We start from the raw sequence: 63,849 nt of genomic DNA, 5'->3' as shown, positions 1-63,849 counted from the left end.
CCCCCCCCCCCCCCCCCCCCCCCCCCCCCCCCCCCCCCCCCGACCCTGGCTTGTGCCTTCTGGCTGTTCTGACCCGGTACTGCGGTGCGGGCGGAGCGGTATGGGCGGTGCGAGGTGTTCGGGGCAGTATTTGTGAAGTGACTCGCTTTCGGTGGGGTTAGTTTTCACTTACGGTGTTATTTATCCTGACACATGTTAACACAGCTGACACATGTTACATTAATTTTAGGTGTTCCCTACACCTTCTCTTTAAAACAAACCCTTTAGGGCGCCTGGGTGGTTCAGTGGATTAAGCCGCTGCCTTCAGCTCAGGTCATGATCTCAGGGTCCTGGGATCGAGTCCCACAACGGGCTCTCTGCTCAGCAGGAAGCCTGCTTCTCTCTCTCTCTGCCTACTTGTGATCTCTCTATAATAAATAAATCTTTTTAAAAATAAAATAAACCCTTTACCAAAGATTTCCCAAACTCCTGTCACACGTGTTCCAAATACTGTATATATCGGATTCTGTGTCAAGTCCGGTGGGTCTGAGACCCCACCACCCCCTGACCTGATGGAAGTCCACTAACTGGTTTCACCCAAGGGAGGCTGAGCTCTGGGTCTCCTGCCCCATCCCTTCTCTGCACTATGCCCAGATTTTCTAGCACCCGTAGTCACTGCTGAAGTACAAGGACATTCTGGTTCCTGATCCTTTCATATGTTGTTGTTGTTGTTGTTGGTGGTGGTGGTGGTGTGTGTGTTTCCTTCCCATTCTAGAAAATAACAGGATTTTCTCTTTATCCTCGGTATCCTGGTATTTCACAATGATGTTCTTTGGTATGGGATTTTTTTTTTCTTCTGTGGAACTTTTGTGCGTTATTTGAATTGACACAGTTCTGGTACTTGTCAGTGGGATATTCAGTTAGTGCATTATTTTGGTATGCTTTCCTTTCTTTTTTCTATCTTTTGATCACTCCTGTTATTTGTAGATTGGACTGTCATATCTATTCTCTAAGTTGCTTATCTTTTTGATGTATCTCTGCCCTTTAGTTCCACTTTTTGGGCGACTTCCTCAAGTTCTTTCATGTAATCCTTCTCTTATTTCCTGGGTCTTGTTTTCTTGAATATATTTCTTTTCTCATGGCATACTTTTTAAATGGACACTATCTTTCTTACTTTGCTTAGAGGATATTTTAATTTTTATATATATATATATATATATATATATATATATATATATATAGTTCTGCTGGACAGCCAGCAGAACTAGTAAATAAAATTATACATATAACATATATATATGTTATATATATATATAAGACTGCTCAGTCTTCCATGTGAGGGGATTTTCTCAATTGTTTGGCTCTTGACTGAGCAGTTTAAAGAGGAGGCACTAAATGGCCAGTTGGAAGCTGAGTGCCAGAAGGGGCTGGGGAAGGTGTGCTTCCCAGTGGGGTGATTGGGCTGGGGTGTGCTCTTTCCAGGAGGGAAGGCCAAATGTTGGGGGTTGGAGATACTGTCTTTAGCTCTATTAAGTGTTTGCAGAGACAAATCCTTTGGTCTGTTGCTATAGATATTCTGGGAGCCAGCAGAAGATATGGACAGGAATACTTTGGCTGATATGGCCCTTACTGATCCGTAGCACATCCCTTATTTCACACTTTGCTGTGCCAATCCCAACCTGGAGACACCTGGGCTCAGCTTTCCCAGAGAATGTGGTCCCCTGGGGTAGGGCTCCAGTGGGGAAGAGGTTTGAGGAGTGTGTGAAGCAGGGGAGGGAAGTGTGCTCCTGGCTGCACAGTGCCTGGGATGTGAGACAAGGACTGCAGCTGGAGGTGGGGAGCTGGTTGAAGCTTCTTCCACTCTCCTGGGCCATTCGCTGACCCACTGCTCTTTGCAGCCTCCTGAGATTTTCTTGAAACTTCCTCTCTGCTTTGTCTCCTCTCTAGATATTGTTCTTTATGGTCTTCCACCTTTGGATTCCTTTATTTTTATATTAGTGAGGATTCAGGAAGACTAGGAATAGATGCCAAGTCGTTAGCCATGCTAATCCTGTTCACTTCTGAGATTTCTGCTTGCTTATTTTCAGACAGGCCTCCTGTTTTTGAGGTTCCTCCTTTAGGTGAGGAGGGGTCTAGATATAGGGTCTTATCCAGTGGCTTGCTGGAGGATGGTGCTAATCACGGGACAATGGGTCAGTGTCCGATGGGCCTGGGTTGCAGCCCTACTCTGTTGCTTACTAGTTGTGTGATCTTGAGGCAAGTTATTTAACCTCCTGGAGCCTCAGGTATTGTTTGTTTTTAATCACTGGTAATCAGTAGCTTATGTCCAATAGGAGAGTATCAGGGTAGCCAGCTTGGCAGGCTTGCTCAGTCTCTTTCATGCATTCCCAGACCTGCTGGAGCTCAGGCCAAACCCAGTTCATGTGAGGCCTGCTGTCCAAGCAGACAACAGGCAGGCAAGGAGCCTCAGAAGCCAAATTCTGCAGCTGGGGTAGGCCAAACGTAGCATATCCTTCTTGGGCATATCTTTCACTGATGCCATTTAAAATATAACTTTAAACTAAAAAATGGACACATTGTGGGATGGAATAGAAAATTAGCCCTCATTTAAGAAATAAAAGGGTTACCATTCATTGGTGTATTCATTTAGGTCATTACTTTGCACTAGATGTTTAAGGTGCAAAACAAAAATCAGAATCTAGGCTCCTATGAAAGAATAATTACCAGAAATGTACCCTCTGCTTGTAAAAATGACATTAGTCAAGAACAGATGCCTAGTGAATGATTGCCCTGTAAGCTCTGTGCTGAGTGGTGGAGTTTCTGAGAGAAACAAGATGAATCTCTTGACATCTGAGGAACTAAACTCTAATTGGAGGTGGGAAACAATGCCAAGGTTAATTTATTTTGCCGGTAAATTGGGAAAGGTCTGGCTTAGTTCAGAAAGTCTCCTTGCCTTTAAGACCTGCTTTGTTTCTCTTTCTCCTTCCCATTCACAGTGCTGGCCACCATCAACTTGCAGTCACACCATGAGCTGCAGTTATTAACCAACTTTCTCTTAAGTGTGCAGGTAAGTCTGGCCCAGGGGCAGCTGTTTGCTCTGCTTGGCGTGTGTGTAGAAAGTCCTAGAGCTAAGTGGAGCCTCTGTCAGCACTGTACAGTGCTGTGAGGTACCTGCAACTATACCCAGGGCTCTGGGAGAGAAGGACTCTGGGCTCACTCAGACTTTCACCTCTCAGCCAACCTTCTGCACTGTGACGCTCAACCTTTGTGGCCCCTGTGTTGCCATGCCCTCAGGTAGGGAAGCGCTGTAGGAGTGTAAGTGTTCAAGGTGGTGGTGTATAGACTGATGCATGGATGTGGTTTCTTGCCTCTTGAGAAAGGGGCCCTTTTGGGAGGCCTAGGCTTGGTGTGTTCATAGAGGCTCTGGACTAGAATTCTATGGACTCCATTAGCCCAAGATATGCTCATTTGGGGATTGAGGAGAGAAGCTTTCCTGACCTATATTGTGTGTGTCTGACCTTAACCCGTAAGACCCCCCTGGGCCTAGAAAGATCATTGTCATCAGCAAGATGGGAGACCTGGGCCTTTCCAGGTCACAGGAGAGAGGAGTTTCTGAGTATAAGGTTCACATCCTTCAGGTTGATGGGAATTTACAGTTAAATCCTATTCTGATTGATTTCTGTTCTCTTGAGTTCACTTGTCTCTCCTTAGGAGGCCAATGGGATCTGGCCATGGTAGTGGCAGCCCGTTCACAGAGCTGGGGCCCCATTTCTCACCGTGTCTTACTGAAGGGTGTGAATGCCCCAAACTGTCACCACCTATTATGTGTAGGCATTGATTCCCCAGGCCTACTGTGGAGTTGTTGGAACATGAGTATCCCCCATAAATGCAGAGATGCTGGGGCATCTCCATTCTACCTGTTCATTTCTTGGAGCAGAAGTAGGCCCAAAGGCACATCCATATGAAATCACCAGGGGAGTGTGAAGCTGTGGAGCATGAGGGCCACCTGTGTGTATGATGTGGCTACTACCTGAGTTAGGAGGATAAGTGGAATGTGCAAGGACGGTGAGCAGGAAGAGAAGAGACAGGTTGGGACCTGATGCCAGGCAGACTTTGTTAGGCCAGTGAAGGGAGAGACAGTTTCTCCCAGAGGGCCCAGGTCTAGCTACTTTGTCCTTTCTTTCCTTCCTCCAGTGTTGACTGAGTGCCAGCTCTGTGTGTGGAATGTGGCTAGGCCCTGTTACTTTGTGGTGACTAAGATGGCAGGTCTTTGCCCTTATGGGGTTTGTGACCTACCTGGGGAGATAAACAAAAAGAAACAATTGCCCAGCAACTAATTAGGATTGTACTTGAGTGCTGTCTAAGGACACTGTGAGCAGTCTCTGCCCACTGGATAGTAATTGTCACCTCTCTGTGCTTCTCTTTCCTCTTCTGTGAAGTGGGGATGATGATAGTACCTACTCATGGGGTTGTTTGAGGATCAAATGAAGTAATATTTGGAAAGCACCCAGGAAAGCAAGGTTTCATGCTGTTTCCTTTATGGTCATCCTTAGATAGGGGCCCCACACCTATGTACCCAGGCCGGGTCATCCTGCTGACAGACAGGCTCCATTAAACGGCCTTTCTGTCCGCAGTTCAGTGCTGTCTGTTTTCGTCAAGGAAGGGGACTTCGATCAGAGTCTGCTTTGGATGATCAAACAGGACAGGCGCAGCTCTGCTAAACTTCAGGATGTCCAACAGCACCCCACTGCGCCCTCCTGTGCATGTCCGGTGATGGAGATAATTAACATGAGTGTTTCTTGAGTACTTTCCAAGTGCTAGGCACCATGTGCTAAAGGGGTTATGTGCATTATTTCATGTAATTCTCCCAGGAACCAGGTCAGCTGGTTGTGTAGTTAAGGAGACAGATTTGATAACAAAAAGAGCACCCAGTAAGTGGCACGTGAGGAGGCAGAGCACAGTCTGACTGAGGCAGAACTTCAGCTCTTAACCACAACATGCAAGGCAGTGACCTGGGCCACTGGTGGGCACCCCAGTACTTGACCCTGGCACCATCAAGTCAGGGAGCCCCCTCCTAGCTGTGGAGACTATTGACATGTGGCACAGAGAATCTATTTCTCCCTTAGGGACTTAAACATTGTACAGTATATCCCCTTCTTGGGAGGTAGACAGCCACCAACCTTGCTAAAAAAATTATTGTGACTACTTTGGCTTTTCCTCTGGCATGGTTGGTATCTCCTACTCAGCAGATAATAAATCTACCCCATGAGTCTGAACCAGATTTTGTTGCTCTGTATGTGTTGCCTTCTAAATGTCAGGCCATCACTAACGGAGGAAGTACTTGATGAATGAGGACAGCTCTCTGGTGCGGAACCTGAAACACCAGCATGTTAGTCCTTATATCTCCCTCCTGATGCTCCGGTGCTCCTGCAAACACAGCACAGTAACAGTACAGTAGAGCATGGTTCTGGAAATTGTTTCTGCATCCTTGGGGCAACCCCGCACCAAAGGCAGTATTCTGAAGTAATATTAAGGACTTAATTGTTATCAAACATCCTAGCCAAGGTACGAAGCCAGATACTGAGGCTGCAGGGCCTGTACTATGACTTACTGTGCTAAATAACTCCCTGATTTTCCTGTCCAGTTTTGTAAAATTATGTTTAAGCTAGATCTCAGAGAGGGGCACACTCTACAGCCCTCTGACTCTTCCAGCTAAAGGGAAACAGCAGCTGAGGGGTCTGTATCTCTGGGGTGCCTGTCAGAAATGGAATTATTCTGTTAGAAGATTCTCTTTCCCCAAGAGAGGATAGGCAAAGTGTGGCTTGCCCAGAAAGCCATGTAGGAAAAGTCTCCCAGAGTACATGCTGCATTCTGATGCAGGCTTACATCCCTGTGTTCTCTTGCCAGCTCCGTATGTAACATTAAAATCACATTAAGGCCTCAGAGTCTCCTGCACCAGCTTGGGTAGTTCATTCCACTTTCTACCTGCAGTGTGGAGGCCACATGTGGAAGATAAGCTGGTTCAGATGCCTTTGGTCCTCACCTGTGCACTGCTTTTGATGGCTCTTACAGCAAGGAGTGTGTGGTCAGGAAAGATTTGGGAGGGTAGCAGGGCTGGGATTTCCCTGAAGGAAGAACTCCCCATTTGCCTCTTTTGGCCAGCTAACTTCTCATTTTGTGGTGCTCAGAGGGTTCAGCCCAAGATGGTGATGGAGTACTGGACAGGGTGGTTTGACTCGTGGGGAGGCCCACACAACATCCTGGATTCTTCTGGTGAGTGCTTTGCGGTACCTAAATCCAGCATGTGTATTGACCTATGAAATAAAAATCAGTTCCAAATAACCTGCTAATTGATGTAAATGAGCTGTAGGGTACAAGGCTCCTGGATTATCTGCATGTCATAATCAGCTGTTGATATTCCAGAGTCATGTGTCCTGACATTTGTCATGAATGGTAGGACCCTTAACACTGCTTTATCATGTTTTTATAATTAGATAAGCAGTGCACGCCTATTGCAAACATCCAGCAAATACAGAAAATATAGGAAGAATAAATAAAAAGCCCAGAGCCCAGACAAAACACATACAGTTGACTTTTGAACAATGTGGCAGGTAGCAGTGCTGACCCCCTGCACACTTGAAGTCTGGGTATAACTTTGACTCCTCCCAAACTTAACAACTAATAGCCTATTATTGATCAGAAACCTACTGATAGCATGTAATTGATTAACACATATTCTGTATGTTATCTGTGTCATATACTTATTATTATGATAAAGCCAGCTAGAGAAAAGACAGGGTTATGAAGAAGATCATAAGAAAGAAAAAATACAGCACTGTACTGTAAGAAATCATGCATAAGTGGAGCCGTGCAGCTCAAACCCATGTCGTTTGAGGGTCAGCTGTATACTGTGCAGGCAGTTCTGTGTGTCTGTCTGCAGCCCTATATGCACACACAGAGATATGGACACTTGCGGTCCTATCTGCTCTTTGTTACTTGCTTGTGTCCTGGTGGACACAAATGAACAGCCTTCTGAGAGATTCCATCACTGTTTTAAAGAACAGAAAGAACCCTATAGTATTGGTGATTAAACCACAATTTATTTAGCCATTTTCTTATTGATGAACATTTAGGTTGTTTCCAGTGGTTTTTGTTAATTAAATGCCATTGCAGCGACCATGCTTGAACATCCAGTTTTGCATATTAGTGCCCTAGGATAACCAATAGAATTCCCTAACCAGTGGAATGCTGCATTAATTCAATTTTGATATATATGTACTAATCTGCTCTTTCAGAAGATTACAGCAATTCTTACTATTATTAAATGAGAATACGTATTTCCCACAGATTTATCGACACTGGTTATTAAACTAATTTTTAATATTTGTCAATCTGATTGCTTGTGTGTGTGTGTGTGTGTGTGTGTGTGTGTATGTTAATACTGTATATTTCTCTTTTGATGTTATCTTTCACATCTTTGGTTAATTCTATAATAGAGGCGGGATTGGGGAGGTGGTCAGAAATTACAGCTGCAATTAGGAGTCCAGTCTTTTGCACCTTACCAAGTGTGAGTAATTGTTGAGAAGTGTGGAGGTAGAGGCTGCCATTGTTCAGACCATAGTCATTGGAGACTTGGCCATGGTGGAACAAACAACTATAAGGCTTCAGCTCGGGGGCTTTGGTGCTTGCTGGCCCTTTTCTCTTCATACCCTTCATCTTTTGTGATTGCAGCTCTAGTGGAAGCTGAAGGGCAGAGCTAGGGAGTTGAATTTGATGGGGTTGGGGGAGATCAGGAAAGCTGAGACATCAACAGGACTTGTGGCTCGTCCTAAACTTTGACTCACTCTGCACATGCCCTTTCTCCCCTCCTCCTGCAGACGTTCTAAAAACAGTGTCTGCCATCCTCGATGCTGGCTCCTCCATCAACCTCTACATGTTCCATGGAGGTACCAACTTTGGCTTCATAAATGGAGCCATGCACTTTCATGAATATAAATCTGATGTCACCAGCTACGGCAAGTATTCCCCAACACTGGCCCTTCGTGGAACACCCCACTTTTGCATGTTTGGAGCTTTTTATGCAGAGTCCTTTAGGGGCAGTGTCTGGCACCTTTAATGCATTTGGTTCTACAGTGCCTGAGGAAGGGATGGTTTTGCTGAGATTATCAGTTTTAAACTTCTAGAGCAGTAGGAGGTACTGAAGCCCACTGACATGCCTATGAGCCTTTGGAAGTCACTGGAGGAAGTGAGAGGTACAGCCAGGGTGAGGGAAGGTCCTTTGATGAAGGCAGCCTCTTCTCCCTACTCAGGCCCTTGAAATGTGTGACCTCTGAACCCTTTAGGTTGACAGTCCCCTGAAGTCAGGCAAGGTGCAGGAAATTGTGGGTCATGCCATGGCTATGGCACTGTTGGTGATATTTCATAGTGTTTAGTACTTATTGTATTTGGACTGATGGCTCACACCAAAAGTGTTGCTGCCAGATTTCTGGGGTGAGGACCCTGTTGCCGTACCCAGCTTCTCCTTTCTCTTTTTGCTGCTGTGGACACTGCTCTGTGACACAGATGACCAGTGACAGCATTCTGGTGTCTTGCAGACTATGATGCAGTGCTGACAGAGGCTGGGGATTACACAGCCAAGTACTTCAAGCTCCGAGGTTTCTTTGGCTCTCTCTCAGGTACCTGAAGACAGAAGACTCAAGCACCAACTTGGGCCCTTTTTGCTCTGCGACTCCCTAAAGAGTTACTTCTTCACTACCCTACCTCAACTCCAGTTGACTTGTATGTAAGAATGTCCATAGACAGGCAAATTTAAGAGACTGTCTTCTTTATCATGGTCTGTGTGTCACCACCTTCACCTTCCAATGGGTGTTAAGACTCCTGAGAATATGAGGAAGTCAAGTTCCCGGCACCCCCCTGCCCCATGTTGCTTTCCTAAGTCTAAGGCCAAGCAGTCTAAGAGTGTTTCCCTCTTGGCTCTAGGATAAAGGAGCACATTGGACTGCAGAAAGGAGCCAGGGCCTGGGGAGGTTGGAGGTGGCAGTGATTTTGGGTCCTCTTGGGATGAACCTGTTGTCTGTATTGCAGGTGTCCCTCTTCCTCCCCAACCTGACCTTCTTCCCAAGACTGCATATGAGCCCTTGAGACCATATTTATACCTGTCACTGTGGGACGCCCTGAAGTACATGGAGGAGGTGAGTGCCGTGGGGCAGGGAAGCTGGGACTGTCGCTAGGTGGGCTAATGGGACTGTGGAGAGAGAAAACAAGTACTTGATAGCTTTAAGGTCCACTTTGACTTTAGAGCTCAGAGGAAAGAGAATAAACTTGTGTTAGAGTATGGAGTGGAAAGGAACAAAAATAACTTGAAGAAAAACTGGGTAATACAGTAGGTAGTAGTCTCTCTCCAGCCTTGGTGGACAGGGAGGAGGGTAAAGAGGCATGTGAATGGGCTGTATCCCCTCTGAGAAGAGGGTGCACCCCTGGAGCTAACCCAATGGAGTGTAGTGATGCAGAAATGAAGGCAGGTTGAAAGGCTACAGGTCTGGTACATTTCCAGGCTTCATTCTATTGTTATCACACATCTGCCATCCCTTTGACCCTGGACAGCCCTAGGGCTAATGAGATGAGAAGTCAAAAATCAGAATTTTGGAGCTTGGAGAGCCTATCAACTGGATTGGCTCTCCATGTTTGTATAGTGAGAGGTCAAACTAGAAGAAAAGGTTAGAGGTCCTCTTCCCCCAAACCCCTAGTCCCAGATGGGGATCTGTCTGCTACCCTGCACTCCCCCAGAAGTCTCAAGGTGAGGTTGCTGCCTCTTTTCTCCTCTGCCTAGCCTTATCTCCCCATACTCTCCTCTATGCAGCCAGTCAATTCTGAAAAACCAGTCAATATGGAAAACCTGCCAGTAAATAATGGAAATGGACAGTCCTTTGGGTACACTCTGTATGAGACCACCATTGCTTCATCGGGCATCCTTAGTGGTCTTGTGCGTGACCGCGGACAGGTAGGGGTGATTTCTCTTTTTTTTTTTTTAAATTTGAAATTCAAATTAATTAATATACACTGCATTATTAGTTTCAGAGGTAAAATTTAGTGATTCATCAGTTGCATGTAACACCCAGTGCTCATATATTCAAGTGCCCTCCTTAATGTCCACCACGCAGTTACCCTATCCTTCCGCCCACCTTCCCTCCATCAACCCTCTGTTTGTTTCCTATAGTTCAGAGTGTCTTATGGCTTGTCTCCCTCTCTGTTTGCATTTTACTTTATTTTTCTTTCCTTTCCCTTATGTTCATCTGTTTTGTTTCTTAATTCCACATGAAGGAAATCATATGGTATTTGTCTTTCTCTGACTGACTTATGTTGCTTAGCATAGTATACTCTAGCTCCATCCACATCGATGCAAATGGCAAGATTTCATTCTTTTTGATGGTTGAGTCATATATATATATATATATATATATATATATATATATATATATATATATACCATATCTTCTTTATCCACTCATCTGTCAATGGACAACTGGGCTCTTTCCATAGTTTGGCTATTTTGGACATTGCTGCTATAAACATTGGAGTGCATGTGCCCCTTCAAATCATTGTGTTTATATCGTTTGGATAAATACTTAATAGTACAATTGCTGGGTCATAGGGTAGCTCTATTTTTAACTTTTTGAGGATCCTCCATACTGTTTTCCAGAGAGGCTGCAGTTTACATCCCCCCGTTCTCTGCATCCTCACCAACATCTGCTGTTTCCTGACTTGTTAATTTTAGCCATTCTGGCCACTGTAAGATGGTGTCTCATTGTGGTTATATGTATTTCTCTGATGTTGAACATTTTTTCATGTGTCTGTTGGCCATTTGTGTGTCTTCTTTGGAGAAATGTCTGTTCATGTCTTCTGCCCATTTCTTGACCAGAGTTTTTTGTTTATTTGGGTGTTGAATTTTTTTTTAATTTTTATTTATTTTTTAAATTGCTTTTCAGTGATCCATAATTTATTGCTTATGCACCACACCCAGTGCTCCATGCAATACGTGCCCTCCATAATACTGACTACCAGGCTCACCCAACCTCCCATTCCCTGCCCCTCCACAACCCTCAGAGTTTTGTGCAGAGTCCACAGTCTCTCATGGTTCATCTCCAATTTCTCCCAACTCCCTTCTCCTCTCCATCTCTTGGGTGTTGAATTTGATAACTTCTTTATAGATTTTGGATACTAGCCCTTTATCTGATAAGACATTTGCAAATATCTTCTCCCATTCCATAGTTACCTTTTAGTTTGTTGACTGCTGTGCAAAAGCTTTTTATCTTGATGAAGTCTCAATAGTTCATTTTTGCTTTTGTTTCTCTTGCTTTTGGAGATGTGTCTAGCAAGAAGTTGCTGTGGCCAAGATCAAGAGATTGTTGCCTGTGTTTTTCTCTAGGATTTTGATGGATTCTTGTCTTATATTAGGTCTTTCATCCATTTTGAATTTATTTTTGTGTATGCTGTAAGAAAGTGGTCAGTTTCATTCTGCATCTGGCTGTTGCATTTTCCCAACCCCGCTTACTGAAGAGACTGTCTTTTTCCTGTTGGATATTCTTTCCTGCTTTGTCAAAGATTAGTTGACCATAGAGTTGAGGGTCCAATTCTGGGTTCTCTATTCTGTTCCATTGATCTATGTGTCTTTTTTTGTGCCAGTACCATACTGTCTTGATGATTATAGCTTTGTAATAAAGCTTGAAGTCTGGAATTGTGATGCCCCAGTTTTGATTTTCTTTTTCAACATTACTTTGGCTATTTGGGATTGTTTCTGATTCCATAAAAGTTTTAGGATTGTTTGTTATAGCTCTGTGAAAAATGTTGATGGTGTTTTGATAGGGATTATATTGCTTTAAGTAGCATGTATATTTTAAGAATATTTATTCTTCCAAGCCATGAGCATTGAATGTTTTTCCATTTCTTTGTGTCTTCCTCCATTTCTTTCATAAGTGTTCTATAGTTTTCAGAATATAGATCTTTTATCTTTTTGGTTAGGTTTATTCCTAGATATCTTCTTGTTTTTGGTGCTATTGTAAATGGGATCAATTCCTTAATTTCTCTTTCTTCTGCCTCACTGTTAGTGTACAGAAATGCAACTGAACTCTGTGTATTTATTTTATATTTTGCCACTTTGCTGAATTCCTTTATCAGTTCCAGCAATTTTGGGGTAGAGTCTTTTGGGTTCTCTACATAGAGTATCATGTCATCTGTGAAGAGTGAAAATTTGACTTCTTTGCTGATTTGGATGCCATTTATTTCTTTTTGTTCTTTGATTGCTGAGGCTAGAACTTCTAGTACTATGTTGAGCAACAGTAGTGAGAGTGGACATGCCTGTCATGTTCCTAACCTTAGGGGAAGAGCTCTCAGTTTTTCCCCATTGAGAATGATATTCACTATGGGTTTTTCATATATAGCTTTTATGCATGTATGTTCCCTCTATCCCTACAGTGTGGAGAGTTTTGATTAAGAAAGGATGCTGTATTTTATCAGATGCTTTTTCTGAATCAGTTGAGAAGATCATATGGTTGTTGTCCTTTCTTTCATTAATATGATGTTTCACATTGATTGATTTGTGGATGTTGAACCATCCTTGAAGCCCAGGAATAAATCCCACTTGGTTGTGGTGAATAATCCTTTGAATGTACTGTTGGATCCTATTAGCTAGTATCTTGGCGAGAATTTTTTTATTCATGTTCATCATTGGTCTGTAATTCTCCTTTTCGGTGGGATCTTTTTTGGTTTTGGATCTTTTTTGGTTTTCAAGGTAAGGCTGACCTCATAGAATGAGTTCAGAAAGTTTCCTTCCATTTCTATTTTTGAAACAGTTTCAGAAGAATTTCAGAAGAATAGGTATTAATTGGTATTAATTCTTCTTTAAATATTTGGTAGAATTCCACTGGGAAGCCATCTGGCCGTGGACTCTTGTTTATTGGAAGATATTTGATTACTGATTCAATTTCTTTGCTGGGTATGGGTCTGTTTAGGTTTTTTACTTCTTCCTGGTTCACTTCCTAGGTCACTAGGAATGCATCCATTTTGTCCAGATTGTCTAATTTGTTGGCATATAGTTGCTCATAATATGTTCTTAAATTTGTTTGTATTTCTTTGGTGTTGGTTGTGATTGCCCCTCTTTCATTCACAATTTTATTTATTTGGGTCCTTTCTCTTTTATTTTTGATAAATCTCACTAGGGGTTTATTGGTCTTACTGATTCTTTCAACAAACCAGCTCCTAGTTTCCTTGGTCTATTCTACTATTTTTTTTAAATTTCCATACCATTAAATTCTCCTCTAATCTTGGGGCATCTTCTCTTATTTCCTGTGACTTTGTAGTCATCAAGCCTTACCAAATGCATCTGACTTGCTCTCCTCAACGCTCACATATCTGCTTGTTACTAGTGTGTAGAAATGGCCAATCACCATCAGCTCTGCCGTCCTTTTCAGCTATAATCATGGGCATTCATTTTTCTTCTGTGCTTGGCTAACCCCGGTTTCCACTGCACACACATAGTGTTACCCCTTTCCTTCCTTATCGGAGATCCCTCAAATGCCTCCCTTCTGTTGACACATGAATGCTTTCTGTCTGTTCATTTGCAGGTATTTGTGAACACAGTGTCTGTAGGATTCTTGGACTATGAAAAGAAGAAGATTGTTATTCCTTTGATCCAGGTTTGTTATCCTGGGGAGCTGGGTGATGGCTAGCACCAGCTGCTTCTTGAGCAGGTTTGGTGGGAGTCAAAGAGGAAGACTTGGAAGACAGGAGGCTCCTTAACCACAGAGCTGCTGATGGAAAGAGGGGCAAAACATTGCTTTCTGATCAGTGGGTAATCTTTCATCCCCAGAGTTCAGGGAAGAGCTGGGGTTCCACAAAGAAACTCTGAGGTACAGCTGTGATCTTATGGTTGGGTAATCAGGTGGTCATTATCGACCACTATGTTCCTGGCAGGGTTACACCAGGCTGAGGATCTTGGTGGAGAATCGCGGGCGAGTCAACTACGGGAATAACATTGATGACCAACGCAAAGGTGGGTCATAGCATGTACTGAGAAAAGAGCTTCTAGTCCTCAGCAATGCCTCAATATCTATTCTTCAAACCAGTGCACCAGCTAATGATGGATGCTGACTGTAGTGAGGTGGAGTCATGGTAGCCCATTGGAGGGAACTGGGTTGTGGAAACCCATTGAAGGGAGGTGGGTCATGGAGACCCACTGGAGGAGATTTGTGGAGGCCCATTGGAGGGAGGCAGATAATGGAAACCCACTGGAGGGGGTGGGTTATGGAGACCCACTGGAGAGAGGTAAGTTGCAGAGGCCCATTGGAGGGAGCTAACTCATTGAAGCCCATCGGATGGAGTTAACTCATGGAAGCCCACTGGAGAGAGGTGGAAATGGGCCTTCTTAAAAGACCCATGTGAGTTCTGACCTCTTCCTTATGCATCTTGTTTACATGTCCATGGTGAACACACAGGGAACACTGAAAAAACCTCTCCAGACCTCCCTGGGTTGTAGTCTGCTTTAACAGAGGACTCTCTGCTGGGGCTGGGCTAGAGGTGGTGAAGCTTAAGCAAGGGGATTCCCAGGAAGCCAAAATTGGCATAGGACCCCTGCCTTCTTGGGTCTCCATACTGAGATTTTTTTCCTTTTTTTTGAGTTTTTATGTATTTATTTTAGAGGGAGAGAGAGAGAAAGAACATTCACACATGTGAGTGAGAGGAGGGGAAGAGAGTGAGGGAAAGGGAGAGAATCTCAAGCAGACTCTGTGCTGAGCATGGAGCCTGACACGGGGCTTTATCTCACAACCCTGAGAATATGACATGAGCTGAAACCAACAGTTGGATGCTTAACTGCCTGAGCCACTCAGGTGCCCCAGAATTTCTTTTCTTGACCCACTGTGGAAACCCACTGATGATCTCATTTGTGGGGGGGAGGAGGTGGTAGTACATAGAGTAAACAAAATGCTCTTGATGGAGTGCTCTCCTAGGAATATTCCAACTCATTTTATTTTTCCTGGCCTTCTAAACCTTCTCTGCTTAAGTTTGCCTCTTCCTTTTCATCTGTCAAAATGTAGGTGGTTTCATGTAAGTTATAACAAAGAATTCAGACAAATAAATACTACTATGGTAAGAGATGCTGGTGGCCTCCCAGCTCTCTCACGGGTGTTTGCCTTTGTAATGAGGAAACTTGTGCATCTCTTCCTTTCCTTCTTGGGAAGCACTGTGGCCCTAGCCACTGGGGTTTTCTTGGGTCCTGGGGTTTGGCTCTCTCCAGATAGGTTTCATGGTAGTTTCTAACACTGTCCAGGCTTACCCTCTTTTTTCCCTAAACAATCCCTGAGTGTTCCTCTCTGGATCTTCGCTTCTTCTCCTAAGGAGCTCTGTCTTCAGGGCTATCTTCACTTCCTTCACTCTTCTGTCTGTGGGAAGGGATTGCCAGCCTCACCCTGCCCTAAGTCTTTGCTTCACCACGTTCCTGGATAAGATATGCTCTGGACTCTCACTGTGGAGTACTTATCCCTTGGAACAGTTCAGTGTTTATAAGTTACACACCCCACATCATCCATACCTGTACCTGCAACTTTAGATTCTTCAGGCTCCATGAGACCCGTTTGCAATCCCCAGCCTATTCAAATTACCTCTCAAAAAACTCAATAGCTCCATGATTGTGAGTACCATGGGAGCAGCTCCAGGACTAATATTGCTGGCCCCTTCCCCAGGCCACTAGCTAATCACTATGCAAGTGTGTGTGTGTATCCTTAGACTCAGATACCCAAGTCATGTTGCTATCTGTTCACAATATAAATATTTAATTTATCTTCAATTCCAGGTCATGTAGAAGATTTTTGGCTGAGTTATTAGGTCTGTTTAATCCAGGACCCTACTGAATCTGACCTTGAAGCTAAGTTAGAACTGTTGTGACCTCTTGATTATCTGCCCTTTGGGCCTCATTTTATTGTGTTGGAATTCTTATCCCCAAAAGGGAGCTTCCCCTTCAGAGAGAGACTAGAGATTGTTCTCACCCAGCGATGGCCTCTGCTCTCACTACCCTCGGAATTTTTCTTCTCTGCAAATCCTTGGGAGGTCCTGGCAAACACTGCTTTTTACTCATTCTTTTCTCCTTTGGGATTCCTAGAGAAAGTTTTATGCCATAAGAAGAGCTCTGTAGGGAGTATATACTTCTGGAGGAATCCTAACTGGAACTTTTCAGAAATTCTCCATGTATGTGCAGGGCCTTAGCTGGGTCAGTTGTGCCCCTGCCTTTGACCTCATTCATGTTTCCTTGCCTCCTTCCCACAGGTTTAATTGGAAATATCTATCTGAATGATTCTCCCCTGAAAAAATTCAGAATCTACAGCCTGGATATGAAAAAGAGCTTCTTTCAGAGGTGAGTCCCCACCCCATGAAGTGTGTGAAGCCATGGATAATGTGCAGTAAGAGCCAGGAAGGCCTGGAGAACTGCTCTGCCCTAGACCCTCCCACTCAAGTATAAACAGACCCAGAGCAACTTGCCAAAGGTAGGGGCAGTACCAGCGCTAGAGACTAGGAAATTTCTGTGATACCTTAATTAATTAATAGGTTGGGGGTGGGGTTTGGAATGCCTTTATAATTAGATTTGGGACAGAGTCCAAATTTGAGAAAGTGTCCTCTTTTCTTTCTTGTCTTCCATTCTATTCATAGGTTCAGCGTTGACAAGTGGAGCCCTATCCCTGAAGTACCTACATTCCCTGCTTTCTTTTTGGGTGCCTTGTCAATTTCCCTTTCCCCTTTTGACACCTTTATGAAGCTGGAGGTTTGTATCTCCTTCCTGCCTGGGTTCTCCAGTCTTCCCTCAGAGAGCTCTGAACCCAAGCCCTCTACCTGTTCTTGCTGGAGCCCTCTATACCACCTGCACCCAGAAATTCTATGTCTTGGCCTCTCTGAAGGGCCTCTAGGGCCTTCCTTGGGTGGGGGAGTAGACTCAGAGCAGAAGAACCACCGGGTGGTACTTTTCAGGGTCCAGGTGTGCATTTGGGTACCTTGCTGAGGAGGCTCAGAGCTAGTGGATTCGGGAGATAGAATACCCATGTGTTAACCTCATGGATGTTGAAATATTCATTCACACTGATATCTTAGAAGCTGAGAGAAGCACATGGCATGTGTCCGTCTCTGTCTTCTCATGTGACTTTATATTTGGTGGCTTTTGTGGTCAACTAATCCTTTCCCCATTCTGCTTAAAGGGCTGGGAGAAGGGGGTTGTATTCATCAATGGCCAAAACCTTGGACGCTACTGGAACATTGGACCCCAGGAGACCCTCTACCTCCCAGGTGCCTGGTTGGACCAAGGCAGCAACCAGGTTGGAGCACTTGCAACTTCTTCCCTCGTCTCAGCCCTCCCCAGTACCACAGTGTTTTCCCAGGGAGGCCCAGATCACAGTCTATTTAGGCTTGTTAGGGTGGGAGAGGGGACAGAAGGTTTAGCCAGCCCCTTCTGCATCCCTCCTTGGTGCCAATGAGTTGTGGGTCCCTGTTCCTTCCAGCGTGGTTCTCAGTCCTTTCCCCTAAGGCACTGTCATCTGGCTCTAAGACAAACCTCTGCTGCTGTCATATATCAGCACTTCTCTCCCCTCCAGGTTATTGTTTTTGAGGAGAAGATGGCAGGCCCTGTGATACAGTTCACTGAAACACCCCACCTAGGCAGGAGCCAGTACCTTGAATGAGCAGCACTGCCCCGCGCCCCCTGGTGGTGGGAAGCAGGAGAGCACCACCATCCTCTCAGCTGACCAGAGCCTGGTGCTCTGTGGCCTCACAACCCACCCATGCAGGAGAGTTTCCTGAAGTAGTGTCCTCAGGCAGCCACATGTTCAGCAGGGTCCACTAGCTCAGTTCAAGACCTTAAACTTGGAAGAACTGAAGAAGAAAAGTGGGATAGGAAGGAGGGACTTACTTCTTACCTAAGTGGCTTCTTGACTGGGCTTTGTTGATGGGATGTTCCCTACTTCCCTTCTCTTCTGAGAGAGGACAGAGGGATGCCTTTCTAGGGAGGACTGTCTAATCAGATGTCCACTGATGACACCTGGGGCCCTCTGTTGGGCATGACTTCTAGACACAGATTTGCTCCTATGATGTTCTCACCTGTGCTTAGCCACACCCCTCCTGGCCCTTTTCATCTGAAAGAGAAGATTTGTCACCATTTGCAGAGGATAGGGAAGCAGGTGGATGTCTTGCCTGAATCAGCTTTGTTCTTCTCAACCCTCCAAGTCTTCTCTGGGATTCTGGAAGAAACTTCGTTTGAGAGACACACACATTTTCTCCTTCTCATTTCTACTCTAATTGCATCTGACAGGATGACAAGCCAAACTTAGGAGAAACAGAAATACTCAGCTACTTACCTTCCTGAATTAGAAGGTCTTTCCAGTTTTACTCAGTGAGAAGCATCACCTGAGGAGGGAATGCAGAGCCTAGTAGGAACCACACCCTGATCTAAAGGCCCAGATCCAGGGGCATGGGCAGGTAGTCTCCCTGGAATGTTGCTGTAGCCACGGGGCCTGCAGGCCTAACCCAGATCTTGCCTCCAGCTCAGTCTCGCTCCCTCTACTTCCTGTAACTTAAGCAGTAGGGAGGAGAGGCAGCCTTCCTTTGCAATTGTCTGTCCAAATTTGAGGCACTTGTTCTAGGGATTGAATCCATTGGGTTAGCTCAGGTTCACTGTTCTGAATTGCAATAAAGCAGAATTCAATCAAACCCCTTTTGGTGATACTTTTTTGATCCTGTCTGTGCCCCTGTTCATCACTGGCAAAGGCCTTGTAGGGTCAGGCACCTATTTATCTCAACTGGCACTCAGAGTCTTGACACTGACTTACCCGGTTAGTGGATGATCCAGTCCCTGGTTCCTTACCACCTCCCTTCTGACCTTCATTCTGCCTGAAGTGTCACTGTGGATTGGAAGTGCCATTGGGGAGGGGAAGTCATTGGCCAGAAGCCATTCTGGTGCTGGTGGGCAGGTGGTAAGAATCTGCTGGACAGCCAAGAGCTCTCCATTAGTGGGTGAGTTTTCCTCACACATCACATCTGTATTGCACTGCCACTGGATTATCTTCAATAGTAATCAAAGTTAGAAAGCCAACACCTCCTTGGGATGGTGCCTGTGCCTGGAGCCCATAAAGACCTTTGGAGACTAGGAGGCCATGAGGTTCCCAGCAGCCCCATGGCTCGCATCTTGGGCTTGGCTAAGGAAGGGGGCATTTGTGGTGCATAGCCACTGGTAAAGTCCCCAGTCTTGTGCCACAAATTCATCTGCTATTCCTGAATTGCCTTGGAATGGAAAGCACAAAGCTAACACGTGGATAAGACCAGGGCTTGGGCACGGCCAACACTGGGGAGCAGTGTCATTGTGCCTTACCTTACACCTGAGCAGGATTTTACAAAGGTGTATGTAAAAGTTGGCTTCTCTTGGAAAATGTTATAGGGAACTGGTATTTAAATGAACCTTACTGTGATCCTTTTGTAAAGTGAAGAATCCTCTTGAATTGCTTTTATCCAAATCTGTGCAGGGCTGCATTGCTCCTTTTGCACCAACTTACTGTTCTTGATCTTCTTATCTGTCAGCTAGCCCTGCAACTTCTATCAGAGCCCCTTGGCAAAGCTCATCTTCCAGCATTTATTCATGGTCTGTCCAGGCCTTCCCTACTGGATGGCCTCATCATAGGGTCTTTAGAAGACTCTTCACAACCCCTACCTCTAAATGCTGAAGGTCTCCAGGTCTGCTCCTTGGGCCTTTACTTCCTTCTGTCCACACTCACTGTGGGTGGCCTCACTGACTGGTGGTTTGTAAACAGCCTCAACATTCATGCTCTCTGATATTTACCTCCAGGCTCACTCAGTGTCCACTCACCTTCTTTCCTGCATGTGACACCAAACTCCCATGACTCTTCTGGGATTCCTCCTGCATTCCGCCGGTAGCAGGAAATGGGCAGTTCTATACTCTGTCTCAGATTAGTTTTGGCTCCTCTCTTTCATATGGCACAGCCACACCATCAGCTGCCTCTCCTGGCTGTACCTCAAACAGGTCCAGAACCTGACCACTTCTCAGTGCCGCAAGGTTTGCTCTTCTGACTCACCATCACCTCCTGCCTGGGTCACAGCATTGGCTGCCTCCCCTAGCCTGCCCTGCCCGCTGTGATTTCTTTACAGGTCAGTTAGATCATGTTGGCCCTTTGCTCCAAACCTTCCAATGGCTCCAGTTACCTTTTCACTCGGGAGAGAAGCCAAAAGCTTTGCCCTGGTTCCCAGAGCCAACATCTTCTGCACCCTCCATCAACTGCGTCCATCCCACCTCCCATCTACCCCTTCCCACCTTGCCAGTCAGTTGCAGGCATACTGGCCTTTTTGCTGATCTTCAAACATGCTAAGTACTCTCCCCATGGGAGCAAGTTCTATTTTCCAGAAAGCTCTGACCCAGGTAAGTGCCTGTCTGCGCACTGCAGCTCTGCTCTGTCCCCTTATCAGGGAGGCTCTTCTGATGGCCCTGGAGAGGAGATCAGCTCCTCCTCAGCTACACTCTGACACCCCCATCTGGCCTCATACTTCTCCTTAGACCAGATCACATCTGAAATACTGTCAGTTTGCCTAGTGTCCATCTGTCTTGTTTCCCAAGGAGGGAAGCACCATGAAGACAAGTGCTCTGGTTTTTCACTGCTCTGTACTAGATCCTAGAATAATGCCCGCCAAATAAATACTTGTTGGATAGTTAAGACAGTTTCTGAGAATAAAGTAAGGCAGGGCTGCAGAAGATTAGGGCTGTTAAAAACCATGTTTGACTTTTAATTTTGGAAACAAATTAAATACAGTTAAATTAAAACAGACCAGATGGTGCAGCTGCATGGGCTCTGCCCTCCCCCACAGGCTCTGTTCTCGGGGCTCTGAGCCCCCAGCCTCACTCCTTTGTGGTGGGGAGCAGGAACAGACTGGGTCTGGGAAACAAATTGTTGTAATGGACCCAGCTCTGATTTGGAAAAAACTCATTCCCAACAAAGATGAAAGCTGCAGTCCACCAGGATTATAATTATAAATAAATACACATGCAGCTAAGAGAGAGGCTATTAGGTGGAAAGAACAGAAATAGCATCTGCCAAAAAAACAAAAACAAAAACCGAGAGAGGATATCCCATTTTGTTGTTCATTATCAATTTCTTGAAAAATGAGTCCTGGGTTTTTGGCTAAGAAGGTGGCCTAAGACCAGCCAGGCTGACCTGAGCATTCAGGGCTGGTTTTGGTGAGTGAGGCAGTGCCGTGCCTGGGCATAAATTCACCCGTTTGGTGGGTGCCCTGTGCACATCTCCTCCCTTCCCTCCTGCACCACCCCACTTGGCTCCGAGGGGTTGATTCCAGAGCCACCATCGAAAGTGTAAGAGTCTGGGGAACGTCTCACAAGGTGTCTCAGGGTTCTCACAGACAGGATCCCACTGGATGGTTTCACAAATGCTGTGGGAAGTTAAATCCATTTCAAAATCGGCAGCCAAGGCTATTTTTTGAATGTTAGGTTGCTGGACTGACTCCTACCCACCCACCCAGGAGTGGGTTCTCAGCAGTCCTCAGACGGGTCCTGTGAGTTTAAACGGGGGGTGGGGGGGGCTGTTAGCATTAAAAAATAAACACCTCTTCAGTAGGCTCAGGCCTTTCCCTTTCCTCCACTTGGGAGGAAAATTGTGCTTCCAACTTTCAGGAGCATGAGTGAGAGAATCAGAAGAGGCCTGTCCCTGTCAGGGGCCTCTCCTGGTACAGGGGGCAACACATGCACACTGTTCTTGCTCTTGGGGGTGGGTAACTGGGGAGAGAGGAGGACAAGCAGCAGGCTTATTCCTCATGCTCTCAACTTAGGGACAAGGGAGGTTTTCGTTCCCATTATGTGTTTAAAATAGAATGATTTTCCAAAGTAGTGTGTGCTCAGGTTTCCTTTCCCGTCAGAGTCCAGATGATCTCTGCCCCTTTCCCACAAATCCTTCTGTTAACCCAAGGCCCTTACCCCTCCCTCCCACCCCTCCCAACCAGAGGAGCTGCCCCTACCTGCCCCTACCTCCCTCTTCTTTCCACCTTGTCCACCCCTGGCTCACGTTAGCCCCTGAGGTCTGTGGTTCTCAAGAGCTCCAGAAAGAGGGCTCCTAACCTCCCCAGTCCCAGCCCAGGCGAGGGGCCCTGGAGCCCAGTGGACAGTGGGGAGGCAGTGTCTAGACAGGAACCTGCATGGTCTTAGTCCAGGTCAGTCCATGACCTGTGCTGGCTCAAGGGCCCACCTCCTTCACTGTACTGGAAGGAGCAGGCTTGGGGATGTGGGGCCAGAGTAAGGGGCTCCACTCCTACCACAGCCTGAGGTATGGGGGAGCCTGATGGCAGGCTCAGGTTCCCCTCATGCAGGGTGGTCATCAGTTGGGATCAAAGACAGACTTATGCTCTGGACATGAGAACCAGAGGAAAGCCAGAGAGGTATGTCTACTTGAGAGCAGCTCTCTGAGGAGGGGAGGGGGTGTTCCTGATGCCTGGGCAGGGGGCTGCTCTCCAGTCTTCAGAATTCCCTGGCCGGATGGCCTGTGCGGTCATGCTGGGCCCCAGGAGCAGGGAGCCAGGGAAGGCCACACTGCACTTGACAGCCGGGGTCTTTTCACCTCTCTCCCAGCCTGGCCTCACTCCAGGGCTTCAGTGCCCATTGCGTCTGCTCCCGCAGGCCCTGTCAGTGCAGGAAGCTCTGGGGAGGCATGCTGGGGCACTGGTTCGCTGGCTGGCATGGCTTGACTAGCAGCTGGGCCCCTGGTCATGCTAGATGGAAGAGAACAACAGGTCTGGGATTTCTGTGCTTTAGGTTCTCCGTCCTTTGTCCTGGCATCAAGCTGGGCTCTCTCTGAAGCTCCCAGAATAGAAAGTAGAATGATGGTGATTCCTTAGGAGTTTGCCTCGGAGGGACCATCAGCCATGGGGAGAAGATGGAAGGCCAGGCACAGGATCTGAGAAGGAGGCTCCTGTGAAGGGGAGAGGAGGAATATGGGTGAGGCTCGATGTGGGGAGGCAGGTGAGGGGCAGCCGTTCTGGCCAAACTTCCTAATCCTGAGCCCCCATCAGAGTTCACCCAGGAGCTCTGCAAAGCCCAACCCTCAGAGTCCTTTGTGGATCCCTTATTGAGAGGCAGGTGGGTTCTTCTGGTGACCAGGTGAGGAGGCAGGGAACAGGGCTCTGGACTGATGGATTTTCAGCCACACTGGTCAAGCTGATTTTTTGGTTCAGAATACAAAGCAGGCAGACTGACACCCTGTGATCTCCTGTGGGCAAGGCAGTTGTGAACATGATAGGAAAGCTGAAGCTTAACTCTGGGACCAGTGGACAGAGGTGTATCCCGCTGTCTGAGCTCTCACCTCTGTAATGACATAGAAAAGCCCACAGAAACTTCCTGACTTGGACAATCAGCTGGCACAATTCACTTCATATAGCTTTTCTGAACACTGTTTCTTAACCTCTAAAATATAGATAGATCCTGTGATCTACTTCCATAGAAAGTTTTAAAGAATCAAATAAAAATAGCAATACCTATATGACTTCTTGGGTACCAAAGATTGTTTCTGGTGCCCCCCAAAACCCATTTTACAGATCAAAAAACAGACTGAGAGAAAGTAAGTTAAGTCAAAGGGTGAAAAGTGGTAGGCCTAGAGGCTGAACTAGGCTCTAGGGTCCCTGCTTTCAGCTCAGCACGACACGGTTACTACTAGGAAACACATGGATGTGCTTGATGAGGTGGAGGCAGGGAGCGAGGGGTCCCTGTCACAGAAGCATGGCTGAAGACCACAGGGGAAGACAGAGCCTCGGAGAAAGAGTCTACATAGCACCACCCTGCAACGGGACTGGAGCTGTGGCCAAGATAATAGCAGTAATGACAGAAGGCTGTCATGAGGCCATGTCTAGAAGGTGAGGCCTTCCAAGGAGCTGGTGGCAGAAGGACCCAGCTGTGTGACGGAAGTTGGTTCTTGTGAACTTCCAGGTGGCACAACGGGACGAGGACTTTAGCCATGCCCCTTCCGCGGTCTTCTGTGGGCAGGCAGTTGTGAACATGATAGGAAAGCTGAGGCTAGGCCCCTTCCGCTCTTGCCCCCTTCTGCCCTGTCCTCCCACAATTAAAAACGAGAGGAAAAGCCTCTGCAGATTTATTCTGCATCCAAACTTGATGTGCATCGAGTGTGTGGTTTACCCTCGTCCCTGCCATACCTGAATCCTGGGGTTCAGATCTCCACAGCAGGGTCAGTGAAGCCTTTTTTCCCCTCATTCACCAGCACTGGCTTCTCTGTCCGTGTGTGCCAGACCAGGATCTGTGTGTCCAGAGACATGAAACAGCATGCGGCAGGCCCCCCTGACCTCAGCCCACCACCTCCCTGCTCTCTCCTACGCTTTGCGAGTACTTTTCCTGCCCCTCCTGTTCTGACCCCGTTCCATCAAGATTTTCTCTATTATTATTCCCACCTACCTCCCCCACCCCCACATTCTTGCTGTTTGTACATATGAGGCATTCAAAATATCTGTTGGAAACAAAAGGTGTATAGCTACAGAAAATAGATCAGTTCCAAAACCTCTTGCTTTTTGTCTTCCCCTGTATTTCTTCATAGGTCTCTCCAGAGAGGGAAGAATTTCTTCAGGAGGATTCGGATCAAACTAGTGATAGTTTAGGCCCTAGCTGGAGAATTCCAAACCAGAAGTGGTGTGTGCCTGTCCACGTGCATGCATGCGTGTGTGCACCCATGCATGTGTGTGCATGTACCCAGGCAGGCACGTGTTCGTACATATGTGCACACACTTCTGGCAGGGCGGTTGCAGAGCTTTGCTGTGTGGAGGTTTTGGGGGAAAGGTAACCCTTGGCCCTGCTCACTGACCCTCTCTATTTCCCTGCTTCACTTTAGTGTGACAGCCTTGGGTGGGATAAACTACCTTCCTAGGAGGGTGTTCTAGGAAGGCATGGCTCTAGGCTGGTCCTTTGCGGGGCTGTTTTGAGGTCTTTATTTCCTTCCCTCTGATCTAAAGGAGGGTTTGGATGGGCTGGAAAAAGCTTGCATTATAGGTGTCAGTTCTGGGAGGGTTTACCTTGGTGCAGTTGGCTGCCTTGGGCTCCAGGTCATTGAGGGTAACAAGTTCTCGGAGGAGGCTGCTTTCTTGGTAGCCTCCTTTCACACCACGCAGCTTGAAGTAGGCCTGGCTACGCTGTAGAATGAGCCTCAGGTTGATGGCAAATCCAGCCATGTCTATTGCAAATGGTCGGTGTGGGTCGAACACTGTCTTCCAGCCGACCACCTTCCCTGCCCCGTTGACCCGTGGGGCCTCGTACCGAAGGCCACCAACGAAGGCAACGGGCCACACAGACACCCTCCTGGTGCTGCGCATCTACAAGAGGGGATCCAGAGTCAGGGCAGGTGGCACTGCTGATGGGGAATGGAACCTGTCCCCAGAGAAGGGGAACTCGATTAACTCTATGCAGACAGGCCATCTGAAGCCGTACCAGGGGATCCAGCCCAGCCCTGTCTCCAGATGCATTCTCCACGGGGGGCACCTATAGGGAAACCTGCCTCACTGCAAACAAGGCCTGACCTCTCACCCAGCTGACATGCTTCTTCTCTGCAAGACTTGCAGTCCAGCTTCCTCTCCTGCAAAACCTCCATCTTTCCAATTTAGAGTCTAGAATGACTCCTTCCCCTGCCCCAGACTTATGACTCACAAACACCAAGGACAAGCTGTTCCACATAGAATGACCCCACTCGAGGCCTTTACTGAGACAATGCTTCTAAGGCCAAGACTTTGGTCTAAGAACTTCACCACCACCAACTTTCTTCCCTTTAACTAGTGGTGACAAATGAGACTTGCGAGTTTTCTTCATCTCTTCCCTGGTTACCCGCAGTCTACACGGACCCCAATTGGCACTGGCACCCGCATCCTCCCCCCGCCCCCACCCCCAACCCGGCCAAACCCCAAGTTTTCTCTATGTACCCATTCCAAAGGGCCCCTCAGGAAGAGTCCCGGGGCCCCACACCAGAGGCCCTGAGCCGGCATCCTCCCCACCACTTCCCCGCCTTCTGCCCCGTCCCACACCTCCTCAAAGAGCTCCAGACTGTAGGTGTTGTCGTCGTCGGCGAAGTACACCACGCCCGGCTGGCTGGAGTTGCGCGGGAAAGTCTCACGCAGCCAGCGCAGGGCCAGGTTGCGCTGCATGGTACCCCGCGGGATGCGCGGGTCGCGGGCGTCGCCGCGCAGCTTGTAGTTGCGGGGCGTCTCCACGTGCAGATGCGTGTAGTTGAGGCCGGTGTCGCGCAGCAGGCGTGCGGTTAGCGGGGTCCGGCGCGGCGCGTCCTCCACCACCAGCCAGTGCAGGTTGGGCACGTGCAGCAGCGTGTTGGCCATGCGCGTCAGCTCAGCCTTCTGCACCGGGCGGCTGTAGGTGGGCGTCACCACGTGGATGGTGGGCAGTGTGTCCGACCACGGCGGGGGCCGTGTATACACGTACTCCGTGCGCACTACCTCCACGATGTCACGGTCCGACATGCAGTATTCCCGGGGGTCAGCACCCGGGGGCGCGTCGCGCCGGGGGTCACTGCCGTCATCTGTGGGGTTGGGAGACACACGGTGTGGGGACGGACCGCGCAGGCCTGGCTCTGGCCTCAGGTACTGGGCAGGAGGCCACCCGTCCCGCTAAGACAAACCTCTCCTCCACTCCTGCAGGATTGTCATCCGAAACCTGCCTGGGGCTCTAGCTTTTAAGCTAAGAGAGAAAGCTGCATCCTTGGAATTCTCTCGGGCATTTTCCTAGTTCTGACTCCTGAAAGGGCACAGAAATAACCTCTTCCTCCTTCTCACATTTGACAGCTCTGTAGCTATTTGAGCGTGGCTGGCCAAATTCCAAGACTGCCTTCCCACTTCTGAAATGTTTTGGGTTTTATATGACACAGTGTCGGGATGCTGCCCACTCTAGTGCTTTGCCCTCCCCATCTGGCCAGAGCTGCCTGCGCTTGCCCCCTGCACTGGTGTAGCTGCCACAGAGGCCCAGCCCAGCCTTAGGATTTTTCTAGCCACATCACACTGTGGACTCGATGAGCCTGACTTTGGCTCAGCCCCATTTTTCACAAATTTCTACTTAAGTGGGGCCACCCCCTTCCTGGTCTTATGAAACCTGGTGTAGAATTTCATCCTTAAGTATCACATTTCCTTCCAGGGTTATGCCTATGGTTGTCAGGATAATTGTGAATCCTGAACTCATTGTTTGTACTTTTAGATGTTCTTAAATTTTGGCCTACACCAAAAGACAGAGTGGAAACCTAGGTTTAGCTCTTCTGCTGCTTCCATGTCAATCTCCCTATCTGTACATTCTGGACTCATTCAACCGTCTGGAAGATTAGCTGTACCACTGACCCCAGCTGTGCTAACATCCTTCTAGCGTATAAGCGTTACTCCCCGAGACACCACGAGGGACAGTGTGTGGAACCTTGCAGAGCCCTGGCCTCTGGTGAAACACTCACAGCCACGGGGAACCCATTCCTTCCTGAAGGCAACCTGTTCTGGCTGGGGCAGCTCTAAACCAACATTTTTCTAGATCCTGGACATTTTCCTCATTACTGATGCTAGTAGTTCTATCAAGAGGGGAAATCAGGGCCATTGGTATTCTTGCTTTTAATGAGCCCCTCCTCTACAAGTTAAGTCTTTTTGTTTGAACAACTGTGTGGCCCTCACTGCTCTCACAGCATCTCAGCAGGAGGTGGTAAAAGTCAAAGGACATACTTCGGAATCTGAATGCCTGGGCTCAGACTCTGTTCAGTTCTATCATTAACTACTGCCCTTGGGGAGATTCCTCAGCTTCTGATGCCTCAATGTTAGCAACTGTAGTATGGAGCTAATAATAGCATTGACTTTACTGAGTTACTCTAGGACTAAGTCAATATACGTAAAAGACTCAGAACACTGCTAGGCATGTTCTCTTTCCTCGTGTGTAGAGCGAGAACAGTTGCCAGCCCTGTGTCTGCATGGCTTCACGCAGCCAGAGAAGGGATGAAAGAAGCATTCTCACCATGGGGTAGAGGTATGGTCCTAGAGAGGATGCTGGGAGTCAGCCATTGTCACCTCTCCTCTTCCCATCACTGTCAGCAGATGGGGTGTGTATGGTGCTTGTATGAGGTGTGCCGCTGGGCTCTGGGAGGTGGTACCAGCTCTGGCTCTTAGGGAGTTCACACAGGTCAACAGTACAATAAGACATACAGTGATGGAACCTGCAACTGGGGCAGGAGACACCATGCCCCCAAGGGTGTGAACGCACATGTCAGGAGAATGGCTCAGCCTCTGTTGATCAAAGTCGACATTTTGGAAGGGTTTTGGGGTCAAACTGGGAAAACAACAAAGTTGAGGTAAGAGAGATGGGTGTTGGGGATTCTGATCAAGATATATAAGGGTTTATTTATTCTGCAGTCAGTGAAACTGAGGCATGGGAAGAAAGATTCAAAGCCATCTTACCCACTTTTTCTTCCATTTAAGTCCTCCCAAACAGGTGGGTCTGGGCCCTGGGAAGGTTCTCTATGCCTTCTGACCTGGCCACAGTGTGATCTTAGCCCTTTGTGCTGTCTTCAGGGCTTCTGCAATGTCTGAGTCACAAAGGCCTCCCAGCCACCCTGACATGATTTCAGAGGCTTTCGTTCAGCCCCTCTTGGTATACTCAGGAGACAGAATGCCAGCTCCACAACCCCAGGCAGCAGCATCGGTGCTTAGCAAAACATTCGGACACCTCTGACCCTAGAGCTCTGCCAAGAATGGAATCCACATGATATTATGTCACTTTGCATATGGTAGCTTTCACCCTTCTGGAATGATGTGGTTGTGGGATAACAATTCCAAAATGAAGAGCACCAAAGATAGATGGTGGAGGATAAATGTCAGGAGAGGCTCTAAGTGCTCAGCATTGGGCAGTGAGAATTCCTTGATCTTCAGCCTGGAAAGTCTTCCTCATGGAAGCTTCAGGAACTGCTGGGGCTGAGCAGGACCCACTGCATACCTGTGAAGCAGCCTGGCTTGTGACTAGGATTTTTGACTACTGACGGCATCCAAATCACTTGGGCTTATGAGCTCCATGTTAGATCTGCAGGCCCTACCCTGGATCCAATGGCTCTTTGGGATGGGCCTGGGTGCTTTTTTATTTTATCCTGTAATGTGATGTACGTTTCAATAGGATAACTGCTGCCTTAGAGGATTGAGGCTGTGTGTGCATGGAGTACACTGGAGGGTAGAAGAGTGTGAGATGAGAGACCAAGGAATGAGGGGACAGGCTAGATGAAGGGCACTTCGAAGGGGCCAGGCACAGGGAGCCCAGTATGAGAAGGAAAGGCAGCCTGGTGGGAAGTCTCTGGACTCAGAGCCAGGAGAACCTCGTTCCAGCCTGTTCATTCACGAGTGCTTTGTGGGACTTTTTCTCTAACCAGGCCTATTTTCACTAGGTAGGACTGGGTAGGTCAGAGTTGCCTAAGCAGGAAAAAGAACCAAACATTATGCTCTCCCTGAAGAGTTTTAAAACACAGGCCAGAAATCCTGTCCATTCATCCTTCGCTACCCACAGCTGAGAGCAACCAATTCTTACACGTCCTGAGACTGGATGCAGAGTTGTGTGTGGGGTCTCTGCATGTGTGTCTCTGTACATGTCTCTGTGCATGTGTGTGTGTTTCTGGGCATACATATGTGTGGGGATATTCTTCATATTCCCAAAGGGACCAAGACATCCCTAAAGGTAAGGTCATTGACCTCCCAGCTGCCTAATAAATGAAACCATGAGCTCCATCGTTGTTGGTTGTGGTCATTCTTAAAACAGAAGCCTGGCTGGGACTTGGGGCCAGAGGTTGGGGGGGCTCACCCTTGTGCGTGGTGAGCAGAGGCGCGATGGTGCTCTGGTGCCACACGGTGACAAGTAGTGTCCAGGGCAGTACGATGAGGACAATCGCAAGGATGTCCCGTCTTTTCGGCATCTCCAAGGCTGACTGGGCCCACAGCTCCTCGTTACCTGAGTGGTGGCAAGGTCAGGAGAAGGGTGGCCCCAGGGGCGACGGCAGCAGACAGTGGTGAGCACAGGGGAGAAAAGAATAGGAATGGGCCGGGCAGGCCAGGCACAGGGAGAGCAGAGAAGCCGAATGTTGGCTAGCAGGTCTTACCAGCACTCACAACCCACCCATTGCGGAAGCAGGTTTGCGGAGTCTGGCCAGACCAGAGACTGAGAAGGGGTGGCTGTCCAAGGGCACGATCAGGAACCCTGTGAAGTGGACACCTGCAAGAGAGAGCAGAACAGGATGGCCAGAGACCTGGGGCCTTGCTGTGGGGCTCACAGCATTGGGGTCTTCCCAGTGGAGTGTGGATTGCCATCTCCCTGAGGACTGCCCCAGCTTGCCTGCCTGAATGAAATGAACTTCTGTCCCCCCCAGGCATGGGGACATGGTGGTGCCCAGTTACATGATTCAGCAGGGCACAGAAGTTACGGGCATGACCTTGAGACACACGTGCCTTGTTTTAAATCCCAACTCTGCCACCAATAAGCCATATGCTCTTTACCAAGTTATGGGTGCTCTCTGCGCCTCTCTGTTTTCTCATCTGTGAAACGGGGTATGATCACTACCTATTTCACAAGGTTTTGAGAATTAAATCAGTTCATACCCACAAAGGCCACAGAATGGCGTCTGGTACCTTGAGTGAGTAACTCAAGACCTGTTAGCTACTCTGATGTCCACATGTGTCCAGATGGTTTCTTTCATAGCCTAGATAAAGGGGTCAACTTTGGGGTGAGGGCCAACAAAAGATGTTTTTGGGGAGAGGCCCCAGAAGGAAACGCAGCAAGTGCCTTCCCTTTGTCAACATCACGTTGGGAATTTTTGTGAATTTCACATGGCTTGGATATCAGCAAGGTGAAGAGGGTCCCTGTTGAGGCTGCCATATGCTGAGGAGACAGCACTTACAATGCAAACAACGGGGTTCCAGGAGAGATTCCCTTTCTGTAAGTAGGATGAGCCCGGTAGCCTCAGTTCTGCAGAGTGAGTGTCTGTCAGCAGCATCCTTCTCTGGGCCTTGTCTTGTGTGACAAGGACAGTAGGCACAGAGCCCTCGTGACCACTGTGGAGACTGTCACACCCTATTCTCTGCTTTCCTTTCTCCTTCTGTGCTGAGCCCTGTGCAAGATGCAGGATGCAGGCAGCCCTTGGCTGGTTCTGGCATGCCTACTGCCTCTAGCGCCCAGCCCTGGGCAGTGATATGCCTTGGAAATGGCAGCTGCCTAGTCCAGCCCCAGTAGCACATGTTCTCCCCCTCTGGCAGTGTCAAGAGCCAAGGTCAAGGAGAACCTCTGTCCGACCCCCACCCACCCAGCTTGGGAAACAGTGTGTTTTCCTCTCCTTGTCTGGTCCTCTCTCCAAATAGGTTTGTCACCTTGTGGAAGAAGTATGTCTTCCAGTGAAGAGCACCGCTGTTTCAGCCAGCACGTCCCCGCCAGCCACCTACCTACGAGAGACCTGCTCTCCCTCCACCATTTCCTTGGAGGCAGGTGGTAAACAGGTGGCCCTACCTTCCTCAGGGAAATGGAAAGTCCCCCAGGCTGAAACGTTACAGGCAGGGACAAACGATGTGGACACAGAGCAGGGAGAATAATTCTAAAACTCCTCTTTCATGGCCCCCATCAGGTGACAGAACCCAATGTCCTACCCCAGGAGGCTTATCTGGTTCTTGTGTGCTCAGTAGGACGAAGTGGGGTGACCTCTTGCCACCCCCAGCCTGCGCCCCCAACTCCAAGGCCACGGACAAGGCTACAAAGAGCTGAGTCAAGGCCTCAGTTTGGCTGGGTGATCTCAGGCCACATTTGATGGAGGACAGGGGAGCTCCTAGGAGGCCTGGTTGGGAGAGTTCCTTCGGATTCTTAGTGATTAAAAAAGAAGCTTTTCCAAATGTCCTTCATCTTGGGGAGGGTTAAGTCCAGGGTGGAGAAAGCACCAGAGAGGCAAGCTCTGGGCCAATCTACTGCATGCAAATTCAGCCTGCTCAGTGCCTGCACTTGCCTGCTTTTAAATTTTCCCCCTCTGGGGAGCCCCTTACCCCAAGCCTCCTACCTCTGGCACTTGCTCAACCTCCCCAAGCTTGTCTGCTTGGGCTGTCGTTCGTAATAACAAGCTGTTAGGCAGCACTTGGTGATGTTCAGAAATGACACTCAACACATTACACTCAATCCTCATGGCACCTCTGACCACAGCTACCGTTGTAACCCCATTTCACAAGGAAGTCATTGAGGCCAGAGAAGATCAGTGCTTGTCCAAGGCTGTAATCAGGTCATGGTAAAGCCAGACCTAAGTGCTGATCCTTTGCCCCCACGCTGTCAGTGGGACTATAGGAAGAGAGGTTCCAGGTCCCAGAGCCTCAAAGCCGGCTCAGGTGCAGGGTGAGCACAGGTCTACACAAAGACCCTGGCCTAGAGCTGCTTCAGAGCCAACCTTCTTTGCAAAAGCTGCCTCCACCGTGGGGTCCAAGAATTTCCCTGGAGGTGGGAGCAGGAAGCGGGTTCTGGGGTTAGGATGTAGGCAAGGGTGTAAGGGGGCTCTGGAGATAATTTTGATCCCATCTAGTCTTTTTGGTCAAAACATTTATGAAAGGAAAGGGAGGAGGGAATGAGGGAGAAAAGCTCTAAAAATAAACTTAGCAATAAACCCAGTTGTGCATTAATTACTCTGGAAGCCATTATGGCTTGAAAACCCCATAACTTTAATGGAGGCTATTATAAGCATAGTAGCAAAATCGTGGAGCTCATTACCAGGCAGTTATTAAGCCGCACAGAGCCCTCAGCCTTGGAGAAAGTTGGCTGGCCAGCAGGGGGCAGGTTTGTGGAAAGTGGGACCTGGGGCAGGGGAGGGTCCTGGGAGTTGCACCTACTCCTACCCCAGACCTGGGCTTGGGTGGGAGATGGCAGTGCAGGGATGACCACCTCGCCACAGCCTGCTCTTCTGCTTGTGCCTTGGGGGGAGGGCAGTAGCTTGCCCGTGGGTGCAGGCTCAGACCTCGGAATTCCTCTGGGCCCTCACTGGCTAGGGCACGAGAATCAACACAAAGATGGAACAGGTGCTTGGCCACACCCAGAGGCCAGCAGAGGGGAGGAGGCAAGGTCAGGAAGAGTGGGTTGCCTGAGGAAGCGTTGAGTGGAGGCTGTGAGGGGTGGCTGATGGGAAACTGCAGGGGCCTTGCTGGGGCCGTGACTCTCCATCTGACCCTGGTCACCCCTGTCCGTGACCAGCTTCAACCTGAGGTTGAGACCGTTAGGCCTCTGTGACAAAGAAGAAATGCCTTATGTGGGAAAAGTGGGGCCAGGTGGGCATTCAAGGCAGGAAGCCAAACTAACAACTTTGTATGGAACATAGTCATGATTTAATAGCTACGGAGAGTGTCCATGTCTGGGAAGACCTATTTATAAGAAGTTGTCTCTGGGGTTAAGGGTGTCATGGTCTGTGTATGAGAACCAGGGGCCATCTGGGATCCTGAAGGAAGTGCCCAAGAATGGGACAGAGACAGTCAGGCGGAGCAGGAGATGCTGGGCCTGGGGAGGCAGAGCTGGAGGCCAGGTTGGCTTCAAGGCTGAATGATTCCAAGTGGATAGAAAGGCTTCCTCCTGAGCCTACAGGTGTTCAAACGAAAACCACATCAATGCCCCTAGTCCCTGAAGAGGAGCGTTATTTAATTACATTCAACAAATATTAACTCAGCATCTGTAGTGGGCAGGCACTGCGTCAGGTTCTATCGGCAAAGCAAAGCAGCAGCATGGGGGAGGGAGGTAGGGGCTTCCTTCCAGGATCTCCCAGCCCAGAGAGAGGGAGGTAGGGACTTTACACAGGTGTCTTTGAGGCTCCCTTAACAACACTCAGGGTGACGTGTGATGAGTACTCATGTTGCAGAGTGCATGTGTGCGCACGTGTGTGTGTGTGTGCGCGTGTCTGATGGAGTTTAGTTACAAACAAGCTCAGAAACAATCCAAGTCACTTGTCTCTGGAGGATGTTAAAGCCATGTCACCCAATAAGACTGGGAACAGTAATTGGCTAGTCAAAGGAATACATTAAAGTGAAGAGTCCTTCAAAATACGCACATATGATATATGTTTCAACTTAAGTAACTTTTAAAGTGCCAAGAGCTCAATAGGTGATGTTTTCCCAGGACTGCCCTGTATGTGGTTACTTTCCCCAAATCCAAACCACTCAGCACTGGCTAGCTTGTTTTGACACAGGGCCTTAGCCTTTCCTAGGAGCCAGGAGACAGCTGAGGTGAGTTCCATGTTGCCTTTCTGACATCTTCCTCACCACCACGCACTGCCTGTGCCCTCCAGTGCTGATGTCTTTGAAGTGGTCCAGGCCCTGAAGGATACCTGGTGAGCAATTCAAGTGCTGTACCCTCTAAGATTTTTTTTATGACATTTTTTATGACACACATCTTCACCTAATTTGGAGAACTTTCCCCCTGGAGTCATCTTATGCAGTCTTTTGAGAGCATTCAACTTAGTTTTCATAGAGACAACACATTTATTTCTTTGCAATATGTGGTTCCTATAATATCCTATGATGGTGACAGCAAGCATGACCATTGTAAACAGGCTGGGAGCAATCATTATGGCCTCTCCGTAAGCATGCGGCTCAGCTGGTACAAGCTGCCAGAGGGGAGGTCCAGCACCATGCTTCCACAGGCAGCCATTCCTGTGCTTTACAGATGGGGTGGAGAACATCAGTTACGTGCGCAGTCAGTCGAGGAAAGGCTTGTTAAGAGAGCTTCTGCTGCATGTGTGAGGGGAAAAAGCTGTCCTCTGTCATCTGGGAGCCTGAGACACTGGGGCTGAGAGGCAGATGCTGAGGCCTCCCCACACAGAAGCACAGCCAGCCTGACTGGTCTGGACCCAGAAGGAGGGGGTGGGTGGGCGGAGAGAGCTAGGGCAGCCAGAGTGACTAGGGAAGGCACCAGACCTTTGAGCATGGGAACAGGGATGTGGCTACAGGAGGCAGAGAGATGGGAAATTTTAAAAGAAGATAGTGGGAGGGATGCTGGTCAAGGCTCTATCTAGCATTACCCTTTAGCCCCAGACAGCGCGCCTCTCAAAGAGAGGCACAGACTTTGTCCCTGAGACCCGCAGGAGCCCCTAATGGGATCAAGGGATTAGTATTGATTCTGCTGCCACTGCTCAGGAAAAGCCCAATGCCAGAGCTAATCAGCACCTGGGCCAGTCAATCCATACTTCATTAACCCAGCCCCAGTCTTCTGCCCCACGACCCGGTCCCGGCTACCCCCACTCTCCATCCCCCAACCTGGCCCTGGCTTCCAGCCACCAGCTCCTGCTGGGGAAGGGGCAGCACACAGGCATTGGACACTCATCGGGGGAGTGTCCAAGGAGCTGCAGTGAGCAGGCTTCCTGCTCCTCTTCTTCCTCTCTTGTCCCCATGACCTCAGAAAACGTGAAGTGAGGTCCTGTGGGACACCTGGTTGGGACTGTAAGCCTTCCCTGTAACAGCCTAATGCTGGGCCAACAGGATTCATCTTCCTTTGATCTTCCCAACAGCCCTGTGAGGAAGGCAGGAAAACTGTATCCCTATTTTATCTTCAAGGGAACGGAGGCTTAGATGGGCTATGTGACTGGCCCAGGGCTGAGTCGGCTGCTAGCAGAGCTCCCGCTCAGGCCTTTGGACTCTGAATCAGCGTGCCCCTCCAGGTCCATGCAGCTCGCCTCACTTCAGACCTGGTGCTTGCCTCCTGCCTTCTCCACCCGGCACTTCGGCCCCAGGGACGGCTTCCTGAGCTTGCTGGGGCCCACCACTGGCCTGCTGTCCTGGTGGTCAGGCCCAGGGCCCCAGGAGGAGCTCCCTCATCCTGCCTTCATGGTGCATCACTGAGGAGAGGAAGATCCAGGCCCTGGGGAGGTCTGTGTCCTGCCTTGGGGCCCAGCCACTGCTGGCTTTCGCTCCCGGGTACTTCTGAAAGGAAGGAAGGCATGGATTCCATATCTTCCCCCATCTTGTCCCTTTCTAGCTAGGAAAACCAATCCAAGCGCTTGGGCAGAAAGAAGAGTTCATTCATTTCAGGCTTGGCATAAAGCATACGCTTTGTTTTCTTCCAGCCCAGCAGTGTCAGAAAATGCAACTTATGGTTTGTTTCTTTTAGGTAACTCCTTTGTTTTTCTTTTTGGTTTTTCTGAAATAGCCTTTGAATTCAGTAAGAAATAAAAATTGGGGTTTGGTTTCGCGTGGTACTTTGCAAAGCCAAGTCCATTCTGGTTCATTGCATAATAAGAGATGGTCCCCAGCGGGTTTCACTGAAGTTCCTTGAATTGTGTAGCTTGTGGGCTTCAGGCAGGGAGGCGTTACACATCCCAGAGCCTCCTCCAGGCAGGAGGCCCTTAGAGAAAAAAAAAATGCTTTATTTTGTGGGGACATTGGTTGCTACTTTCAGTTGTGGCCTGCAGAGGCTGGGGCCCAAGCACACAGATGACCAGCTTGTTCCCTCAAGAGTGGGGACAGCAGGGAGTGCACAGTGGCCTGGGAGACAGCCTGTTGAAGGACACAGGCCTGATGGAGGGTTGTGGAGAGTTGGGCAGTGGCCCAAGGCCCATGGGGCACCCCCGTTCAGAGCTAGCCTACGGCAGGATGTGAGGGCTAAAAGCGGAGGGCTGGGTGGGCAAGACGGTCAGCAGGGATGTCCTGGTCACCCGCAGGACAGTGGAGAGTCCCAGTCTGGCAAACAGCAGCACATAGCTGCTCGGCCCTTGCCTGCAGGCTGGGGGAGAGCCGGGGGATCATGCCTAGCTCTGGAGTTTATGGGACAGGGAAGCAGTCCCTGCAAAGTGCCGTGCAGCCCAGTTTCTGGCACGGCATTTGGCTGGGGCCTTGGGGCCAGGAGAGGGCTCTGGGCCTGCAAAGTGCCAACGCCCTCACCTCCTTTGCCTTCCTTGCTTGTTCTCTTTCCATATTCATCCCAGGCCCATGCCGGCAGCCATGCCAACTTTTTGAAAGGAAGGTCACTGCTCCTGAGTGCCTTCATTTTCTTCCGCTATCTAACTAGTTATCATACACTCAGCCGCTTAAAGTGACCCTCATCTACTCTCTTCAGTTTCTGTGACTCAGGAGCCCAGGCACACACAGCCCAGGAGCCGCCAAGCCTGCACTGTGCTGGCTGGGCTGCATTATTCTCTGGAGGGCTCACCTGGGAGGAACCTACTTCCAAGCACAGGCTGTTGGCAGAGTCCTCTACCTTTCAGGCATGGGAACGAGTGTCACTCTTCCTGCTCCTAGAGGCTGCCCTCGGCTCCTAGAGACTGCTCCCAGTTTCTTGCCATACAGGTTTCTCCAAAACAGCCACTTGCTCCATTGAGCCAGCAAGGGGAGGATCTAGAGCCACTGAACTAACAAGACAGAGTCCTACACACTTATGGGAGGGATAGGCCTCCACTGCTGCCACGTTCTCCTGCGAGAGGCTGGTCACAGGTGTCATACACAACAAAAGGGGAGGAGGTTATCCAAAGGCAAGAACAACAGGAGTCAGGAGTCATCAGGGGACACCTCAGAGTCTGTCTATCAAAACAAGGAGGTCAGATCCCCATCTGACCTTCAGCTCCTGTCTGGCCCCCATGGCTGCTGAGGGGACAGCAGGGTCTAACCACAGTCACAGTCTTCTGTTGCCTCCCTTCCATCTTCCTTTGCTCTCCTCTGCCCAGCAAATTGGCACACAGATGGATATTGAAGCAGTGGGAGCCTATGCCCGGAGCCCGAGAGCCCTGGGCACAATTCTAGAGTCCTTCCTCCTCCTGTGTGACTTAGACAAGGTGACCTCTCTGGGTCTTGGTTTTTCCAACTATAAAACAGGAATAAAAACAGTATTTCCCTCACTAGGGTTTTTAGGGTGATGAGGCAAAATCTGTATAAACTATCTGACACAGGTTTGGTGCCAATAAGAGAAGCAGTTACAACTGCCAACCTTGTAGCCCTGGAAAGGGCCCGAGATGGGTCTGCTTGGCCTTGCTTCCCTCCAACTCCCTCCAGCTGAACTTCTGGCAGCTGGAAGGCAGGGTGGAAACCACAGGCCCTGAAAGCCCTGTATCACCCCCAAAGGAGGAGACAGTGAGGACAGGTGGGGGCTAGGCAGAAGGGACATCTCCCTGTCTCAAGGGCTGACCTTGGCCTTCTACAGTATGGGGCCATTAAAAAGTACCTTTGATTTCTCCAGCCTCAGGCTCCTCATCTCCAGTGTGGAACTGTTGTCTGTTTTATTGTCTGGCATAGTCCACTGTGACCTCAAATACATGACTAAAATTCGACTATCATCTTTCCTCCTAGAGTAGCTCCCCATCCCTTCCTTCTGCCATTCATCTTCAGCCAGTCCCAGGAATGCCCTAGATCCCTCCCCCTCTTTGCATCAGCTGGGGCTTAGCACCTTTGGCCTGGCCTGCCCCTAGGCCTTGGGGCACATCCCTCTGATGCAGGTCCAGATCATATCTTTGCTCCCCTAGCCACCTACTGTGATCTTTCTTCAGATTCCAGCTCACTGCCTGGGCCCTCCCCCCTTACTGACTTGCTCACACTCAAAACTTTTTGTCTTTCCTGCTAACTGCAACTTACTTAGCTTGGCATTCAAGGCTCTTTACCGTGTGGCCCAGTCTAACTGAAACAAAAACAGAAACAGAAACTCTTCTGTTTCCTATCTATCTCCTACCCAGGGCAGTCTCTGACTTCTACCATCCAGAGCCTTCTCCTCTCCCTGCAGCAAACTTGGGAAAGCTCTGGAAGCAGGTAAAACTGCTTGGTTCATTTAGATGGTAACTGCTCTTTCCTAGGACCAGCATCTGGGCCAGCCCCAGGGACAGAGATCTTGATTTAGAGTCAAGGTGTCCTGAGAGCAAGCCAGGCCTGGCCCTCACAAACTAGCATCCCCCTATTTCCTTCCGTCTGCAACCATGCTTCTTCACCTTGGCCTCTGACCCCTGCTGTCCCTCTTGCTAGAACCTCTGCCATCATCCCATATGGTAGGAGAGGGTCCTACACAGGTCCTTGCCTTGTGGAAGTCTGAGTACCAGTTCAGTGTTTGGGGCCCTCTTCCTCTTACTCACCACCGTCTCTACGCTACATGACTGGGGAAGGTGACTGAGGCCTCCTGCTCCACATCCTCCTGGCTGTGGAAAATTTGTCATTTCACTAAGGAGAATAGCCAGGCTGAGTCTCCCATTTGAATAAGTCATCAAGGCTGTGCCAGCAAACTCTGAAGCCCCCTTCAGAGTGATTTCACAGGGCAGCAGCTCACTTCACACACAGGTGCACACAGTTCGGCGCTCACAGCCAGCACCCCATCTTAATGAGTGCACGTGTGTTCATGGGCACATGCGAGCACACCCTCGGCTGGGTTTGGTTATTGCTTCTAAGCCCTGTTGGAGAATCCCATGATTGGGTCTCTGCTCAACTGAAGGATTACCTCATGGGCCCTTGGTCTCCAATGGCCTCAGATCTCAGAACACAGATATAGACAGGCCAATTCCCTTTCTCTGTGGGGCTGTGGGTAGGGGCAGCCCCAGTTCCCTAGAAACTACCTGGAACACAACTCAGTACTGATTTGCAACTTCCCAAATGATTTCACATTGGTCATCTCATTTAATCAATAAATCCTTGTAATTCCAAAGCTTTATGGATGCTTTGCAGATGAAGAAATTGAGGCACAGAGGAGTTGAATGTCCGGGCATCCTGGGTCCAGTCTGACAGCAGCCCAGCCTCACTCCTGCCTGAGACCTGCTCCCTGGGATGCAGTAGCCCTCTTCTCTGCTCTTCTCTCTCCTGGTCCAAGCTCCCTGCAGGCTGCCTCTGGGGGACACTCTCCCACCTCTGTGCTGGGCTGGGTGGAAACTAGGGCTCATCCTCCTGGTCTTTGAGCCCATGCTGGGCATCTGTGCTTCAGTCCTGCCCCTTGGCCCTGTCCATCAGAATAGGTGGGGGCCATATATTTTACTACCAAACCAGGACCTTTCAGACTGTGATGATGAGTCAGTGCATCAACAATAGGCACGCTCAGGGACTGGCCTGGGCACACTGGGTAACGGTCCCCTAACTGGAGCCCACTGTCACCCAGTCATGGGAATGAACCTTGTGTACAGAGTCCTTCTCCCCTCTGCCTACTCCCAAAATCGGTCTTTACCCCTGCAAAGGATCAACACACTTGGTTTGTGCTGTGAGCAAATCCAGAACGGCTCTTCCACCCTCTGCATTATAAGCTCTGGGAGCACTGGGGTTCTCACTGTTGCTGGGAACACCTCCCCATATCCTCTGCCAGCCCTGGCCTCGCCTCACCCCCTTGGAGACAGGGGAGCAGAACTGGCAATGTGTGTTACCCTAGCACAGGTCAAGGCCACACGAGGATACAGTAGTCCTGCCTTGAATCCCACGTTTATAGCAAAATCCTCTTCAGCCTTTCAGCTCAGCTGCTGCAACACTTGCTCTGTGAAAGGTATGGGGCAGTTTGGGACACAAGGTGGGGTCTTGCCTCAATGTGGCACACACCCATGGGGTCAAGACACCACAAACACCTGGTTGGCTGAGAGGGAGTGAGGGGAGTAGGAGTGGAGGACTGAGCAGATTCTGATGTAAGATGAACAGCAGGGACCAGTGGGGGAGGACACGCAAATCGACAGTTGCTAGTGGAACAGTGGTATCAAGGGCCATGCAGGCTGCTTTATGACCCTCCTTTTCTTCCAGGCTGCCTGAGCAGTAGGGGGTGGCCTGCTACCTGCTGAGGCTGAGGTTAGGGTACATTCCAGAACCCAGAAAAACTGTAGTATCCTAGCCTCCTGGGGTCTGATTGCTGGGAGGACACAGCCCTCATCTCATCAGCACTTGACTACGGGGGAGGCCCAGGGAGGATGACACAAGCCCAGTGCTGGGATAGGTAGGTGCCAAGTACTGGCTCCATTGAGGGCCCATAGGATGGAGCAGGGAACAGGTCATAAAGACTGAATTGGCACCCATCAGACCCTTGCAGACTGGTGGGCAGGGCACGTGACCAGGGCCTGGGGGACTGGAACGAAGCAGGCCAGGTAACCCGGTGGGTCTGGCCCAGGGACCGAGGGTCCATGACAAGGGTGGGCAGGGATAGCCATACAGAGCCTCCTGGACTGTGGGTGAAGGTGGGATTCAGGCATCTTGTGGAGAAGGTGTGAGCAGCCAATGTTCATCTGTCCCCACAGTACTGTCCTTCCTGCCCTCATACTGTCCAGGCTGCTCTCTGCCTCAGTTTCCTTTGGTGCTGATGTTGTGCAGTTCTGGGTGAGGGTGCTGACTAGGTGAGGCCATTCTGAGCCCTATGCCCTCAGCCTGCCTTTCCTGCTTTGAAGTCTTTCCTGGCCATGCTCTTTCCCAGGCCTGAGCACTCCATGTCCATGAAAGCAAGGTCCAGCTCTGGAACCTTCTGGGCGCTTTTTGGTTTTCATGTTTGTCTCCAGCTCCTGGGCCATGGGTTCGTCTGGGGGCACCAGGCCTTACTTACCTCTGGATCCCTTCATAGGGTCCAGGCCCTGACACAAAGCAAAAATTGCACTGATATCCCTGTGACTCAATTTCCTTATCTGTAATTCTTACTGACCTATTTTTGGGATCAAGTGAGGGAACCACGGAAAACATCCAGCGTGAGGCCTACAAACGATGAGTACTAAAAATGTTAGATAATGTAATGTAAAAGAGTAATTACAACTTGTTTTAAGATTCAGCTAAATCCAAGTGCCTAAAAGAGAAGGGAAGAGAGAGGGGGCATCTCAGTTCCTTCCTGTCCGGTCAGCACAATCGGCCTCTGGGACAGTGTTTCTAGCAGATTCCTCCCTCTAAGGATGAGGCTGTGCTGAGAATGGCCCCCACAGAAAGCAGGCACACGGGCACACAGCAGGATGATAAAGAGAGGCGCCTGCCTGCTGTGGCCTGGAGAAGGCAGACTGGCCCTGGGGAGAGGCCATGCCTAGGAAACCCAGCACTCGGGCCTTGTTCTGACCCCTCTTGCAGGCTCTTCGCAGTTTACCAAGCTCTTTCATATACAGCTGCCCAGCATCGTCTCTCAGTACAGCTCCCTTGGGAAGGCAGTGCTTTCTTTGTTCCTTTTTTACAGATTCAGAAGCCGAGCACAGAACTGAAAGGCTGTGCCAGGAGTAGACAGTCGGGCCTGCCCTGGTGTTGGGACACGTCCCTGTGTTGCCCTCCTCCCCCCATGACGTCAGCCCAGGTCTCTGCCCGACTCTTGGAGACACACGCTCAGGGAAGGACTGGGGATTTCAGGTCAGATGCCCCTTCTTCTCTTCTGTCTCCAGAGATGTCAGGACATGGAGACTCTAGCAGCCTTGGGGCTGAGAGCTGACCGTCAGCAAGGGGCTGGTGCTATTGACCCCTGAGGCCTGTCATCACTGCCCTTTCTCCCCTGGAAGCAGGCCAGATTCCTGGAAAGCTTCATCTCCCCCCTTGGAGGCTGCCCAATTTCCTCTGTTACTTCTGCCATATCCCTTCGATCCCTCCTGGCATTAGCTCACCCTATTGCCTGGGTGGAGACTAGTTAAGGGAAGGCATTGAAGGTGGAGGGGGGGAGTGTGGCGAGACCAGCCTCAGCAGGCCTGTGAGTCTAGAGTGGGCAGTGTGTGCCCTCCCCACCATGGGCAGGCTGGCACGAGTGTGATGAATGGAGGATCCCTAAATCTCAGTCCCCCAGACGGTAGATTATGCTGACACTATCTCTGTGTTTTACAGGCTGTATGTTATACAGCTAGCAGCAGGGGGGCTACAGATCACCAAGAAGGAGCCTGCACAATGCAAAGGCAGGTGGTAAGGCAGGCTTGCCACATACACAGGGGCTCTCTGGGATCACCAAGGGCTCCTGCCCCCAGGGAAGAAATCTGGGGACAGATTTCTTTCTCAGGGTCCTGAGAAGGTGGCAGGTAGGGAGGGGTCTGTGACAGGGTGTTGACCTTACCTCCCTGGAAGGTACCTCTGCCTGGAATGTTTTTCTCCATACTGTTCCTCAAGGAACAGTTCCCCACTTGACCTTCCAGGACTGGGCCAGGTACATTTCTCCTGGGGAATGCCTCACAGGGGCTGGGCACTGAGGAGGCTCCATCAGCACTGGGCAGTGAAGGGAGCAACCAGAGGTCCAAAAAATACACCCTTCTCTTCAAATAAAATGGGTCTCTCTCCTCTCTGTGCTCCTATTATGCTTGTCACGTAGGTTAACTCAGAGCACAGAGGTCTCTGCTGGGCCCTTATACTGAGACACCCACTGAATGGGAAGGTCAAATGGGGAGAACCACCACCACCATCAAGCACTTCTTGCTCCATGGCTTGGCACCAAAGAACTGGTCAATTGTCTGACCAGATAAACAAAATGCAGTGTACATGTGCAATGGAGTAGTACTCTGCCTGAGAAAGGAAGGGATCCTGAGCGACACTGCAATATGGATGAGCCTAGAGGACACTACGCTAAATGAAAGACGCCAATCACAGAAGAACAGATACTGTACGACGCCATTTACCTGAGTTATTGGAAGGAGTCAACTCAGAAACAGAAGGTAGAACAGTGCTTACCAGGGCTGAGGGAAGGAGAAGTGGAGAACTGCTGTTTAACGAATATACTTTCCAATTTGCAAGATGAAAAAGTTATGGAGATAGACGGCTGCATGTCAATATGAATGTACTTAATACTGCTGAACACGGAGAAATGGCTCAGCTGGTAATTTTCACGTGTGTTTTACTGCTCACACCAAAAACAACTGGTTGTCCAGAAGGTCTGGTTAGATCTGCCAACAATGACACATTCCTTAGGGCCTGCATACTAGGCAGGGAGAGGGGATGGTGGGTCAGAGGGCTTTCCTGGCAGCAGGGCTGGAATGGGCCCCTTCGTTTTAGTCCCAAGTGGGGCTGCTGGTGCACCTGCCTGGTGGCTGTCACGGGGGAGTGCTGCCGTGAGGAAACATGCACAGAGAACCCTACAGAGGTTCCAAAGGTGCTGCTACGACCGAGTGAGGTGTGGTGGAGGAGTGTGTGCACACATGAATGCATACACACATGCACACATGCACGCACTCACACATAGAGCAGCCTGCTGTGTTGCCCAGTCATGGGGCCTGGGGAGGGACAGAGAAGCTGGGGCATTTGTTTCCAGAGAGACAGAGAGAGATTTATGAGTGGGAGAAGAAGCTGGTATCGACAAATGATGGAGTTAGGCTAGTAACACTTCAGCTTAAGTTCAGAAGCTTTGATGGAAAAAGAAAATAACTTGCCCAGAGGCTTTACATTCACTTAAGCAGGCTGGGGTGGGAGAAAGCTGCTGCCCTGGAGTAAGGATTCTGCAGCCCCTGGGGGAGTGCTGGCTGGCCATTGCCATTGCACCTAGGGTGGTCCTTCCTGGTCTGTGTTCTGTGCATGAAGCGGGTAGAGGAGAAGAGAGCATGAAGTAGTGAGTGGGAGAAATAAATATGTGCCCAGGATGGCCACAAAGAAGAGGCGTCTCCTTGAAAAGCTTCATGTGGTCTGCTCACCCTGGCCGTATAATCCTATTAACTACACCTTCCAGGGGACAGGGTGCTAACATCTCCAGAAGTCAGCACTTATCTATCTCTAAGGGCATCAGGATGCTGGTGATGGGGAGGTGGGCTGAGAAAGATGCCTGGATATCCTTAGGCTTCAGAACACATCCCATAGGACATCCCCAATCAGCCATTAGGGACCCAGAAGCTTCAGGTCTGGGTTGAGCTGGAGCCAGGTGGCCCCAGAACCTCAGTGTCAAGCCACGGAGGGCCCCTGATGGCTCTCTCAGACTGATGATTTCTAGGCTGAACTTATTCCTTTGGTCAGAGTGTACATGGACATACAGTAGCAGGTTAATGATTCACTGATTTAATTAAAGTTTTCTATGTATTTTTAACACATTGCCGGTGGCCAGAAGGATCTGACCTTCCCTGGGGTCCTGTCAGAGATAGTTTAAGTTCGTCTTCTTGGGCCAGTTGTCAGAGAAGGGGAGAGAAGACTTGTCCCAGACTGGATGAAAGGAGCTGGGTTTCAAGTGTCAGCCTCTTACCCCACGCCCCAGGTGAGGCAATTCCTGATTCCCTGTTGTGCATCTCTGTCCTGCCAAAAGGACAGGCAGCCTAACAGAAAGGGAAAAGTAGGGAGGTGGGAGACTGAGGTCAGAGTCTAGGAAAAGGCACGACAGTGCTGTGTGACCTGAGATAGGCCTGGAACCTCTCTGGGCATTGGTTTTCTTACCTATAAAAAGAAGGAATCAACAAGTGATGGAGTTAGATGCAGATGGAGTTAGTTACAGATGGACTCTGTAACCCAGAGTCACAGAATCTAAATTCTGTGTAAAGCCTTATAGCCCAGATAGTCTTCAGTGTTCATCCAATAGTTTGTGGCTACACATGGCAAATTCTTGCTTCTCAGACACATTTCCTTTACCAAGGTAAATGGTATAATTCAGGGGGGGCAATGTTCACATGGTTCACACTCCTCATATTTTAGATGAGGAAGATGAGGTTCTACAAGATTCTGTCACACAGTGAGCTGCTGACAGAGCTGTGGCGAGTCACTGGGTCGGCCAGCTGATTTTTAAATCCTGTCCAGCCAAGGGCCTTGCTCCCTCCTGGCCTCTTTCCACTGTTGAGCCCAGGGCAGCGGCCTCCTAGCTTTCCTTCCCTCCAGACCAGGGAGGGGGTGAGCCCAGGCAAGAGCCACCCCCCACCCCCACCGCCAGTTGGTTTTTTTTTTTTTTTTTAAGATTTTATTTATTTATTTGACAGACAGAGATCACAAGTAGGCAGAGAGGCAGACAGAGAGAGAGGGGGAAGCAGGCTCTCCACTGAGCAGAGAGCCCTATGCGGGGCTCGATCCCAGGACCCTGAGATCATGATCTGAGCCGAAAGCAGAGGCTTCAACCCACTGAGCCACCCAGGTGCCCCCCGCCAGTTGGTTCTTTCCCCACTCAACAAGATGCATTTGCCCCTTTTATTTCAAACTTATGGAGGCTTAGGCTTAGGAAATGCTTTTTTTTTTTTTTTTTTTTTTTTTTTGGTGAGAGTGGTTCCAATAAAAAGAGAACTTAAGTTGTATCCACTTCCAGAAATGTTACCCCTGCTTATCCAGAAGTATCATGGGCAAAGGAAGACATTACTCATCTCAGTGCATCTCATCGGGGCAGTGGTGAGGGGTTACTATCCCATCACAGGTGAGGAAACTGAGGTTCAGGGAGCAAGATCACAGGCTTATAACTGACAGCCCCAGCACCTGGCATCACGCTGGCATAAAGTGTGTTGTTCATTAAGTGTTTGTTAAGTGAATTGTTAAATAAATGAATAATAGAAATTGCTAGGCAAAGCACTTAGTATTGCATTCTCCGAGTGATTATCATGATTAACCGTAATGACTCATTCTCTCCTCATAAACACCCTGGGATTATCCCCATTTTAGAGATGAGAAATCCGAGGCACCAAGAGGATAAGTAATGTCCCAAGACTAAACGGTTATTAAGTAGCAAAGCCATATTTGAGTTTAGCCAGTCAGGTTCCAGAACCCCATTCTCTTAGCCACCTTGCTAAAACCATCCATGTCGAGTCTAGAATGGCACTTTCAGTAGAACTTTTTGTGATGCTCAGAATGTTCTGTATCTGTGCTGTCCAATATGGTTGCCATTGGCTCTCAAAATATGGCTGGTGTGAATGGAAGACTGCTCACCATGGGAGGGAAAGCAGCTCACCCCACATCTAGCGTTGGGCTATAGAGGTTTTTGAATGATGGTCAGATGAATAGCCCAGGATCTTCAGCCTAAAGAGACTCATGGCCTCAGAGGCCCAATTGCCTAACTGCCTCATAAGGAAAAAAGCAAGATGGAGAGAAGCAGAAGGAGGGAGAAAGGATGAGCTCAGCCAAACCTAGCCAGTCAGGGAGGGCTGGCTGAACCAGGCTCCCAACCTCAGGTCTGGTCCTATATTTCCACTCCAAATAATCCAGACCATGCTGTTTTATCTCTGCTCCTTCCAGCCTTCTTCCCATCATAAAGAGATAAGAACAGCTTACAGTTCACACATACAAGAAGAAGCCCTGCCCATGCCTCTAATATTTTGTGAGATATGTAGCCCCGTGGGCAAGGTTTATCCCTAAATCTAGTCAACTCTTGGTGATCCAGACTGAAACTCTCCACTTTTGGGCTTATTGGTGGCAAAGCCCTAATCCCTGCCAGCCACTTGGCTGGGAGGCTGCCTGCCCTGCTGTCAGCTGGTGTGTGCAGGGAGTGCAGACTCATTTTAATATTGGCTGGAGCTGAACCTCATTAGAAAAGTAAATTTGCTGTAGCTGCAAAAAAAAAAAAAAAAAAAAAAAAAAAAAAAAAAAAAAAAAAAGCAACCCACATAACCCTTCCAAAAGCTAAATAAAAACTCCTGATTTTGGATTATTTGATGCCTTATGTTCCCAGCACTGGCCCAAGGCCTAGAACACAGTAGGTGCTCAGTCAACATCTATGGAAGTGAAAGGAATTTTGAGTGACATCTGTCCACCTTGCCATTTTTCACCATGGATAATAAGAGGTCACAGAGCTAGAGTTCTTCTAAGTTGCATAAATTGTTTTATGAAATCACTAGCTGATGAATTGGAACAATTACACTGACCACTAATTAGACATGAAAACACTGCAGTTGCTGTTGTTCCAAGAAGACATGAGAGTGTCCAAGCAACAGAGGCACATCCCAGGTGGGCCTGGGGAAGGCCTAGAGTCTGGAGGAGTGGCAAAGCAGATGGGGTGGAGTGGCGTGGGAGATGGAGAGACTATAACCATCCCAGTGTAATTGGTTCCATGGTTGGCCCGAGAATTGCTACTCCAAATTCTGTAGCCATCCAAATCCTGGAAGAATGTGGGGGAGGGTATATAAAATAAGTACATAAATTAACATTTATCTGGCACTTCACCTAAAAACAGCCTGGTGGGATGAGGCTTCCTCAGGTTAGGTTTTTAGGAAACCAGGGCTTAGAGGGCTCAGTTTTTCCCAAAGTCCACTAAACTGGTCAAGGAGGGCCCCCCAGAACTGGCTGAGAGCCAGTGCCCTGCACTGCACTACTTCCATACCCCACCCCTCCAGCCCCCAATGCTCTTCTGCAGGGTCTCCAAATGTCTTGTCTGGAGGCCTGGGGCATCATGAAAGAGGCTTTTCTTTTCCTTCTTCCCAGAGCCAGTCTCTCCAGAGTCCACACCCTTCCCCACTCCATGCATCCCAGTATGAGGAGGGGTAGTGGGGCAGGGGCCAGGAGATGGGGGAAGCCCTCAGCACTGGGGGGTGAGCCTGGGCAAGAAAGTCTTCCTGAAGACACTAATCCAACAGCCAGCCCTCTTTTGCCTTTAATCATCCCTCTGAACCTTCCCTCGCAATCATCCGAGGCCTGGAAAGGGCCTTCCTCAGGAGACTGTCCGACAGCTCCTCTAAGGACCCCTCCACTCTGCCCTGGTGGATGACTGCTGGTACTGTGGAGCTTGGGAGGGCCCTGGACTGGCCCCAACAGCACCACTGGGCAAGCCACAGCTCTGCCTCTGGGCCCCCCACCCCATCGTTCTGTGAGCACGCCTCTGTGTCTTTGTCTGTTGTCTCAGGCTGGCTCCACTGCCTGCCTCAGACTCTCGGATTCCTTCTCTTCCTGAGCCCTGCCTAGCTTCTCTTCCAGTGTCAGCAGACAGGAGCTCTCGGGCATCTCTAAGGCCTGCTCATTCCTCTTTTCTAGCCAAATTGAACCAACGATCTCCCCTATCTTTGAGCCCAACTCCCAATCAGCTCATCCTCTTGTACTCCTCACACTTGCAAAGCTCCTGTCCTACCTCCTCACCTTATGCTTCACAACAAGAAGTACAGCTGACTTGTTCCCCTCACCCCTCAAACTACTGTGGGTAAATCCAGGTCTATCCAGATGCCAGAGACAAGGAACTGAGCTACCCCCTTTTCCCCCCATGCTCCTCTGGAGCCCATGGTCTCTGCTGCAGGCTCCAATCCTGTCGTTGGAGCTGTCCAACCTCAGTGATTTACTTGCCCCATGCTTCAGGTGGACCAGTTAGTGCCTGCTCACCCGGAAACCTATATGCATATATTCAATCCAGCAGATATGAACTTCCAACATGCCTGAAAACAGAGTGATTTCCAAGCATCTAGGATCAGGTAGAGAAAAGGGCACAGCAAACCACATGGTTCCTGGGCTGAATGAGGCACAAATTCATTTACCCTCCCTATTCCATGAACCTTGGCAAGCTTTCTTGTTCCCACCAAAAGGGGCAGAGGGAAATGGCATGCAACTCCAGAACCTTTGGGTGTGCTGGACACAGACTTGGCAGAGTGGACAGTTTCTTTGAGGGTCTCATGGGAAGAGTCTTTATTCCATATAGACGGGGAACTTGTTGTTTGGTCCAGTAATAATGGTCACCAGTTAATCAAGTTCTGGGAGGAAATGTCTCAATCTCTGTGGTGGCTATTGGCAGAGGTAGGGTGACATGGGGCACAGAAGACAAATCTTAGAAAACACTAGAGCATCAGTCCTGTGAAGCCACACACCCCCATAAGCCCCAACTTAAGAAGCTGTGTGCTTCCCATTTCCACAGAAACACATAATAACTTCACAGTGCTATTACGCACTAGGACATTCACACCCAATCCTTTTACAGTGCAAGCCACGGAATCCAACCGGGTCCCAATGCTTCCTCTATCCAGATAGAGCTGCCCCACCAGCATAGGGCTAGTAACTGTCAGCAGAGGTCCCCTTCAGAGTCCTGTGAATTGGAAATCCCTGGAATCCTTTAGCTCCAGCTTCTACAAGAATTCATCAGACTAGTTCATGGCTGATGGTAGGCCTGGCTGGGTGGAGGTAGGGGAAGGGGAGGCTAGTCAAGATTGCTTATGTATTCATATGTGTGTGGGGGAAGGGGTGTCTCTTGACCTAAGCTGTCACCTCCTTTTTCTGGCACTGTGAGATCCTATGGCTTTCTCCTTTCTTCTATCCTGCCTCACCTCTCAGCTTCCTTTTCTAAAGTTTAACGCTCTGACTTCAGAGCAATCAGGATGTCAGGTGCACCGGGGTGGGTGGTGAACTTGGTCATGCCTCCTTCCTGGCTACACCGATGGGCCCAAGAGCCCTTTGCCACACTTACCACCTTCTAGCCCCTCAGACTCCCCAGTAGAGTGGCAGAGGCTGGGTTGCCCGAAGATAGTTAACTTGCCAATACCTGCGGCTATAGAGCGACTGGGAATGGCTGCTGGGGAGCAGGGGTGCGGCGGGTGTGCTACCCCTGACTCCTCCGCGAGACAAGGAACCACCTGCTGAGGTGGAAAGGGGCGCAAGAGCTCGGAGCCTGGGCCAGTTGTTGGAAGCTGCCGAGAACCAGCTCTCTTTCCCCTTAAGGCCGGCCGGAGGAGGGCAGGCACCAACGGGGTTTTGTTTCGCAGCCCCTCGGCGGCTGCGCCTCCCGGCCCCGGCCCGGTTCCCGGCCCCTTTCCAGCTGCCCCCGCTGCGCGCGCGCGCGCACACACACACACACACACACACACACAGACACACACACACGCGCGCACGGGAGGACATGGCGTGGGTACTGATGGGGACGCATAATGGGACTCTTTGCGCTGTGGCAGCGCGCGGGGGGCGCGGGGGCACTGACCTGCGGTGGCGAGTCCGGATCGTCCCCGGCGCGGTCCATGGCGGGCGGCGGCCCCTATGCGCCGGCCCCGGCGCCCCTCGGCTGCTGCCCTGGGCCGCGCGCACCTCCCTCCCCGGGGGCTCTCGGGCTCCGGGCCCCTGGGGGCCACTTCATAGCCGCGGGGTCCGCGCGCCCGCCCGCCCGCCGCCCCGGCCCGGCTCCTGGGCTCAGAGAGGCTGCAGCCGGAGCCTGGGAGCGCGCGGGAGGGCGCAGGCTGGGAGACTGGGGGTGGGGGAGTAGGGGCGGGGGAGGCACAGGGGACGGGGTGGGGGAAGCAAGGGGGGCAGGCCCGGGGGGCGGCGAGGGGGGAGGCGCGGGGCGGCCGGAGCCGAGCCGACCCGGCGGGCGCGGAGTCCCCTCGGCGGCAGCGGATGCGCCGGTGCAGCCGCGGCTCTGACAGCGCCTGCCGCCCCGCCCCCACCCCTTGCTCCCCGCCCCCACTCTCCCCGCCCTCGCCCCCGAGCGCGCGCTAGCTGCCGGCGGGACCCGCGCCGCTAATGGGCGGCACCAACCTAGCCAGCCGAGGCGGGGGGCGCGAGAAGGAGGTGGCGCACCCCCCGTGATTGGTATCGCCCCCCCGCCCCCTACACAGAAGCCCTTAGACTGGGCGGCTCGGGTTTGAGGCGCTAGAGCAGGGGCTGCGAGGGCGGGGTTGGGGGGGGGGTGGCGAGCCACACCGGGCCTCGACTCTCTAGAGTTAAAGCTCTCCCGGCCCGTTGCCTGCACCCCCATCCCACCCCGCCTCCATCCTGGCTGTTCCTGGCGCCCAGCTTGGCAGTCTTTCTCAAAGGGTGATTGTTTCCGGGCTGGGCAGTTGGGGGGCGGTTCTCTGGGACCGGGAGGCAGAGCTGGGGAGTGGGGAGGGTGCGGCTCCCTGCTCGGCTTCAGGCACCCAGGAGTAGGAGATAGCTGGTGGGGGTGGGTGTTACCTGCCTGGATACAGGGCTATGTGTGGTAGAAATGGGAGTCCTCAGGTACCAGCCAACAGAATGGCCCCATCTGTCGGCATTGCTGCCTTGTCGAAGGGCATGTCCAGCTGCTGAGGGTTAGCCTCCTCTCCCCGTCCCACAGTGCCCTGGACATTCCAAACAGACAGCAGGGAGGCAATGCGTGGGGTAGAGAGGGAGCTGGGAAGGAAGGGGCAGAGATGGAGAGAAGGGGGCTAGTAGGCTATCCAGTAATTCCCCAGGGCTCCCTGGGCAAAGATGCCCCTGCATGTTTTCCTGCCTGTGTGGAAAGGCAGCCTGGGTGGGCTGGGGGTGTGTGTAACCAGGGAGTCCTTGCATAGGCACATGTGTGTGCATGTATGTATGGGGTACAGATATAGCCATGGCAGGTAGCTAGCTATGGAGATACTTCCAAGTGCTCTTGTGTCAAGTTGCCAGAGACTTAGAAGCTATCCTCATAAATGTTTTAAAGGTTTTGTACACCCAGGCTTGTCGTCTTCCTGGACACCTGTAGTCAGGGCCACCCTGTTTTCTCTTCACAGCCTCAGCAGAGGCCAGTTCCTGTAGCTGGGGTTCTAGTCACAGCAGGGCCAGAGGATGTCAGTGTTTTTTAGGAACTCTAACTCTCCCACAAGGTCTGATGCCTTCTTCCTTCCACCATCCCTAGACCCACTGTCAGGCATTGCTGAGTCAAAGTAGTACCACTGGGCAGTTTTTCTATGTACGCTGGGCTGATTCTGAGAAGCTGTCCCACTCTCTTATTCCCTCCTATTTTTTCTTCCTTAACTGTCTAACAGCTCTCCTTGCTGTCAAGGAAGTTCTTCCACATCTAACCTGAGTACCTTCTGCTATAACACAGGATCATTTCTTCATTCTTTTAATGATGTATGAATTACAGCAACCCCTACTCTATTTTCTCTTTCCCCTATTTTAATAACCCTTGCACCTTAGACTCTGCTAAGAGAAACTTTTCAGAGATCAAGTTTTCCTTGTCCTCACATTCTACTTCCCCACCGCACCAACTGGAGCAGGAAAGGGAAGATCGAGAGAGTGCAGAGGAGGGACGTGGCCATGAGTTTGCATGGAGTACAAACTGCTCATCTCCCTAGTTAAAGCCGCTGGTCCTGGATATACAATCACCAAAGAGTAGGGTAGAAATGCCCTTTTAGAGTTGCTGGTTCTAGCCCCATCATTTTATAAATAAGGAGACTGAAGCCCACAGAGGATATCAGGATCAGCAGTGTGTGGACTGTGTGAGGCTATGACAGGGGTTACATCCATTTTTGCCATCAATTCCCCCAGAACAGGGCACAGCTCAGGCAATGAAGAGCTTCAGGCTGACTGTGAAGACACTACCTGGGTGACTGGGTAGTCAGTCCTTCACAGCCATTCTTTTCAGTAATAAAACCAGGTGTTAGACTAAATGGTCATCAGTCCCGTCTGGTCCTGACGGGCTGTAGCCAGTTGGACACTGTCTGCAGGTGTTCTTAGCTGCTCTCCCTTTCACTAAGGGGAGGCTAACCAGATGGAACAGGATGGGTGTCGAGCTTCACGAACCTCACTATTGTTATAAGAACAATAGTGATAATAAAACCCCTTTCTAGGGACCTGTCTTGCAATTTAGCCCCAGGCTGTTTACAGAATTTTTTTAATATTAATTTTTAGAGCCAACTTAAAACAATAATGTGGGATTAAAATTAGCATGATAAGCCTCAGTGAAGAGAAAACAGCCTGCTATTAGTTTCAGTGGGAAGTTTTGGCAATACCCCAAGTGCGTGAACACATATAAATACACAAACAGCTATATAGATACAAAATGTTCACACAGAGGCAGATACACATGCAGACATGCACAACTCTTCTATTCCTGGAGTGCGTTTATGCATGCATGCAGATGTGCATACCTGAAAAGCCACACAGATAGACATATATGTGCACACACACACACACTCCAGATTCCACAGGCTGGTTGGGGCTGTTATAATTGCCTTCTACTCTCTTCTCTGTTCTCCTGCTTGGCCTCTGCAGATCTGTGGAAACCCTTCCACATCTGGATTTAGTGCAACCCACGATTTAAGCCCTTGTTCCAAACATCTGGAGCAGCCCCTGAATCTCCCTGAACGATTGCTCTTCCTCTTCCCCCTCTTCCTTGCCAGGAGTAAGTGAGCCCCTCTTCTTAGAAGCCCCCAAAGCCTGCCACCAAAATGTTTAGTATGCAGAGTCTGAGTCTGTCCTCTGGGACAAGCTGTTATGTGTTTATTGTGTAGTTAAACAGGATAGGAGCTCTGTCCCTGCTCTGTTCCTGGCCCAGCTCCTGTAATCTGACTCCCAGAAGGATTCCATAAAACCATCATCTGCAATGCAAAACCCCAAAAACATCTGGGAGGGTCTGTAGGCTTTCTCCAAATCACCTGTGCCCTAATTTAATATGAATAGCAATTAGTTTACTCTTATCAGTTAATTGTTCCCCTTGTGGGTTCCCTCTGCCTCTGCAGGCCTCTCTTTCAGCAGGAGTTTTGGCCTTCCCCTGGTTTATAATGGTACTTCCTTTTCTGACCACCCTTCCTCCTCAGCTCACCAACCACCCCAGAGAGGTAACAGAAAGCAGCTGAGCTGCTCTCTGCCTATCTGGGATCCAGGGCTGGGCTTCGTGGTCTAGTTGTTGAGGCCCCCTTTTGATGTGGAAGTCCTGGTCCAGGAAGACTCTCCCCACCTACCACACGCTGCGTGTGCTCACCTGTTATTGCAGCCCCTCCCTCACCAGAGTGGGGGAGTTGAGAGCATAGAGCAGTTGGGGTGAATTCCCCAGGGCCCCGGAACCTCTGACAGGCACACATGACTTGTCCCTGCAATGGCTTTCACTGGATGTGTGTGCGTGTGTTGTTTTGGGTGGTTGAGCTCATGGCCCAGAGAGAGAAAGGAGAGGAAACCTTTAAGCTCTTCTCCTTTATCAGGAGGCCTCTGGTCAGCTTTGGATTTTGAACATTCTCATTTCCCCATAACAAACTGGAAATGGTCCTTTGGTCTCCAGGACTCTCAGCCCTCCCCCTCCCCCTTCTCCCCCCCTTCCTTTCCAGCACAGACATCGTTGTTCTTCTTGAGCTACAGTGAGAAGGCTGACCCTGGCCTTTTCAAAACCCTGCATCTATGGGGAAAGTTCAGTTGTACGGCTTTAGACGCCTAAAGGGATCTGTTTTTTAAATTCCAGTATAGTTAGCATACCGTTTTGTATTAGTTTCAGGTGTACAATACAGTATTCACCAATTCTGTTCATTACTCAGTGCTCATCATGATGAGCATGATAAGTGTACTCTTTTTTCCCCCCAAAGATTTTATCTATTCATTTGAGACAGAGAGAGAGAGAGAGAGAGAGAGAAAGAGAGAGAGGGACACAGAGAGAGAATGAGCAGGGGGGGAGAGGCAGACTCCCTGAAGAGCCAGGAGCCCATCCCAGGATGTGGGGCTCCATTCCAGGACTTGGTGATCATGATCTGAGCCAAAGGCAGACACTTAACCATCTGAGGTACCCAGGAGCCCCTGGATAAGTGTACATTTAGTCCCCTTCTCTTACTTCATCCATACCTGCTCCACCTCCCCTCTGGTAACCATGTTCTGTATAGTTAAGAGTCTGTTTCTTCGTTTATCTCTTTTTTCTTTGTTGGTTTTCTTAAATTCCACATATTAGTGAAATCATATGGTGTTTGTCTCTTTCTGACTTTTTTTTTAAAGAATATTTTATTTATTTAATTGACAGACAGAGATCACAAGTAGGCAGAGAGGCAGGCAGAGAGAGAGGAGGAAGCAGGCTCCCTGCTGAGCAGAGAGCCCGATGCCAGGCTCAATCCCAGGACCCTGGGATTATGACCTGAGCTGAAGGCAGAGGCTTTCACACACTGAGCCACCCAGGGGCCCCTGACTTTTTTTTTTTTTTAACTTGTTATTTTACTCTCTAGATTCATCCATGTTGTTGCAAATGGGAAGATTTCTTTCTTTCTTTTTTCTTTTCTTTTTTTTTTTTTTACAACTGAGTAATATTCCATTGAATATATATACCACATCCTTATCCACTCACCTATCAATGGACACTTGGGCTGCTTCCATAATTTGGCTATTGTAAATAATGCTGCAATAAATTAAGGATGCATATTTCCTTTAGAATTAGTGTTTTTATATTCTTTGGGTAAATATCTAATAGTACAATTACTGGGCGATAGGGTAGTTCTATTTTTAACTTTTGGAGGAAACTTCACACTGTTTTCCACAGTGGCTGCATTAGTTTGCCTTCCCACCAACAGTGCACGAGGGTTCCTTTTTCTCTACATCTTCACCAACATAAAGTGATCTCTCCCACTACTCCCTAACTATTCCCCAGAATCCATTCCTCCCAAGTCCCTCTAGAACTCCTTATGACTGGGCCTGGGTCAGTCACAGTGAGACCTAAGGACTCCCTCAGTTCCTCCAAGAGTCTGCTCTGGTCCTGCTGTCCTCATCCTGCAGCTTCTCCTGCCTGAGCCTCCTAAGGAAGTAAGCTGCCTTTCTCTCAGTGCCATCACATCTTCTCTAGGCTTCTTGGAGGTTCTTATTCATGCATGCATGCTTTCATTTGTTCAGCAGATATTCTGAGTCTATTCTAAGCTCCTCTTATGCCACACTCTGTGCTAGGCACTAGGATAGAGATAATGGATGTTGCAGTAAATAACAGCAATGAGAAAAGTTAACTTTCACTGGGCTCCTTATTTGTATGAGGCAATATTTGAATTCTTCGTGTGCATTAACAAATTTCATGACATTTGTTTATGAGGCACTGTTAACGATAAGGTTCTATTATAAATTGCATTTTATAGGTCAGGAATCCAGGGCATAGTATTTAGGTAATTTAATCAAGGTCACATGTTCAGTGAGTGACAAAGTTGGCATTTGGTACAGGCAGTCTAATTCTAGAACTCATACTGTTCATCATCCCAGTATACCTCAGGGGCTTGTATGATAGGGATATAATAGACAGGCAAATACGCTAAATAAACACAGATGTTGAATAAGATATAAGAAGGAAATCACACGACAAAGAGCTAGGGAGAATCTTGAGAGGGGCTTTTTACATTGGAGGATCAGGGAAAGCCTCTGTCAAAAGGTCAAATTTGAGCTATAACTTGCAGGGTGGTAGGGCCAGTAGCGTGCAAGGCTGGAGACCTGAGGCTCAGTCCTAGAGAACAGCAACAGGCAAAGTCAGGAGGCAGGAAAGACTTAGTATGCTTGAGAAACAAAACCAAGGCAAGTGAAGCTGGAGTGTGGAGAGTAAGCAGAGAGCAATGTAAAGTGAGAAGAACATTCCTTTTCAGAGTTTGAGGATTTGTGTGCATGACTGACCTCCCTTACAAGTGTCTTTTAGAGAGGAGTTGTTCAATAAATATGATGGATGTAGTTGCTTAATTTCCTGCCTAGACTCCCCTCCACAGCCAGGTTGATGGGCTGACATCTTAGACCTTCAGTGTTAGCAGAGCTTTTGCAGAAGTGACTTCCTCCTCCTGAGCTGCTCTCACCTTCTTTTGAAATTTGAAAAACATAAAGGAGGATTTAGAGTCTATTCTTATGGATGTTTTGATTTCATTCATTCATTCAATCATTCATCTCAGTTTCTGGGAGGCTGCTCTGTCCCAGGACCTCTAGTAGGTGCTGAAAAATAGAGAAATAAAAGATTTGGCTCCTGTTTCAGTCTGGCAGTCCTCTCAAACCTGGGGTTTCTGTGTTTTGATTTTTCTGCTTTTTCCCCATGTGCCCTATCACTGGATTCTTCTGAAAGAAAGAAGAAGAATGGGTTGTCCGGAGGGCAGGCTGAGACCTGGGCAAGGCTGCTGACCAGGACAAAATGTAGGAGGGACAGAGAGGAGAAGCACTGGGCAATGACCTCCCAAATTTTTCTTATTGTCCATGATGCTTGGTATCATGACTTCTTTTGGATAAGAGAGGAAGAAAAGGAGTCTAACACTTGTAGGTGAAATTCAGACTTCAAGTAATGATTTTTGATCAGGCATAATCTGAAAGAAAAGTTTGGGATTAAAAGGTTTGAGAAATCCTTTTTTGTGCTCAGGGTATCAGACACACAACTCTCTCCTCCCTCTCCAGACTCCTTAGGCCTGTGAATTTCCTTTCTCTTCCCTTCCCTTCCTTTTCTTTCCCTTTCCTTTCTTTCCTCTCTTTTCTTTTTCCCCCTTTATTTTATTCTTTTTAATTTCTCTAACCTCCTCTCTCTTCTTTTCTTTCCTGGAGCCATGTGAGGAGGGGATACTCAGAATCAGTGGGCACTGATGCTTGTTGCCCAGTGTGGGTGTGTGGCCTGATCTATGTGTTATGGAAGATGGGAAAAGAAGGAACTAACACTAAACACTCTCTGACAGCCTCGTTGATCATGGGAAGCTGAGGGATTGAGGAATACATCCCTTCTGGTTTTGTCAAAGAAGCAAAAATTCTGTCGGGATTTCTGGGCAGCAAAGAGAAGGTATGGACATATGAGTGGAAAGGGTGCTGAATGTTGAGTGTCAAGCTTTTCCTCAGACTTTGGTGAGAAATGGTGGAGGCAAGGCTGCTTGAAAGCCTGAACATTACTCAGCAGCAGGCTGTTCAGTAAGATCCCCAAGATGCCAGTCTTGAACCTCCTGCTCTGATGATTAGCCCTCAGGCCACTGTGGCTGCTCACCAGGTATCCCACCCACAGATGCCTGCTCCCAGGCGTGTAACTGCCTTTCACCTGATGACTACTTCCTGGCTGCATGCGTTCAGTGTCTCTGTAGGGGAACTGGTGATCTGTCTTCACATAGCCTATTGATGGATAGGGGGCTAAGGAGAGTTAGGGAGAGTTCTAATAGGACCCTCTGGGTTAGAGCACACATCTGATAGTTCTAATTCTCCAGCTGATTTTCTGCAAATGGATGGTCATTTTGGGCTTTCTGGTCTCTAATCCCTCATTCAGCAAAGCAAACACCCTAAATCCTCAATAACGTAGGTGTTACTGTCTCATATACACAGATCTATGTTTCAGCACCGAGGCCAGCGCCACTCATGAGCGGCATATGTTCTCGCATCTGGACATAAGCAATATTAGGACTCTGGAAGCCCAACTTGTGCTTGGCAGGACGGCATCACATTGTGGGAGCCAGGCTGACATCCACATAAAACCCAGTTTCCAGGCCCTGTAGCTATGTTTCTTTGAAAAAGACAGATTCTTTTTTAAAATGACTGCTAGATAAGGCATAGAGTGGAAACAACATATTTGGGGACTGACTGGAAAAGGTTAAGAGGGCCCATGTTCCAAATGAGGGGGCTGACCTAGATCAGGGATGGCAAATCAATTTTATTTTGCATGTCAATTTCATTGAGTTTGGTTGTGGATGTGTGAAGTGTTATGTGAAGTGTTCTGAAACTACATCTGTGGTAAGCAGGACAGTGTGCTATGACCCATTAGTGATTTTGCCTTGAGTGGGTGGTAGGACATAGAGAAGGCCATTTCTGCTAAGTAGGTGATATCTAAAATCCTTTTGACTTCTAGGATTATATGTCTTTAAAAGTCAGTTTCTATGTGTTCTTTTCTTTTAGTTCTTCCTTAAAAAAAATCCGCTCCTTTGTTCACCCATTTAACTAACATTTACTGAGGGCCTGCTAGGTGCTTGTCTTGGGCAGTACATGTTACTTACCTTCAGTGAGCTTGCAGTCTAATAAGGAAAAAGGACAACTAAGGAGATACAACATAGTGGATAAAGACAAATTCTATGTAACTGATGCCACGTTTTTGGTGTAGTGAAGTTATAATAAAGTCCTGCACAAAGGGTGTCCAAAATCAAAATACATTCCTTTCAACACACTGTTGGCCCAACTGGCAGAATTTGAAAGCAGGCTTCCCATGACTTAACTCTGAGGTTGAGAAAAGAGGTCCCAAACTGTGGGTCATCAGTTTGTTGGTAAACCCACCATGTTAAGTGACACTAGCCTATTGATGTAGTGAGGGCAATTGCAGAGTCCTCTCCTAGGCCTAGACTAGCTATGGTCACCCACAGACCACCTAGTAGAACTCCACAGTTGCTATACAAGGAGGCTCAGCATATTTCCAATTTGAAACCACCTTTAAGACTCCTAAATTTGGGGAGGAAGGAGGACACTGGAGTGTCTTTTTTAAGGATTAAAGGGAGGGATAAGAGTGTCTTCACAGTGAAAGAAATTAGGAAGACCACCAGAGATGCTGGAATAGGCCATTTCTAATGAATTTTTTCCTTGTTCTCTGGTAAACTACTATCATTTTTGTGAGTTTCAGTAGATTCATTTGTAATAAATCAGGCTTAAGAAAACTTAAACAATGGGAAAGTGTACATTATAGTTTTACAACTAGGCACACTGAGGCCATGCATGACAGCAATCCTTCTGCATGCTCAGACTCTCAGCAGGCCTGCAGAACCAGGACGTTACAATGTCTCTCCTTACTTTCTCCTTACTTTTCTCCTCTTACTTTTAGTCTCTCCCCTGAGACTGAAAGCTAAATCCCAATCCAGTCTTCTTAGTGGTGAATGGTGAATCTTTCTACCTCTCTTGAAGGTCCCACAATTAAACAGGCAAAGAAATGTATTTCATAAAATATGTATATTGTTTGCTTTGTATAAAAGCATTTTAATCTCTCATAGCTCATAGCCAAGATGAGCAGTGGAAGAAACAATCTTTCACTGTACATTACAATCAGGCACTGGGGTGAATCTTCTGGGGTGAATACCTAATCATCATTGTCATCATCATTTTCATCACCAGCATCCCTACTATTTATTAGGTAACTGTATAATTTCACATGAGTTCCATGAAAGTTCAGACTGTGACTTATTCATTAAATCAGCTCTTTTAACTAGCAGTGTTCGGTACCTGCTGGATGTCTAATAAATATCAGATGTCATAAATCTTTATTAAAAACAAATGAATGAGTAAATGAGGTTTCATATAAATTATATTGTTTGTTCCTAAGTGTAATTCCATGAGGTGGGTAAAGTAGGTCTCATTACCCACCAATTAGGTATAAGGATACTGAGGCACAGATGGATGCCTTGTCTTCTTTACCTGGCCCTGTCTTAGGATCTGACCTCATAGAGGTAATTGTCCTGTTGTGCTCAGGTTTTTTCCCTTGGGTAGAATCTGATCACGAACCTCCCTTCTTGGCCCTGGTTGGGAGCCTCTGTTAGGTGAGCCCATTTGGCTCCTGTGTTCTGTCAGACTAACCTTACTCCCACGGATAATGGTTCACTGTCAGCCCTAGAGCCTGAGGATCAAATTCTTCATTATCAGATGGAGCTGTCATGCAAGAACAAGTGGACTAAATTGATTGTATTTTCTAAATCATCACCCAGCTTCTAATTCTATCTATGAGATGGGCTAATCTGAACAAAAATTAGGCTCTAAATTAGGAGTCCAGACCCTTGACCAGGAAGGGAGAAAAGGGTCTTATGTATTTTAGGCAATAAAAGGGATTTTAGGCCCAGTAGCTTTCCAAGAAAGGGTCTCTGGGAGGGAAGGAAATAATGTACAATCAGGATGGGCCTCTGTCACTTTCCTTTGCCCCATTCTGCTGTCTTCTACTACGACATCTGTATTTAGTAATGGTATCTCAAAACCAGCTAAGTAGAGTAGTGAGCTTATATTCTGACTCTACTCCTGGATAGAACAAACGCAATGTGCAGAGGTTACACTTAAAAACCTTATACCTCAGAGTTAGAAGAAATCACAGGCCATCCATCTAAACTACCGTAGGACACTCCATTCCCTTGTACAACACCCCAGAGAGGTGTCTTTCCTGTTTCTGTGTTAACCCAATGATAGAGGCCCCATTACCCTTTAAGACATTCCATTCCATCTTCAGTCTGTCTCCAAATTAGAAAGTTCTTCCTACTGAAACAGAAATCTGCCTTTTTAAAAGTTCTTTGGCCATGTCCTTTAGAGCAGTGATTCTCAGACTTTAGAGTATGTAGGAATTTCCTGATTCTGATTGGAATCTGATGAAAATACAGATTCTGATTCAGATACTGATACTTATGCCATGGGTCCACTAAGCTCACTTTGAGTGGTGAAGTCTCTGTCATGGGTCCAAGACAGGATAAAATTTTGAAGGCTGTGATAATATCCATATTTTTATTTCTTTTCACCAATATAAAAGTCCTACATTCCATTAAATTCATAGTAAACACATTTTATAAACTCATAGAATGTCAAGTTTAGAAGACACTGTCTCATCCAAAAGAGTTCTTGACTAATTTTTTTATTTTACAAATAAGGACACTGAGGTCCAGAAACTTGCATAAAATCATAATTCTGGCAGAGCCAGAAATAGCTACATTTAAGTTTTTAAAAAAAAATTTAATTTTATTTTTCCAGTGTTCCAAGATTCGTTGTTTATGCACCACACCCATTGCTCCATGCAATACCTGCCCTCCTTAATACCCACCACCAGGCTCATCCATCCCCTCACCCCACTCCCTTCCAAAACTCTCAGTGTATTTCTCAGAGTCCACAGTCTCTCATGGTTCATGTCCCCTCTGATTTGTCCCAATTCACTTTTCCTTTCCTTCTCCTAATATCCTCCATGTTATTCCTTATGCTCCACAAGTAAGTGAAACTATATGATAATTAACTCTCTCTGCTTGACTTATTTCACTCTGCATAATCTCCTCCACACCCATCCATGTTGATACAAAAGTTGGGTATTCGTCCTTTATGATAGAGGTGTAATATTCCATTGTATTTATGAACCATATCTTCTTTATCCATTCATTTATCGAAGGGCATCTTGGCTCTTTCCATTGCTCTTGGCAATTGTGGCCATTCCTGCTATGCACATTGGGGTACAGATGGCCCTTCCTTTCACTACATCTGTATCTTTGGGGTAAATACTCAGTAGTGCAATTGCAGGGTCATAGGGTAGCTCTATTTTTAATTTCTTAAGGAATCTCCACATTGTTTTCCAAAGTGGCTGCACCAACTTGCATTCCCACCAACAATGTAAGAGGGTTCCTCTTTTTCCACATCCTTTCCAACACTTATTGTTTCTTGTCTTGTTAATTTTGGCCATTCTAACTGGTGTAAGGTGGTATCTCAATGTGGTTTTGATTTGAATCTCCCTGATGGCTAATGATGAGGAACATTTTTTCATGTGTCTATGAATCATTTGTATGTCTTCTTTGGAGAAGTGTCTGTTCATGTCTTCTGCCCATTTTTGAACATGATAATCTGTTTTGTGTGTGCTGAGTTTGAGGAGTTCTTTACAGATCTTGAATATCAGCCCTTTGTACTGTCATTTGCAAATATCTTCTCCCATTCCGTGGTTTGTCTCTTTGTTTTATTGATTGTTTCCTTTGCTGTGCAGAAGCTTTTGATCTTGATGGAGTCCCCAAAGTTAATTTTCGCTTTTGTTTCATTTGCGTTTAGAGACATATCTTGAAAGAAGTTGCTGTGGCCAATGTCGAAGAGATTACTGCCAATGTTCTCCTCTAGGATTTTGATAGATTAATCATGTTGAGGTGTAATATACACAGGCCTCATGTTGAGGTCTTTTATCCTTTTCAAGTTTTAGATTTAAGTTTTTCTGATCTTCTTCTCTTAAGCTGAGCTACCTTCAGATAGTAGAAATAGGAGTAGCAGATAAAAGAAGGTGATAAAATGTGTTCCCTGAGCTTCTGTGAAAGGCAAAAGCACAGAAGAGGTGGTCTTCTCAGTGATGCTCCATGAGGGTAAGGATAGTTGGTATCATTAGCTTTCACCAGGGAAAAGAGGCTGCAATAGAAGAGATATATGAGAGGAAGAAGTTAACAGTCAAAAGAGGTGGGGGAAATACATCATGGAGATTAGAGACAGAAAGAATGCAAGGCTCTTAGGGACTCCTATTGAATAGGAAGAAATGTTAAAGGTAAAGGGAAGAAATAAAGGATTGGATCCCTTAACATATATCAGAAAATGGGTATCCTTTCTTCTCATTCCCACAGCACTTGTCCTTTATTTCTATATAGAATTTAGCCCTCTGTACATATTTCCTGTTTACATGTACATTTTGCCCACCTATATACAAAAAGTATGTTGGTTTGCTATTCACTTTCCAAGCACCTAACCCAGGCCTGGCATATAGTTGGTGTTAAATATATATAAATATAAATA

At 48.5% G+C, this 63,849-nt stretch overlaps 2 protein-coding genes across 6 annotated transcripts in view; one reads left to right on the top strand and one right to left on the bottom strand.

The window, feature by feature from the left end:
* Nucleotides 1–18,717, top strand: part of LOC132025688 (beta-galactosidase-1-like protein 2) — a 47,645-nt gene extending 28,928 nt beyond the window's left edge. Inside the window, exons 8-19 of the mRNA XM_059413315.1 lie at nt 2,976–3,046; nt 6,168–6,252; nt 7,857–7,994; nt 8,574–8,654; nt 9,064–9,170; nt 9,839–9,979; nt 13,599–13,670; nt 13,948–14,026; nt 16,294–16,381; nt 16,675–16,786; nt 17,214–17,330; nt 17,607–18,717. Of these exons, the coding sequence (XP_059269298.1) occupies nt 2,976–3,046; nt 6,168–6,252; nt 7,857–7,994; nt 8,574–8,654; nt 9,064–9,170; nt 9,839–9,979; nt 13,599–13,670; nt 13,948–14,026; nt 16,294–16,381; nt 16,675–16,786; nt 17,214–17,330; nt 17,607–17,693 (1,178 nt within the window). The 3' untranslated portion in view covers nt 17,694–18,717. The remainder of the gene's footprint in view (nt 1–2,975; nt 3,047–6,167; nt 6,253–7,856; nt 7,995–8,573; nt 8,655–9,063; nt 9,171–9,838; nt 9,980–13,598; nt 13,671–13,947; nt 14,027–16,293; nt 16,382–16,674; nt 16,787–17,213; nt 17,331–17,606) is intronic.
* A 2,049-nt stretch (nt 18,718–20,766) lies between these two features.
* On the bottom strand, nt 20,767–50,865 carry B3GAT1 (beta-1,3-glucuronyltransferase 1). 5 transcript variants are annotated; one of them, XM_059413361.1, is made up of 7 exons: nt 50,696–50,831; nt 30,171–30,283; nt 29,876–30,022; nt 26,086–26,594; nt 25,087–25,383; nt 24,220–24,320; nt 20,767–22,985 (listed from the first exon to the last, which is right to left on the bottom strand). In XM_059413361.1, the coding sequence occupies exons 3-6, from the start codon at nt 29,985–29,987 to the stop codon at nt 24,234–24,236; spliced, it is 1,005 nt and encodes a 334-aa protein (XP_059269344.1). In that variant the 5' UTR covers nt 29,988–30,022; nt 30,171–30,283; nt 50,696–50,831; the 3' UTR covers nt 20,767–22,985; nt 24,220–24,233. The 5 variants fall into 5 exon arrangements, with proteins under 5 accessions (XP_059269344.1, XP_059269311.1, XP_059269319.1 ...); XM_059413328.1 differs by lacking the exon at nt 50,696–50,831 and having other exon boundaries at nt 30,188–30,271; XM_059413336.1 differs by lacking the exon at nt 50,696–50,831 and having other exon boundaries at nt 25,087–25,203; nt 30,188–30,271.
* Between the last annotated feature and the right edge of the window lie 12,984 nt (nt 50,866–63,849).

Source organism: Mustela nigripes, chromosome 1 (genome assembly GCF_022355385.1).
Source record: "Mustela nigripes isolate SB6536 chromosome 1, MUSNIG.SB6536, whole genome shotgun sequence".
Lineage (NCBI taxonomy): Eukaryota > Metazoa > Chordata > Mammalia > Carnivora > Mustelidae > Mustela > Mustela nigripes.
This window is presented reverse-complemented; position numbering and strand designations above follow the sequence as displayed.

Bases quoted from the DNA above. Each gene is read 5' to 3' on its own strand.
- B3GAT1 (XM_059413328.1), bottom strand. The intron at 25,384-26,085 runs GTGTGGGACGGG...CCCCTCTTGTAG, and splicing joins GTCTGGAGCTCTTTGAGGAG to ATGCGCAGCACCAGGAGGGT. The intron at 24,321-25,086 runs GTAAACCCTCCC...CTGGACACACAG, and splicing joins AGGCAGCCAACTGCACCAAG to ATCCTGGTCTGGCACACACG.